Source organism: Podarcis filfolensis (genome assembly GCF_964270895.1).
Source record: "Podarcis filfolensis genome assembly, chromosome: 5".
NCBI lineage: Eukaryota > Metazoa > Chordata > Lepidosauria > Squamata > Lacertidae > Podarcis > Podarcis filfolensis.
In genome coordinates, this window is record NC_139608.1 from 24455751 (window position 1) to 24527258 (window position 71508).

At 42.8% G+C, this 71508-nt stretch overlaps 2 protein-coding genes across 13 annotated transcripts; both read right to left on the reverse strand.

Annotated features, from left to right (window-relative positions):
• Positions 1–407: 407 nt before the first annotated feature.
• Positions 408–32175, reverse strand: GYG1 (glycogenin 1). Of its 10 annotated transcripts, none has more exons than XM_083613495.1 (9): positions 32045–32175; positions 21999–22134; positions 18569–18743; positions 17440–17602; positions 16987–17040; positions 8853–8979; positions 3052–3271; positions 1472–1522; positions 408–1248 (listed from the first exon to the last, which is right to left on the reverse strand). In XM_083613495.1, exons 1-9 carry the CDS (start codon positions 32049–32051, stop codon positions 1063–1065), a joined length of 1119 nt encoding a protein of 372 aa, XP_083469621.1. In that variant the 5' UTR covers positions 32052–32175; the 3' UTR covers positions 408–1062. The 10 variants fall into 10 exon arrangements, with proteins under 10 accessions (XP_083469621.1, XP_083469626.1, XP_083469617.1 ...); XM_083613500.1 differs by lacking the exon at positions 32045–32175 and adding an exon at positions 26499–26638; XM_083613491.1 differs by lacking the exon at positions 32045–32175 and adding an exon at positions 26290–26439.
• A 20910-nt stretch (positions 32176–53085) lies between these two features.
• Positions 53086–71031, reverse strand: LOC310762400 (mast cell carboxypeptidase A-like). Of its 3 annotated transcripts, none has more exons than XM_083613464.1 (12): positions 70898–71031; positions 64470–64654; positions 64127–64202; positions 61219–61343; positions 60310–60406; positions 59571–59672; positions 58920–59021; positions 58015–58125; positions 56330–56420; positions 55769–55971; positions 54589–54673; positions 53086–53338 (listed from the first exon to the last, which is right to left on the reverse strand). In XM_083613464.1, exons 2-12 carry the CDS (start codon positions 64538–64540, stop codon positions 53151–53153), a joined length of 1251 nt encoding a protein of 416 aa, XP_083469590.1. In that variant the 5' UTR covers positions 64541–64654; positions 70898–71031; the 3' UTR covers positions 53086–53150. The 3 variants fall into 3 exon arrangements, with proteins under 3 accessions (XP_083469590.1, XP_083469588.1, XP_083469589.1); XM_083613462.1 differs by lacking the exon at positions 70898–71031 and adding an exon at positions 70124–70265; XM_083613463.1 differs by lacking the exon at positions 70898–71031 and adding an exon at positions 67404–67888.
• Between the last annotated feature and the right edge of the window lie 477 nt (positions 71032–71508).

A 71508-nucleotide genomic window follows, 5' to 3' on the forward strand; every position in this document is an offset into this window, starting at 1 on the left:
GGCTAGGTGTCCGACAGCATTTGTGTAAGCACTTTGACCACACCTTTATGGCAGCCATTATTTTCTTAAACCAGAAATTTAGTTCTGTTTTAGATGAACTACAGAAGAGAATCCAATGGAACTCAAAGACACACACACTTCCCATTCTCCTTCGTACCATGTGCCACACCTGTGATCTTACCATTACTATTTACCATACTAAAGAGGAACACAGAATCAGTTTTAGCCCAGCAAAAATGTAATGCTGGAACAGCCCCAACAGCAGATGCTTTTCAGTAATATATGAGCAAATCTCTTTCACAGGCTCTGCTCTGAAAGCTTATGCTGATGTCACAGCCTACAGATGTTGAGCAGTAGGCTTGAGGGGGCAGTTTTTACTGCCACTTGACAAAAGTTGAGCAGTGCTATAGGTTTTACCATGATTTCTTTTATTGTGCATGTTCAGTGCCATTTTACAGGTTAACAGTTCAAAGGTTTGCTAGTCCCAGAAGTACACAGAACTGAACAAAAGTATCTGCCATGCTATAGGTACTGTGCATAGAAGTCTGGTCAGAAGTCTTCCATAAGGCTGGAATCGACAGAAAAGCAATGGTTTTACACAGATTGCTGCTGCATGTTTTTTTGATGTCCTTACTGTAAGGCCCCTTCACTGTAGCTGCCTTAACCTCTAGTCTTTATTTTAACATAGCAAGCAAAACATGGTGGTTGGGGTTTTTTTGGGGGGGGGTGAAAGGAAGAGGTAAAGCACAACAGTCCTATAGGTGTAAGCCTGGAGTATCACGCCAGTCCAGTGTCCTGTTCCCAACAAGTTCTTTTACAGGTTTTGTGCAAGAGGAGAAGATCTGGCTACTGGACACATGATTGGCACAAGGATAAGGATTCATACTTAGAACAACAGCTTTTGCTCAGTTCTTACCTGCGGTACTGCCAACAGCCTTCAGCTGAGCAGTGGGCAAAGCTGCTAGCAAGTTTAATTTGACCCTATCTGACTTTCCTAGTTGCTATAGCTGTGAAACACGTCCTTGTATTGCTGTTGTCTGTAGAGCAGATACAAGTGCGTCTCTACTGGAGGTAGGTGTCAAGTTTTTTCTTGATGTTGTCAAAGCTGTCTGCTCCCATGTAGTCAGCCTGGCCCTGCTCCCACCTCTCTTTGCGCTCTTCTGAGGATATAGCTGGTGGTGACGGCGGCGAGTTTGGCACGGCTGCAGATGAAAGTGACAAGTGGGACACGGCCTCCGCTACCTCTTCCTGAAAAGAGAGAAGAATGAGTGGGAGAGGTACCACTGCATTGTTGTAAGAAGGGGTAAGGCGTAAAGCGACAGAGCGGCAGGTAGGAAAACCAACGAGAGATTCCCATGCAAAGCAGCAAGCACCATTTACACAATGAAGGAGCTGTAAAATAATGAAGGGCATATCCAAGTCAACGAGACAGCAGATGGGTAGTTTAGCAACAGGTGTAAGTTCTTCATACCTCTCTGCAGAAGCCACAAGAGAAAGCCAGTGTATAGACCAAGCCCGATAGCTGCAACAGTTCATTAGAAAGGTGAAATAGGGGAAACAGAAAGCATAGCTAAAGAACAGATCTTTCTGCAACCCAAAGGTACTGCACTTAACTACTGTTTTCTGTATACCAAGCTTAAGTGTTCAAAGCTGCACTGCATGCATGAGAAGCCAAGTAGTTTTGGCTAGCTAAGACAGGGAAAGCCTAGAGTCATGACAGTTCTAGCTTATCATTATTGAGAATCTGTAGGTACACCTTTCTAGTTTTATTACAATACAAAAATCCAAGATGGCAGGTACAACCCCACCATTAGAGATAAGCAGATCAACTGCCACTTCTGTTTGCATAAGGGAGCTGATAAAGAATTGCAAGCACATCCGCATGAAAATCACTTTTTGACAAGTTTGCATATGTGGTGCTGCCAAGCACTGCAAACAGAACATGAAGTGTCTGGAGGTTTCACGCACAAGTCCTAAGCCACCTAAATTTGAATCTTGCCGAATCTGGATGTTTAAATGGCCATCTGGATGTCAACTAATTTCACTTCCAGAGTACACAAATGAGTGTTAAGAGGCAGAAAACCTGCTAGATCTGAAGTTAAAGAGAAAAATCCATTGGCATACAGAATAAAATGATGACTACTGGAGATGCAGGGCTGTATCCACCGTTATTCACATCCAGGTATGCCTATTGAAATTAATGGCCATGACTTAACTTGGGTCCATTTGTTTCAAAGGGTCTACCATTGAGTACAACCTAATGGATACAACCCATGGTGCTCTGGACCACACCTAACTTGCTTACAGAATGTTAAGTAGCAGTTAGAAAGTGTTACCACCAAGCACTGTGCACATATGATTAACAGAGTTTTCAGTAAGCATTTTGTAATGATCCATGCCAAACAATTCAGTCTAGTGAGTTTCATATGGTTCAGGCCAGTCACCATATAAGACCTCTCCAAATTGCAATAATGCAGTGTCAAGACAGCGGTTGCAGCCATCCGATCTACACCAATTTGTCTACACAGTCCAAAAATAATACAGCTGAATCTTGAAGATTCAAGGCTTACTATATTAACATTCAATCCTACTTTATGTTCATGCTTCCTGACCCCCTTTAACAACCTTGTTAGCAAAAACTAGTATTAAACTGTAATATCTAGTAATACATTTTAGGGATGTGGGACAAACCTTTAAAGAATCTGGTTACTGATCACTTAATATAGGTAGGCCTGGCCCAGTTACTGTTTAGTTTGCCCGTTAGCACAGTCCAGAAGTGTTAAACATATTCTGGTACCCAACCACTAGTTAACAGTTCCACCTCCAAGTCAGTGTGCTGCATTAATTAAGGAAAAAGCTAACCCATTTTGGCTGAGGTCATTATCCCTAAGTAGCCTTGTGATTGCAGGACTGCAAGCTGTTTTTGTAGCAATCATGCTAGTTTCAGGCCAAGTAATGGCTTTCTCACAAGCGCAAAGAACATGATCCTCCTACCCCCCCCCCAACACAACTCTCCAGTTAAGGCAGGTTAAATACATTAAGGACACCTACCGCCTTTACACCAGTAGCTGTGTCTTTAACGACACCATGTTGATGTAGCAATGGCAAGATGTTTGTGACAAAGATGTCCCACCACATATTGAGAAACTCTGGATGAATCGCTGTGGGATCTTGAGCATCTTCTTTGACACTTTTTGCTTTGGAGTCATACGCGTAGTTCCACGGTTTCAGTCTTCCCAGGAAGTGAACCACTTTAGCATTTGTCCCAAACCTACAAAATCATAGAATTTTAAGAGTTGGAAGGCAGCTGTCAAGAGAAGCTCTGCTTGATGGGTGGCTGCAGAAGGGAGCACTTTGTCATGGCTCCTCCACACAGGAGTAAGCCTACCTAATCCATTCTACAAAAAAAGTAACTAACCTTTGTAAGCTGCTTTAAATTGATTTGATTTTTTTTTTTAAGTAAACCAAGACTAGAACTTCATTTTGTATGCATTGAATACAACAAACAATAGTAGCTGTTGTAACACCACCAGAAAGCCACCACTACCGGGATTTCATATAAGTATTAGGGCAATTGCTCAGCAGGAAACCCCATATGAAGAGGCTGCATCTCACCATTTGAAGCAGGTGAGATTTGGCACAATTCAGTGCCAATAGAAACACTGTTCTATGCCCTGTATTAAGTAGCACATAGTCTGCATAATTCATTCTGCTTCAATTTGTCATGTGAATAGCAAAGAGGTATGCAAGACATTAGGGCTCCTGACAACCAAGCCTTCAATTGGCCCCATTCTAGCATCTAAACATTTTGCTAGTGTTCACACCATATAGCATGGCAATACTGATTTGCAGCCTTAGGACTAGAACATTTTTTAAATAAAATGTCGTGGCACTCATCTCGCTATACTGGCCGAGGGAGCCGGTGTTTGTCCACAGACAGTATTTCCGGGTCATGTGGCCAGCATGACTAAGCCGCTTCCGGTGAAACCAGAGCAGTGCATGGAAACGCCGTTTACCTTCCCAACAGAGCAGTACCTATTTATCTACTTGCCCTGGTGTGCTTTCGAACTGCTAGGTTGGCAGGAGCTGGGACCCCTGTTGCAGGGATTCGAACCACCGACCTGATCGGCAAGCCCTAGGCTCAGTAGAGCCTTAAATCCCTAAAATGCTGGCTTTTATACCAAGTTTTGCACATTTCCTGTGCTTCCACAGCATTACACAACAGAACTCCATATTTATCATATATACAAATATATGAGTGATTAATAGTTTATCTATTCATAAGCAAAACTGAAACAACCTGAGATAACATGGGGTGGGTGTTGTTTTTTGCAAGTCTGTGGCTGCCTAGTTATGTAGAAGAAGTTCAAAGAGACTAAAGTGTAAGGGGACCAACAAGGATCTGTGAGCTTCCAGAACTTAACACAATTTTCATTCGGTTTAGTCTAGAGAAAATTCTAGTATGCCCCATTGTAAGGATGTGGAAAATATCTGGTCCCTATAGACTTCCCCCAAGTTGGAAGTGAGAGCTGCCCATCAAAAACAATGGAGGAATGTAGCATTTTAGCACAGCAATTACTGTGCTAAATGGACAGCAGCATGTCCATTGAGACAGTTCAAGCACTGCAACTGCATGCTAGCCAATATAGCACAAAGCTCATGCATGCAACCAAGTGCTGAATTTGGTCTGGTAGAGAATCTTGACAAGCGGATTTGGGGGCAAAACTCCAAACCAGGTTTAGCCACATCTCTAACCTCCAATATGAGGGTACGTTAGCCGGGCTCAGGGCGGCTAACACCAGTAAAATTACAGTAAAAACATAATAGGAAAAAAAACCCAATTTAAAATACAGGTTAAAATGCAATTTAAAATGCAGCCTCATCAAAACCATAAGGGGAGGGAAACATAAGGGTCAGACTAAGTCCAAACCAAAGGCCAGTTGGAACAGCTCTGTCTTGCAGGGCCTGCGGAAAGATGTCAAGTCCTGCAGGGCCCTGGTCTCTTGTGACAGAGTGTTCCACCAAGTCGGGGCCAGTACTGAAAAGGCCCTGGCCCTAGTTGAGACCAATCTAACCACCTTGCGACCTGGGACCTCCAAAATGTTACTGTTATTTTATTGCAGGCCAAAGAGACAACACCCATTACAGGCTGAAATTTTAGGTGTGTCTCATTGACACACGATCATCAACACATGGGTCCTTTTGGACCAGAGAACAGGGGCATAATAGACCCCCCCCCCAATGCAAAATGGTCACTGCTATTATTGCAATGATCTGACGGAGGTCCCCAACTTTTCCTTTCTACTAGCAAAGCTGGGAGGGTATATTGCCTGCTTGGAAGCAAAACAAGGCCACCCAGAAAAGAGGTGATGATTTCTACATAAAATCAGATGACTTCCTAGGTGTTCAAAAATACAGGTTTTATAGGGCTTGGTGAGTTTCCAAGATCTACAGAATATTGAGGATACGGAGGTAAGAAAAATACTATTTTTTTGTGAGCAAATGTATTTATCCATATAAATTTGTGTCTGAAGATCTTACGGCAGTTAGCAGCAGAAAAATACAAAAATACCTATCCCAATGCCTGCCCTTTGGGAAGGAAACAAGATGTTCAGTGGACCTGAAGTCAGGCAGAGCAAGTCTGGAGGTCAAGTCTAGGGTCAAGAGCTGTTAAGCCACTGAGTGTTGAAGCTTTCGGCTGAACGTAAAAAGAAAAAAAGAAAAAAGGGAGAGGGAATGGAAGGAATTTGCCTGCTTGAGCCCATGGCTGCTTATAGTATCACGGGAGGCAAGAATGGGAAGAAGAATGCATATTCCAAGGTTAACACTCTTTCCCCCAGCAATGTAGCAACAATACAAGCTGAGAGGCTTGTTCCTGAGTGCTTTTGTTCTAAAGCATAATGAGGAAAGGTTTAGGGCTAGATGGAAGGGAAAAGATGTCCTCTGCAAACCCCGTGCAGTAATATACAGGACACCTTTTCCAGGTTAAAGTACCGAAAAAGAAGAAAAGAAATGTTATTTAAAAAGGCTTTTCAATTTTGACTTCTCATCTCTAAGTTGCTTTGGTCGTTTCACATGACAGTTTGCATCTGGGTTATTTCTATAGTTTTCATAGTTCACTGGTCTAGGAGATACTTGAATAATAGTTGACCATAAACCTGGCGAGCTCTTGTATGGAAGCCTCATTTACTTCAATAATTTTACTATAGGGAGTTAGGCCTGCAGCTGCTTGTAGATTCTGGATGAAATTATTATATCCTCCCTTGTTGACTTCCAGCAGAGTTATAGAATGATTTGGACAATCTCTCTCTTTCTCTCCCTCTCTCTCTGTGTGTATACACTGACTAGCCAAAGTCAAGCTCAAAGCAATGGAGGGGCAGAGGCCGAACTAAAAAGGCAGCCTATTGGTGTATGTGGGAAGATTGAATGTGCTGTTAGGTATACATCAGGTCAACTTAGTAGGATTCTAAGGGGCAACTTATTTGCCGAGTAACATGCATTCTAGGCCTGCCATATAGTAATTTGATCCCATTTGTCCACTGCCAACTGCCTTTTCGTCTGAGCAAAATGCTAAGTTAGCTACCTGAACCTATTTGGAACCCTGACATCACTGCTTGAAGGATTTTATTTAAGAGGCTGAGGTTTGCACCTGTTTTTGATAAATCCCCTTTTCCATTCTAAAAAGCCAGCAGATTAGATGTGATCATAACAGGGTTTAAAATGTCATTCATTCCGTGAGCTGTAACTGCTTGGCACAGCTTGAATCTCCTGGGTGGGGACATCTTGTGTTCAGATTCATTCTCCCTGAAAGCCACAAGTTTCCCAGAGACTCAGGCTTTCAAGCTGTCACTTGAATGGGCAGAGGAACGGCCTTGGGTCCACCAAAAGCAGAGACAACAAACCTGACCTCAAAACAGAAAGGAGGTGAAACATAGGAACCAGGTATCACATGATTCAAGTAAGTCAACAGCTTAAAGACACAACACGACAATACCATACACTGAGCCAGATATTCTCTCCACCAACCACTCAGTACTATGTATTCATTCCAGTTTGCATGGACTTCCAAGAATAAGTCTTCTAATTTTAACTTGACAGTGCTTCATATGATGCTGCGATCACAAGACATTTTGAACCTGAGCCACCGAACACACTGCTTACGTTAGCTGCTCCACAGAACTCTAGTTACTTGATGTTGCCTGGAGACTTGCTCATACAAATCGCTCATTAACTTCTGGATATATGAGTGGCATGGGTTAAGATATTTACTTAAACCTTACAATTTCCAGGGAGAATTTAAATCTGGACTCTTTACAGCTGGCATCATAAAGGAATAATTTAGGCTGCATCAGGGTTGGGAAATAGATACACTATGCTGTATATGTTTTTGACTAAGACCGTATGGTCTGCGGCTCTCGTCAAAGGGACTTAAAGCTACGATCCTATACTCATTTACTTGGGAGTAAATCCAACTGAATTGACAGGGCTTACTTCTAAATAGACCCATAGAGGCTGGCACTGTAAGTTTTAAATGTAGGATGTGACTGTATTGTGCATCGTGTCTACTCAAAGGAAACACACACACACACACACACACACACACACACACACACACACTGTGCCTCAGTGTCCAACAGCTCACAATACAGTGGTACCTCTGGATACACACACCTCCGGTTGCATATCCTTCAGGATGTGAACACAGCAAACCCAGAAGTATTTTTCCAGGTTTCGGCCACATGAACATGCGCAGAAACGGTTCCTCCGGTTGTGGAAACCTCGGGATCCAACCGGAGCTCCAGAATGGATGCTGTCCACAACCAGAGGTACCACTGTATTTCCTGAAGTCCTAGACTGTCTTAATATTACCTTTTTAAGAAGGCATTCTCATTCCTTTTCCAAAGGATTTTATAGAGTACCTGTATTGCATTTCTGTAGGGACACTGCAATGCCCACTTGCCCGCACGATCAGAGGTGGCAACTGAACAGAGCCATTTGTTGTTCTAGCCTATTTCTCCCCCAGCAGTGGCTGGGGTGGAGGGGTTGAAAGCAGGCCTCTCCAACAGCCCTGTTGGCACTCAGTCTCAAGCAAACGTGGACTACATTTGTGGAGGTTTTAGACAATTGGGAAGTATTCAAAAGTGGCTTATATCTTGCATTACTGGTCCTTTCTGCGACGGTAGGAGAGCTCCTATACTAAAGGTGGGGTGACCATCCCTGGGCCACACGGGATGCAGTTTTAGGGTGGGTATTAGCAGCTTTGGAAGGAGCAGGGTCATGGGCACCTCCCACATGGACCCAGGGGTTTCAACATTCCATGTAATGGATGTAAAGTAGCCACACTGCAGGACCTCCATGATATGAAGCCACATCAGGACAAGTCCTCAGAACAAAGATCAGGAAGCTAGGTGAAGCCGTCTTACAACTCCCGTTCTTCCTGGCCACTGGGCTAGGCTGGCTGTGGCCAATGGTTCCCCAGTCCTGCCTTTGAAGTTAAGACATTATATTTGTTGTAAACACTGTTGGCCCAGATGGCTGTCACAAGATAAAGAAGTGGGAAAGACCTCATACAATCCACCCCCAGTTGTAATCAACATATCTTAGGTATTTAATTTAGAACAGATTGAGGTCTACTAGCAAAGTCAGACTTACAAATAACTTCCTGTCCTAGATGAGGTATGAACACTTTCATATCAACAGGTCAATCTCTCGTTTCGACTATATTTGCTCTTGCTTGATGGCACCTTGCAAGAACAAGCAGAGACCAGACTGGTCTCCACTTTGGAAACAGCCTTCACATAATATGAACAGAAGAAACCACATACATAATTTTATACATTTTGTCCACTTACGCTTTAAATGCTGGGAGATAGGAGTAGATCGAAATACTGCTTAAGTTATAAATAAATGGCAGGTGCTTGCTGATGTCTGTAGTTGCCCAACTGCTGAAGAAAGTGTTTAATAAACCCTGGTCCCCACCTGAAAGAGAGACATGATAAGAGTTTAACAGGGGCCATGACAATGCATAATTGAGCAACCCAATGACGACAACTCTAAGTGCTAGTTGTCCCCTTGTCTAATCAAGATGTGTGCAAGCACCAGTGACTCATGAGTTTGTATTCTTGCCTCCAAACTGCTGGCATTTTACCCAAGGCAATTGCTTCAGTGACCTGAGAAGGGGTTGTGTGTGTCATACAGTATGCCTTCAGATTATTTTGCAGTATGGAAAGCAATAGATGTCACAGGGCCTTGTGTGTTGTGCAACTCAGCCTAGCCAATTCTGGAGAGAAGCAAGGCAGCAACTATGATACGGTGGTACCTCTGGTTACGAACTTAATTCATTCCGGAGGTCCGTTCTTAACCTGAAACAGTTCTTAACCTGAGGTACCACTTTAGCTAATGGGGCCTCCCACTGCTGCCGGCGTATGATTTCTGTTCTCATCCTGGGGCAAAGTCTGAGGTACTATTTCCGGGTTAGCATAGTCTGTAACCCGAAGTGTTTGTAACCCGAGATACCACTGTATTGTCAAAGTGGTGTATTGCCTTTAAGTGAGGGGTTTTATTTATGTATTCATTCATTCATTCATTCAATTTATATGCCACCTTTTATAATATTGTACTGGGATCTTCTGATAAACACATTACAGAACATCAATGATAAAAACATAATAAAAAACATACTGACAGTCTAATAATAAAATAGTCATAACAACAGTCCTCCCCGCCCCCCACAGGCCATTGATTATTTAATAGGCTGGGTAAAGAGAATGTTTTTGCCTGGTGCATAAAGACATGTTGTAATGACACCAGGTGAGCCTCTCTGGGGAGAGCATTCCACAATCTGGGAGCCACCACAGAATAGGCCAGTTCCTTTGTTGCCACCCTCTGAACCTCTCTAGGATGGGGGACATAGAGATGGGCCTCAGATGACAAGTGCAGGGTCTGGGTCAGTTCATACAAGGCAAGGTGATCCTTAAGATATTGAGGTCCTGAGCTCTGTAGGCTTTATAGGCACTTTGAATTGAGTCCAGAAACTAATTGGCAGCCAGTGCAGTTGTGCCAGGATTGGTGCTATATGCTCAAACTGTCTTATTCTGGTGAGCAATCTGCCCATTGCATTTTGCACCAGCTCAAGTTTCCGAACCGTCTTCAGAGGCAGCCCCATGTATTGCTGTACAAGAGTTATGGACACCAACTTTTAATTAGTTAGAAAAATCTATAATTTTTTTAAAATTGAAACACTATCTTAAGAGGTGTATGTAAGAAAATCAATAAAGCAGATAAAAGTCAGAAACACACTTTTAAAAACAAACATACAAAACTAAATCAGAGATCTGGTGAAAGGGAAGAGTTTCCAGCAGGCATAAAAAACACCTGGAGACGTCTACATAACGTCACTAAGCAGAGAGTTCCAAAACATAGGTGTTACCATGCTGAAAGCTCAACTCTTTGCAAATGTAGAATGAGCATTATATGACATTTCTAAAAAGCACATGTTCCACAGATCAAAGCTGTCAGATAGGCACAAATGGGACCAAACAGTCCCTCAGGTAAACAGGTCCCAAATACTTAATGCAGTTGCTCCAGTGACCCAATTAATGACTGTGTTCAGAACTAGAGCCAAAGCCACAGCAAAACTTGGCAGACCCAAGCAGATTTTGTATGCCTGAGACAGAGTTCGGACAGAAATGTCTGGGTTTTAGGTGTAGCCTGGGAAAAATGAAGTTCATGGCTTTTCAGGCATCCATAATGGTTACAACAGTTGTTACTATTTGGATCAATAATATACTGGCAGACAGCTTCTATTATTATTATTATTATTATTATTATTATTATTATTATTATTATTAGTCAATGGTCAGGGATGGGTGAGAGTTGTAATCTAATGACTTCTGGAAGGCCACAGGTTCCCCGCTCCACATCAAACAACAACTGCTCAGATCCATTTCAGTTTAAGGCAGCAGGAATTCCAGATAAGCCAATACATTCTCAACATGCATTTAACAATAACTAAATGTAGGAACTATTACATAAGACTGATAGTAGCTTTTAACATTTCATTTACACAAGGAGGGACAAACTGTCCACACTACTTAGAAGCTCAGGACTGCAATACTTCAAGGAACGCCTCTCTCCATATGAACCAACCTGCACCTTGCGATCATCACCTGAGGCCCTTCTTCGTATGCCTCCTTCATGAGAGGTCTGGAGGGTGGCAACACAAGAACGGGCCTTTTCTGCAATGGCTCCCTGTTTGTGGAATGTTCTCCATAGGGAGGCTTGCTTGGCGCCTTCACTACATATCTTTAGGCACCAGGCAAAAACATTCCTCTTCTCCCAGGCCTTTGTCTAATCAGACAATCTATGAGCTTTTAAACCAGGGGCCAGCAACCTTTTTCAGCTGTGGGCCAGTCCACCATCCCTCAGACCATGTGGTGGGCCGGATGGTTTTGGTTTTTTTTTTGGGGGGGGGAATGAACGAATTCCTATGCCCCATAAATAAGCCAGAGGTGCATTTTAAATAAAAGCACACATTCTACTCATGTAAAAACACACTGATTCCTGGACCATCCGTGGGCTGGATTGAGAAGGCGATTGGGCTGCATCTGGCCCATGGGCCTTAGGTTGCCTCCCCGTTTTAAACACACTGTGTGTGTGTGTGTGTGTGTGTGTGTGTGTGTGTGTGTGTGTTGGGGGTATTTTTTGTTTGTTACTAAGTATTTTTGTGTTTTTATATTGTAAACCACCTTGTGATCCTTGGGTGAAGGACAGAATATAATTTTTAATAATAAGAAGAACCACCGCCACCTATAAGTTATTGGATATATTGGTTCTGGACACTTAACCCATAAATTCTGACTTTGTCAGCGGTATGCCTGCTGGAAATAATGTCTGTAGTAGCAAGCATATCCTACTGTTTGGTGTTTGAAGTTTTAAGCCCAATGCCCTTTTATGTACCTGAACTATTCCTCTAAAGAGGTGCATTGCATTGTTTTTTCTCATTAGCAGGAGAAAGATTTGTGAAACGGAATTCTTTCCATATGCTTCTTTTCAAAGAGGCAGATTGAAGTATACTAGGATTGCTTTCTACAGACTCAAGATTACTATACAAGATTATCAAATTCTTACTGAAGTTCTGGTTCAGTCCTCCTTTTGTAATCTAGATTCAGGGCTACTTGCTGGCAAGGATTTCACAAAGCTAGGAAAGAAAAGCCAGCGGACGCTGCACACATTTCTAAGGAAATAACAGCTTCATTTCTATTTCTAGTTCCCACAGCAGAAATATTTCACTCAACATTTGCTTTCAAATGTGCCATGGTTAGCATCAGAGTTTACCCATTTATAATGTTTCCACTTCGAATGAAATTCAACACACTTGCTTCTCTCTCTCTCTCTCCCTCCCCCGGATAAATTCAAAACTATCTTATTATGCCAAAGCCAAATGAGTGAAATACAGTCAGAAAGAACACAACACTTCTACTTGTGTTTTGTTCCAGACAAAACACCATGAAATCACTATTCTTCTTACTACAAGCCTTCTTGTATCCATGCCAGCTCTACTGATGCCAGTGCTTAAGTTACAGCACAGACAGTAAAGCGATTCAAAAGTATAGTCCCAAATAACTCTTGCTATTTGACATGGGTACTTTATTGTGCACTCCCTGTTATTTTGCATTCATTGGAACAAATGCATCTGGTGGAAAGCAACTGAAATCAGGACAAGAACTGCCTCTTAGGACTTTCTCTTAGCTTCCACTGACCAATGCAAGCAATTCCGAAAGTTAGAAAGTAACTTTAGTAGCAAGTTTAATCTATGAGAATGCAGCCCTAGAATGCTTTCCCCCCTGCTCCAGACTAGCTAGGATTGCATTCCCATGGTAATCCATTCATGGTGGTGTCAGTATCTAGTCTGCATGTATATTTTATAGCAAACTGAAGCCAATTCAACTGTGCAGCTATGAACAGAAGCAAAGCTTTTGCTTCTAAGTAGTGTAAATAGCCTTTCCTTAGGCAGAATTCCCATGTACTTGAACCATACAATATAATAGCAAAGAACAACCATCATCTTCACCATTACCTACACAGAGAATTTTGTTAAAGAGCAAAAGCATTCCATCACAAGCAGCAGAATTTAGCCTTGTTAACAATGAAAATGATGCTATACAAACAAGCAAGCAAGCTCAGGGGTGTCACCCAATGTGGAATGTCTAATTTATGTGACTTCTTGAGCCCTGGGGGCTCTTTCCTACTGCACTATCTTGCTTGCAATACATTATGGCCCTGTTGGGTGTGCCCATGCAAGTGGCCAGCCTAAGCAAGAAAAGGATGCATTTATTTATAAGCCTATCTCCTAGCAAAAGGGTTTCCCCTTCAAGGTTCAAGCAAGCCTAGTGCACCTTCACATTAAGCTAGCCTTCTGCTTCCCCAAGTTCAGGTTCTCTTTTTTCCAACAAATACTCAATATCCCATACTTTTTGAGCATACTCAGTCCACATTGGACTTTCGTTGGGGGGTCCCCCATTCTTTTTAACTTTTGCAAATGTCAGGGGTGCCCTTCTACAATAATTCTGTTCACTACAGCAATTGTGAAGCCACCATCGGGCAAGCATGATGAACAACAAACCTCTCCCCACCCAATCTTTACGATGTGGAAGTTAGCAAGGATGGTCCTAGCAATTGCTTGGTGATCCTGGTCACCTCCCCATGTCCAAAGCTGGGAGGAAGGTTGCAGAACCAAGGCACCTGGGGGCTAAAAACTGGCAGCTGATCTTCCCCAACAGCCTCTTTTGTTTGCTTGGTCACTGCTGCCTGAAGGTGCTCCAAACATCTTTGCTTGAGCTACTACTATGCTTCCTTCCCCATCAGCTCTTACAGTAGAAGCTGCCTAACGGCACTTGAGGCAACTTCAAGCTGGAACACAACCTGCCTGGAAAAGGCTGAAGTGTGCAAATGTTTGACTTGGAAACACAAATAGTAACTTTTCCCTCTTGTTTCCCATTAGCTCCAGTCTTATTTCTACCCAAGTTCACTCTTAGAAGCAGTAATTACCTTTTGGTCCATCCAATGCTATAATGGATGTTTGAACCCTTGTGTTAAGTAGCATGGCTGTAGATATTTGTTTTAGAGTGGTCTGAATGGGCAAATTTTCATTTCTACCACTCTTCTCTGCCAGGGATTGAATTGGTTCCAAAATAAATAAATAAATGACTGAAACCTTTAGAAGCATTTTGAAGACCTGGAATATTATTTTAACCTTCTTACTATGTACACTGAGAGTTAGTGGGATTTAGTAGTAGACCATGGTTCATATCTCCACTCACCCATGAAGCTGGTTGTGATTCCTTGAGCCCATCACCTTCCCACAGGCAAATCAACTTAACAGGCTTGTTGTAAAGATAAAAAAATAGGGGGTGGGGACAATGTTTGCTACCTTGAATCTCTTGGAGGAAAATGGGATATCATGCAATATAGATATGATGAGAAGGGAGATATAAACACATAACAGAAACTATTTTAACATTTTGTTTAAAAGCTTGGCTGACGTATTTATAATGGTGAAATATTATTCCCGCAACAGGATTCAACAAGTCAATCCCGGGTGATTTGTTAGATGTATTAGCCAGGGACGAGGGCAAGTATTCAAAAGGCAGGAGTGAACTTGAAACGCAACCTCTCCCTGCTCAAATAAGCTGTCTGAAGCTATATATAACATAGCTCTACCCCTCTGAGTTGTAGCTGCAGACGGCAGTGCTCAACTTCCATTGACAAGGCAGCTGCATCTTTCTCCTTATCTGCATCTTTGGAGATAAGGAAGGCATAAATCAGGCTTCCTCATCCTCGGTCCCCTAAATGTTTTGAGACTACAGTTCCCATCATGTGTGACCACTGGTCCTGCCAGCTAGGGATCATGGGAGTTGTAGGCCAAAAACATCTGGAGGACTGAGTTTAAGGAAGCCTGGCATAAATGCCTTCTAGCCTTAATCTGACAATTTACTGCAAAGAACTCCATGAGCAGGTACAGTGAGGGGAAAAACGTATTTGATCCCCTGCTAAGTTTCCCTGTTTGCCTTCTGATGAAGAAATGACCAGTCCATAATTTTAATGGTAGGTTTATTGTAGCTGTGAGAGACAGAATAACAACAGGAAAACCCCCAGAAACCCAGAAGACAAAAGTCAGAGATTGATGTGCATTATAATGAGTGAAATAAGTATTTGATCCCCCTTTGCAAAAGACAACTTACTACTTGGTGGCAAAACCACTGTTGGCAATTACAGAGGTCAGACGTTTCTTGTAGGTGGCCACCGGGTTTGCACACATCTCAGGAGGTATTTTGTCTCACTCCTCTTTGCAGATCCTCTCCAAGTCAGTAAGATTTTGAGGCTGATGTGTAGCTACTCGAACATTCATCTCCCTCCACAGATTTTTGATGGGATGAAGGTCTGGAGACTGGCTAGGTCACTCTAGGACCTTAATGTGCTTCTTCCTGAGGCACTCCTTTGTTGCCTTGGCCGTGTTTTGGGTCACTGTCATGCTGGAATACCTATCCTCGACCCATTTTCAATGCCCTGGCGGAGGAAAGGAGGTGCTCACCCAAGATTTGACGATACATGGTCCTGTCCATCGTCCCTTCAATGCGGTGAAGGTGTCCTGTCCCCTTAGCAGAAAAAAAACCCAAAGCATATGTCCCCCTCCATGTTTGACAGTGGAGATGGTGTTCTTGGGGTCATAGGCAGCACTCCTCCTCCTCCAAACACAGTGAGTTAAGTTGATGCCAAAGAGCTCGATTTTGGTCTCATCTGACCACAACACTTTCACCCAGTTCTCCTCTGGGTCATTCAGATGTGCATTGGCAAAATGCAGACGGGCCTGTACATGTGCTGTCTTGAGCAAGGGGACCTTGCGGGCTTTGCAAGATCTCAGTCCTTCACGGTGTAGTGTGTTACCAACTGTTTTCATGGTGACTATGATCCCAGCTGCCCTGAGATCACTGACAAGTTCCCCCTGTGTAGTTCTGGGCTGCTTCATCACCGTTCTCCTGATCATTGCAATTCCACGAGATGAGATCTTGCATGGAGCCCCAGACCGAGGGGGGTGGACAGTTATTTTGTGTTTCTTCCATTTGTGAATTATTGCACCAACTGTTGTCACCTTCTCACCAAGCTGCTTGGCAATAGTCTTGTAGCCCAGACCAGCCTTGTGCAGGTCTACAATCTTGTCCCTGACATCCTTGGACAGCTCTTTGGTCTTGGTCATGGTGGCTACTTTGGAATCTGCTGGGTTGATTGCTTCTGTCAACAAGTGTCTTTTGTACAGGTACTGTAACGAGCTGGGATTACAGGTAAGTCCTCTCCCTTACATCAGGTGCTTCTAATCTCAGCTCGTTACATACAGTGAAGATACCAAGTAGGCTGACATCTGGCTGGTTGATAGGGAATCAAATACTTATTTCACTCATGAACATCAATCTCTGACTTTTGGCTTCTGGGTTTCTGGGGTTTTTCCTGTTGTTATTCTGTCTCTCGCAGTTACAATAAACCTACCATTAAAATTATGGACTGGTCATTTCTTCCTCAGAGGGCAAACGGGCAAATTTAGCAGGGGATCAAATACTTTCCCCCCTGACTGTATTCTGGGTGACTATAGAGGGTTTGAAAATGTGGTACCCCACTTCCTGCTATGGGTGCATTATGCAAAAGGCATTACGGCACTCCTGGCTCTCTACATGCTAGTTTTGGAACTGGTTTTTCCACACTGTTCTGCGATGGTCAAAAGAGGTTTCCCTTGATTATACCATTCTCCCAGCAGATATATAATGGCACTTGCACAGCAAAAGAGCAACCAGTGAGATTTCCCTTCTACTTCTGTTCTCCAAAGCATCTGCAACACTTCCTATTTGACTATTGAGCGACTGACTTTTTATAAGTTCAAGCCATCCAAAAGCAGCCATGCTTTAAAATATCAATTTTCCTGTTTTAATTATTTACTTGTTGGCTCACGCCATGACTTGGGTTCCATGTCCGGTAAGGAAGCTGACAGAACTAGGAAATAAAGCAGCGTTGGTTTTACATGGAACAGAACCACAAGAACCACTATCAGATATATGAAAGCTCTTGGTAGTTAAAGGAAAAATCTGAAGCTTTAAAAGACTCTCTCCTTGTAGTTATTTCAATCAAATACAGACAGCCGATTTATCGACAGATTACCTACTTCCCTCTGACTGCACTTCAGTCAATTTAAGGAAATCTTATTAATGTTTCATATATCCATTGAACTAAAACCCCAATCTATAGAAAGCTTTCAAAAAGCACAGAGTCGTTCAAGCATTAAATATTTCCTACATAGTGGGTTTTTTTTGAGTCACAGTACAACATTCACAAAGTATTAAAAAAAAAAAAAAAGCTCTTCCCACAACTGCTCAGAACCAGTTAGGCACATACCATCAAAGCTGCCTTTCTCTGTTGCAAGTTGTAACAGTTGATTGAATGTTTCAATGGAAGGCCGATAGACAAAAACTCCTGAATTGAAACAGTCTGGCCAGCCTGGATCTGGTGCTGCAGAAAGCTCTTCTCTTTCAAAAAGTTCATCAATATTTGACAAAACCTAGTAGACAGGAAGAAAGTTTGGGGGTACAAATTTAGTATTCCAGCCGTGAATGCAATGATATACCGTATTTTTTGCTCTATAAGATGCACGTTTTCCCCTCCAAAAATTAAGGGGAAATGTGTGTGCGTCTTATGGAGTGAATGCAGGCTCCATGGCTTCAATGAAAGCAACGCGAAGCCCGGAGAGCAAGAGGGATCGGTGCGCACCAATCCCTCTTGCTCTCCTGACTTCGCTTCGCTGGAGAGGCGCTGCGCAGCTTTCCCTCTCTGCGCAGCACCCCTTCAGCGAAGCGGGAGGAGAAATGGAAGGGGTCCGCTTCTCCTGTCGCTTCGCTGAAGGGGGCGCTGCGCAGAGAGGCAGAGATTTTTTTTTCTTCTTCTCCCCCTCTAAAACTAGGTCATCTTATGGTCGGGTGTGTCCTATAGAGCAAAAAATATGGCAAGTCCCCTTTCTCAGAGTACTGCACAGTTTAAGACTTGCTACCTGGGCATAGTTTTTCCCTGGGGAAAAGTACATTTCATTCTATGCAGTCAAGCTCCAAGAACTTCTTCCTTGCACCTGCAGAAAAACCATGTTGCCCTTACTTGCCCAAGCTTTGCAGTGGTGAGAAGAAACTGCTTTCTAGACAATGCAGACACTTCTGGGATTCTGTGCAAGTTGCCCCACAACTTACATTAGGAACTTCTCATGCAACCTAGCTTCTGTTCTTAGGATGACATCACTGTCCATATACTGGCAGAGGAAGGAGATTGCTGCTGGCACAAAACAGCTGGGTGCATTCAATGCTGTGGGTTAAGTTTAGTTTCTCTTGCAGGATGCTGGCGAGCACACAGGTCTCAAGTCAAGCATGGCAAAACAATTTGTTTTAATAATACGCACATGACTCAAGTTGCTGCATAAATATCCACCTAAAACTTTAAGAGATCCAGCAAACAAATGTGTTCTTAAACAAGTAGTACATACCATCGTGTCTGCATCCATGAAAACACATTTTGAGTACTGTATTAGTTCCCAGCAATGGAGTTTTGTCAATGTAATACCAAGCTCGGGCCTTTTCAACAGTGCAAGATGGGCTGAGTCTCCGCTGTCCAAGACATCCACTGGCTTCACTTCATCAAAAACTTTTTCCAATACTTTCCTATTGAAATGAATGGTCATAATTTACATCAATGCTCAGTGCTTGCTCTCAACCATATTAACTCCCACCTCTCCACAGATCTTTTGAGAAAGGAGATTGCTTCATTCCATTTCTGCTCAAGAACACATCTTTAGGAATTTGCCTAGCCATGCGGCAACTTTCTAAAGAGCACAAGAGCACACCTTCAGGTAATGCTCTTGAAAGGCCGTGAATTAGTAGCATGGAAGGACTGTCAGCATATATAGGACCTGCATAAACCCACACAGACATATTGGTCTGAAAGATCTAGGAACACACTTGATAAGACAGTTGGCTATTTTAAGCTGCAAGAGCTGAGGAAGGAGCTTTTAGAGACTGTGCAAAGACTTCTGGGCAGCAGCTGAGATATTCATACAACATCCAATTTGGTTACAGAATACACTTTACGTCAGCACTGTCGGAACACCAATTAAATTTAAAAATGAAGCTCCTATGATATTTTGATTCTACGCTATTATGTTGTAGCAACAATTGTTTCATTTGGACACTGGACCTTGCTGCAGTGCACTTACAATTTGTGTAATTCCTTCAGTTCCCTCTAAATCCATATGACATTTTACAGAGGGACTTCTAAAGATTAGGTTTTATGGAAATGCTTATGTAACACTTTTTTATTATGAATGCATAGTAAACACACCATTTACATTGCATGCAAAAAGCAGCTACTAAAACATGACACAAATATATTTGAGTGATCAACTGCTACATGCACAAAAGGGTTAAAGCATTCTACAACTCTACATTTGAAGAGTATTGAGACAATATCTGAACATATGTATTTCTACTGTGCAGACTCAACTTTGGGTAAGACAGGGGACCTCTTCGCCAAAAACTGTAATTGAAGACCAATCAAGACAATGCCTGGTTTTGTAGTTCTTTGATATCAGATGCTTAAATTGCTTCTTCAAATTCAAAGCTTATAAAAAAACGTGATACTGCAAGCAGTAGCATATTGGGGGTGTTTCTCACGTTACCTTCTGTTGCTCTATTCCTCACTACAAAAGTAAAAAAAATCTTTCCAGTAACACCTTAGGGACGAACTAAGTTTGTTATTGGTATGAGCTTTTGTGTGCATGCACACTTCTTCAGATACCAACACAGCTACCTACCTGTAACTACAAAAGTAGTTTCAGAATCCTCAGACCACAGAGAAGATGATTATTGTAGCAATCCCTCCCCACGCTAGGATTACCCCAGCTTCTAGGAGGAATGGTACTGGTGTGTGGAGGAGCTGCAGTGTGGGATGTTATCACTTGAGTAGTGTACAGGTTGTAACTTGCACTGTGGGAGAGGAGGGAGACAAGCCAGGCAGCCAGCTAAACCAGCCCCCACTTGTTAACTTCATCACTGCCACCAAGTGGATATTATTTTTCTTTGTCTCTACTAAACAGCCCTTTAACCAGCCCAACCAACTCCCAATACCAGGTAGAGCGACATGGCACTTAAGGCATGGGTCAATTGCACAGATCAATTCCCACTCCCAACAAAACAGAATCATAGAATTATAGAGTTGGAAAGGACTGTGAGGATCCTGCAATGCAGGGATCTTTTGCCCAAATATGCTGTAAAGTTTTGTAAAGCAAAAGGTCTGAATGGTTTGAGGAAATTATTTTAGAAAAAAAAGTAATTTTACAGTCTGAATTAAAAATAGATTTTCTAGATCTTTTCCTTAACCAAGACAATACTTATCAAATTGCATCCCTAAGGTCAGCTGCTAACTCCTGTGATGGGCCTCATTTGGTTCCCTTTGCTGCAGTGTCCAACAACTTTCAATTGTTCCAATCTTTTTGCAGCTTTTCAGACTTCTGTCTCCACCACGCTTTTCCTCTGCAGCTTCTGCAGCAGTAACTAAGTCCTTCCCAAGTGAATGGTAGACCAAATTTCTAGAGTTTAAACCATTTTTAAACTCTAGAAAAAGAAATGCTCTTGTATGATGTTTCATGCACTTGACATCACATTTTAACCAAGGAACTACAGCTCCTATGACATGCAATTTTGGTGCACCAGTTCAGGCCACAGATAGTGGAAATAATTCACATGTAGGTAAAGCAACCCAGTTGTGACAATTGCTGTGCTGTCAAGTTTCTTTCATGTTTGGCATACCATTTAGAAGTTGGACTAGTTTTCACAGGAAAAGGATGTAGTTCAATTAATAAAATCATTCCTTTAAAGTAGATTTTCCATATACAATCCTGATCCCCCCACCAAGAGATCAAATAGTGTTTTATTAGTTATCTACTTTCTGTTCCAACCTGTACCTGGAGATCCAATAATTGCATAGGTCTTTGTATTACAGTATTTCCAACATCCATGGGCAGACTGACTAGATATTGTGAAGCAGACATCTGTACATGCATTATTTCTTTTGGACTATATGATCAGAAGCACACTGGTCCTCCAGATGTGAGGGGAAACTTGTGCCAACAACAGGCTACAAATCCGCTTGATTAGAATCAATTTCTAGGCAGTCCTCTCCCACTATGCAGCGGCTGCCTTATACCAGAATGAAGAAACAGGATGCACTGTTATTGGTGGTGGCAACAACTTTGGAAGGAAATGCCTAGGAGAAACAAGCCATGAAGACTGGCATTACTGTTTAACTGCTGGTGGAGGGGGGGGAGTAAACTATCTCAGCACAGCTTCAGTTTTTTGGCTTGAATGGGAATTTCTCTTCCAATTAGAACTAATAGGGATTTTATTGGGGAGGGAGAAATAAGTCACATCTGTTTTGTTTCCTTTCAGTAAAAAAACTGTAAAGGATATACTACTGTGTTAACAGATATTTCCATTTGTCTAGCTAAAATAAAATCAGCCCCAAAAAATGCTCCTAAAGAGAGTTCACCTAGTTCAGTTTCCCTCTACAGTAGAACCTCTACTTACATTCCGCTCTACTTAGACCAGTTCCAAGTTGCAACTGTGGCAAACCCAGAAGTAAACATTGGGTTTGCCGTGATTTGCGCACATGCAGAAGCAGCTGCCACTGCCTGCACATGTGCAGAAGTGGCCGTCGCTGCCTGCTCATGCGCAGAAGTGGGCCGCCACCGAATGCACCTGCGCACAACGGCACTTCTACCAGCAACCCGTTTCACCCTAAGGATGGGCCTCCGGAACAGATTGTGGTCATGAGTAGAGGTTCCACTGTACTAGGCAGAGACTGACCCAAACTTCTTATTTTAGTGGCTTGACTAGTCAAGTATCATATGTTATACACCTTACCTCATGGGATCCGAGACATGGGGAGTGATCAGTACCGTCAACTTCTTTGTTGTTCTGTGGTTTCGCAGTGAGGACCCCAGTACAAGTGCTCCTTTCACATATGAATCGTTTGTGGCGAGTGTTACAAAAGACTGGTCTTAAGAAGAAAAAAGACACATTAAGTCACATTAGTAGCAAGTACTGAAGGAGTTAGGGTTCTTCATATGTTCTTGAGTTCAGCACAAAGGATCTCATTCTCAGACTAACTGAAACCTCCAAATCTCAAGAGCAGCATGTATCTAAATAATGGTTTCTGGAAGACAACAGGGAGGGCTGGTGCCGTTATTCTCCTGCATGTAGGCTCCACAGAAGCATAGCTTGGCCAAGTGGGAACAGAATATGGGACAGACCCTTGCCTGCTCCAGCAAGGCTTTTAAGTTAACTTTATTTCACATGCATAATGCAAGATGCTTTCATTCCATTAATTTATATACTAATGTTCAGCTTGGACATTTAGGATATGGGAGTTCATGGGACGTATTCTATACAGTGAGTGGAAGTTAACCCCAGTTTGCCAAAAATATTCCTTTAGTGTGCTTTATTGTGCTTTATTTGAATTCCTTTGCAACAAATTTGAATTCCTTTGCAGTTTGCAGACTTGTAACTTAAGAGTTATAGTTGTTACAAGCCTTTGTTAAATGTATTTGATTTTTTCATTTACACCATTTGACCACAAATTAGAAAACACATATTAATCACTAGAGTCATGCAAGGTGGAATATATAGAATGATATTCCTACTTATTAAAGGATGAATTCTTATGCTTGAGCATAGCATGATCTTAGTAACTTTGTCCCAGTAATAAATCACTGTTCTCTAAAGTCTCAGTTGGGCAATAGCTGACATTCCATCTTTTTAGCAGCTTTAGCTATTCATCCTTACTCAGTATTTAATTGCTGTTACAATCTGCACAGTGTGGTGCCAAAGTTTTAAATATTTACATCTTACACAGAGTACGTTTAAGGTTCTGGCTGTGGAAGCTGGAACGCTTTGCCTATAAAGCGGGTCCAAATTTCAATTTTTAAACTACTACTGCTACTAGCCATACTGCTTAGAGTTCTCTGTATACCAGCTGAAAAACCTATCTTCACCACCTTTACTGTAACAATTTGGGCTGTTGGAAAGTTAAACTAATGGAATACGCAGAAATGGCAAAAATGACAATGAAATTAGGAAGAAGTGACGATAATGAATTTAAGGAAGAATGGGAAAAACTATTGCATATATACAGAAGCAATGTACACAGGTTAATACATTAGCAGGGTTTTAAGATTACCGTACTTGTAATTTTATTATGAATGGATAATCAGTGATTTAAATATGATACAAACTTAATTATGGACACGCAGTATCTTGATAAATAATAAAACCAAGGAAGGGTTTAGAAGGAAGTCAGTTTTAATTTTGTTTGTTTTTTGGAAAACCAATAAAATGTTATTTAAAAAAATAAAAATTTGGGCTGCTATAGGACCAGGCTATAAAATAGAGCCTTGAACTGAGGAACAAATCAGTTTGCATACCAGTATGTTAATAGATACACACCTACTCTTTAAGCTGCTGGGTTGTATCCTATGCTGTGCATGCACAAGTGGAATGGACAATAGCTCACCCTGCAGCTCTCAATGCACCCCCCAAATGTGTTTGAGGGCCCCCCAGCCTCAGCAACAGATTTTGGGGGCACATGGGGGCCTGCACAGGGGTGGAGAAGAAATACAAAGTCCCAATGAAGTCTGCTTGTGCAACACTGGGTTTCAATGCATAGCAATGTTTTGAATTGAAATCTTTGCAGTGTGTGGCAAAACAGCTTAATTCTGTCTGCAAAAGGGGAACCCTTAAGTCTGCATGATTACTAGGAAACCTGTGTAGCAATTCAGATTATGTAAGCCACACCAGAATAGCTAACGGAAGACAAACTCTGAGCTGTACTAATTTTCTTGAATGCATGGTACTTCCTGCTTAAGTAAGGGAGAGCAGTGCAACTCCCTTTATGTATAATAAAGGCATATATAATATTCCATTTAGCTGGATGCAGGCAGACTGATGCAGTCTGGAAGTATTTCAAAAGATCTATAGCTGTGACTTGAGTATTTAAAGCTTTAGAAGCTCTTGCCCATATCAAGTTCTCTGGTTTGCAAATGTGCCCAAGAGGTTGACAATCTAGACCCATTCCAGTCTGGGTTCAGGCCCAGATTTGAAACTGAATCAGACCTAATGGCTGTCTTTATTCTGAGAGGACGGGTTGGAGGCAAAGGGTTGCAATGGTTTTGTACCAAGCTGGGAGGTAAATTCCAGAGAATAGCATTGGGTGGCTGCTGCTCTGCCAAGTGCCAATCATGCTGTGGGGAGCCACATGACAACTATTTTGTACTCAATGCTTTTCAACACCTATTTGAAACCACCAAGAGGAGCCATTGGGCAATTTTGAACACTAGGTCATCAGTTCACCGATAACACCCAGCTCTACAAAATCTGAACCAGGTGCAGCCATGGACCATGGTATGGATGCTGCGAGGGACTGGATGAGGGCCAACAAACAGATGCTGAATCCTGGTAAAGCGAGTGGGCTCCATGGGAGAATGGCTTTGGGTCTGGGAACTGAGACGTATACTTGATCCAGACAGGGTTGTCCTCCCTCTGAAGCAAAATATGCAAATATGTTTTTGCTGCTAGAATTAAGCTAGTTTCCTTTCAGAAAAATGAAAAACAAAGAACCCTTAAGACTAGTCAGGCCCAAATTATAAAGGGCTACAATGTCCCAGCTAAAGGTAAGGTCTAATGGATAAGAAATCTGACATGTATGAATGTGTAATTTTGCTATTGAGCTAAGAGCATTAAGACACAATCTCTCACACTTCAAGTTGCATCAGCTTCAGCGAAGGCGGTTCATACTTTGGTTATCAGCCATAGGCATCATGAATTTCCCAGACCTAGGAATGCTACATGAAGTCAAATCCTTCAAGGAAACATAAGCTGAGAATTTTCAATCTAAGCCTAATAGGCTGTATAATGGAGGGCTAATTATGGTTATTAATTACAGAATCTTGAATTACAAGTTTTTATAATCAATGTTGTTGCCCCAAATATTTGGCTAGGCTAAAGTTAAATTGTTAATGCTATGGTGAAGAGAATTTACCAGTTATGTTTCATATGCATCTAAAAGAGCTATTTTGTGCAGTGCTATGCCTGGAGGCTCAATAATAGCACTGGAGTGATTTTTTTATTATTATTACAAACATGTTTTTAGTTTTATTTCAACAACTTATGTACCACCTATAAACCAAGGAATAGAGTGCTGCAGATGATACATGCAACTTTGGCAATGTTTTAAGTGCATGCAGTAGCATCTGGAGTGGAGATAGGATGCTTAAACAGAGAAATGATAGTCCTTCATAACTGGTACTGTTTCTCTTGGTGATGCAATTCTTGTCCTTTCAGCTTTAAGACCTAGCCAGAATTTTGTGGCATTACAGCAGGGATGGAGAGCCTGCGGTCCTCCAGATGTTATTAGACTCAAACTCCCATTCCCATCCCTGACCATTGGCCATGCTGGAAAAGGCTGGTGAGAGTTGGAGTCCAAGAACTTCTGAAGGACAACAGGTTCCCCAGGCACTCATGACTGGCCTACTGCCACTGCTAACAGTCCCACCTGTCCTTGAGTATGAGCTCAATCTGCAAGCTGCCCATATTTATCCTGGCTGCTAGAAAAATCAAGTAACGCTACATCCATGGTGGTTAAGTTCATGCAAGGCTCAGTGTCATCTGGCCTCAAAAACCCACATTAAGGAAGAAAACAGCTTTAACCCGTATGCCAGTTATCAACCAGCTACTGCCCTGACTTCAACTTTCTCAGTTGGAGAATAATTAAAGGCTGTGGCTACCAAGTATCTGTAAGCACACCTGGATAATGTTCTTGAGCTACTGCAAATCTGAGCTCAAGTTCAGCACATAGATCATTTGTGGTTTTGATTACAGTGAAACCTCTGGATGCGAACGGGATCCGTTCCAGAGCCCCGTTCACATCCAGAAGCGAACACAACCCGCGCCCACGCATCTGCGCGGGTCACGATTCGCCGCTTCTGCACATGCGTGTGACGTCATTTTGACTGTCTGCGCATGTGCGAGCAGCGAAACCCGGAAGTAACGTGCTCCGTTACTTCCAGGTCACCACAGAGCGCAACCCGAAAATACTTATCCCGAAGCTACTTCAACCAGAGGTATGACTGTACTGAATTCTTCCTAAGTGCAATTGTACCCTCATTCCTTCTGTGAAGAGTTTTCTGTAGCCTTTGATACTGTTGTTTGGAAGGTATTGACAATGTAACTACTTCGAGTAGCTCTGCCTGTTCCTGAGATGTCATGAGTAAGGTAGCTGCTCATCACAATCCCAGGACCTTCACACAAAGTTAATCAAGTCTTCTCTCTCCTTTGCTATTTGGGAGGGGGCTTCTAAGCAAAACATACACAAAGCTGATGGGCTGGATAATAAAGGTACAAGTCCAGAAATCTTGAGTCTTAGTAGCCAAGCCAAACCATGGCTTAGCTTCAGCTACTGAAGCAGAAATGCCAGGGGAGCAGTGAAGTGGATGTAATCTTCTTTCTGGGTACCAGCACACTGGCTCATTCATGGTAATTCATTGTTTAGCTTACCATGATGTGCAAAAACACACCAGGATCTTTGGTCACAATGGCAGACAGTTGAAGGCCAGCCAACCAAAGCTCATGCTGGCTCTATGACGAGAAAACACTGGGACATCATCAGTGATGCATTTCATGATCCCCTCATCACCAGGCTTGCAAGAGTGCTCCTGGATGTATTGCTGTGCCTGGAATTCTAAGCTGCATCAATAGGTAGGATCACCTGTCAGTAATTCTGGGCATGGCAAAGATGCACCTGAAGCAGGCAGGTTAGATGGGGCGGGGGAGGCAACAGCAGAACAGAAGCAGAGGCTGCTCTCCTGTTTTGTCCAAGTTGGAGAACTCATGTCTAATTAGGGTTTTAATGGGGTTTCACTATTCTACACCAGTATATTTAAGCCAGAACATTTATGTTAAAAAATGCTCACTTGCCTTGGGTTGCAAAATGGGCAAACCTACCATTTTCATCTTGCAGCTGCAGGCAACTACCTTCAGAAATGAACTATCAAATCAAGGACTATTGGGAAACATTGGTCCCAGAACAGACCTTATAGTGTGGCATTGCTTCGTAGATGTAGAATGCATGCATTTCTAAAGCCAAGCTGCTGTGGGAAAAGTAGACTAAAAGAATGTCCATGGTGTGACCACTCGACGTAACACGCTTGAACAGGCCACACAGGATGCTCAGCTTTTAATGCATCCTTCAAGTAACCACACCCTGCTTGCATACATATTAGCTGCTTTTCAGGCAATGATGCACCTTTAATCTAGAATGTGAATTGTCAAGTGCGTGTACATGTCTTTTGCCAGCAACACATGTAACTCAAACCTCAGGCTTCCTAAACTATGGGGTAATTTTGAAACTTGCTACACAACAGAAAAGAAGTTACAAACACCTGATGGGGGGCATATATAACACGGCCCTGTTTCGCTACATTGCATTCTGAACTACAGCCGTTATTTCCTCTAGAGAGCCTCTGACCAGGTATAGAACAAAGAGATTGCGAACCATGTTATTTGTTAGTGTTATTCCACATTCAACCATCTGTATTCTTTCGGGAAACTAAACTGAGGTTTTTCTGCTGGGGCTATGCTTCCCAGAAATGCATGTGAGTAACACGAAGAGACAAGATTCAGAGGTGTGTCTGTACCAGTCCAAGATGAATATGCTTAAGGGCAGGAAACAATACTGTCAAAAACATATCAAGCAGTGCTTATAATTCCTGACTCTTAACATGCCTAAAGCTTGAGTTTTGGAACTGAATAAATCTTGCTGTACATCTATAAGGTGGTTGCATGTGTCAATTAAAACTATACCTGTGTCATGGCAGGAATGCATTTTCCCATAAAATGCTATTAGAAAAATGCTTTTGTATAGGTATCTGGTAAGGTTTATGCTTCAGTAGGCTGTTGACCATTCATATTATTATACATGTATAAAAACAAACTCCCCATTGATTCCAAGGTCTTCAGGCAGGCTATATTATGAAGGGCTACATATAACTACCAGACTGTTATGGCAAGGAAAGCCTCACACCTCAGGTTCATATGATAAATTCAAATGGAGGGTTGCCTAGTAGTCGATCAAGACTACAGCTGCTGAATGAGAATAGCTGGGATCTGAATTGACAGTGACTAATCAGAAAATGTCTCGAAGTCACGGTGGGCAGCTCAATCAAAACAACTTTCTGTGCAGCAATGTGGAAAAAGAAATTCCATGCTAGAGATTATTTCCAGTCCCTATCCTAAAAGGAATTGCGACCGTTGTAATGCTTTGCATGTGCATCTGCGGCATAGTCACATTTGGATTATTCAGTGCATTTCAAATAGCTCCATCTCAGTTAATAAAAAAGGGGGGTAACCTTATAAGTGGAAGGTTTACAAAAAGCCATCTAGATGAACAGAGGGTCAGAAATAACTCCATGATGAAATGCAAAAGATTTAGGAATTCTTAGGGTGTTGTTGTTGTTTTAAAGTGACCAAGGAGAACTACTAGATACTTACATAATTGCATGGTATGGAAAAAGTAGCTGTCAAAAGTACTGGCACTCAAGGTCACTTAGACACAGACTGCAGTAGGTTTAATAGAGGCAAAAGGAAGTACTGATATAACTTAGGTATGAGGAACCTGTGGTCCTCCAGATGTTGTTGGGACTCCAAGCTAATCAGCCCTAGCCAGCATGGTTGAAGGAGATGTGGTCCAATAATACCTGGAGAGCAACAACTTCTCCATCTCTGATTTATGGATTTGCTACCATACATTATGGTAATGGTCAATAACTTAGATGGCTTTAACAAGGGGTGAGATATTCAGGAAAGGATGGCAGCTTAATGACTAAAAGGGGCATCCTTATTCAGCAGCTGTATACTACTGAATTCCAGCTGCTGGAAGACAGTGGTACAAAAATGCTGCTGTTTTCATGCCCTTCTCAGCTTCTAGAAGGCATCAAGCTCAGTATTATGGAAAGCAGGATGCTGTATCCTTGACAGAGTCTTGTATTTCTGAATTGGGCATCCCTACCAAACCGTGTCAGACTCCTTATAAATTACTTGAAGGAACCATTGTCCAACAGCTTCTTCAAATTACACAGATCTAAAGCAGCTTTGCTGCCAGTTCTGTCCTTTCCAACCCAGCAAGATTTTCTCTAAGAAGAAAACTTGCTAGAAGCACCATCTTCCTATCTGAAGAGATATGGTTTCAACTGACTGTTGAAAGGTAGCCCTGTATAGAGAAGCTTTTAAAGGTTTTTATATATGCTGGAAGCCACCCAGAGTGGCTGGGGCAACCCAGTCAGTTGGGTGGGATACAAATAATATATTTATTATTGTTATTATTATTATTATTATTAACAAGCTCATCAATATATACATATAAAAAAACATGGAATAGAATACTCCTCCATGAAATTTTAAAGGTTCATGCCATCATATATAAGCTACTTACAATTATAACTCTTATCAGGGTAGTGAGTTTAAAAAAAGAAAGCAATTTTCCATAAATGGCAACAAGTTTGAGGAAGATGGGTAGAAGCAGAAAGGCCATATTTAGGGTCATGTTTTGCTTATAAAAGGAAAGCTAGCTTTGTTTTGCACATAAGAACTGGGCAATACATTTATTAGGACCAACCAAAATGTCACCAGTGACAAAATTGCAGTGAGCTTTTGAGTTCACGTTCTCTTTACTAGGTTACACAAAGCAAGGCATTGGGAAGACAAGGAAAAACGAAAGTACAAAGAACCAAGCTAAAAGAATGCTGCAGTCTTGAGGTCTGTCTGCATATTCACTTTCAAGACACAGGCCATTGCAGACTGAGTAAGTCACTCCCAGGTGTTAGGATTTCAACCTAACCCATGGGCGGATTTACATTTGACAGGATGCGGTGGTCCCAAGAAACACAGAGGAAATGCACACACATTTCACTTTTCCAAGGGAATCTGGATTTAGTCAGATTTAGTAGACCCCATCCAAGCTCTGAAAAGCACAAAGAGCTGAAATAGGAAACCACATCAGTGATTCCTGTCTTAGCAAACACTTACCAATATCAGTTGCTTTCCCCATTTTAAGAACTGTCCCCTAAGTGGTGTGAACCTCTACAATCAGTACATTCAGATAAAACTGCATTATCTGCCCATCCATCACAACAATTTTTATGTGAAGTGACAGAAGTGATTCCTTTTCCCTCTCAATGTCATCTGGGCTGGAGCAGTGGCGGTGGCAGCAGAAATAGTTTTATAAGAACGATGGCTGCAAAGTCTCAAAACCAGGTGCCCATGGCAGAATGAACCTACATGTGACCCTTCAGCAGCTAAACTTTAGTGCATGCACACATATCTACACAAGAAGGTCTTCCATTGTGTTTCTCCTCTGAAGGAGGAAATAGCTCTGCCATCCCTGAGGCAACCACAGGAAGTGTAGAAGGGATGGTTTGCGGTTGAGCGCTAGCCAAGTCCAGGAAATAAAATAATCCCAAATCATGCTGGAATTGGATTAGCATCAGTGGTTGCCATAGACTAGGACGTGTGGAATTAGTATTCTGTATAAAATGGACCTATAATTTATATGCATTCTGAAAAGGTATATGCTACATTTTATATTTGGAGGGTGTGTATGTAATTGGATATTGGTATACAATCAAAGTAAATGGGGTAGGAAGAGGCAACTGCCTTTCCACAAGGGCCCATAATGGAAGTACCCTGGTTAGCATCCGCCTACAGTTGTCTGGAGGTGGTTATTGCATGTAGGAAGAGATCACATTGACCTAATATTTACCTGCAGCTGCAGGTTCCTACTCCACTCATGTTGGGCTCCACTGCCATGTGAAAGGGGCCAACTTTTCTAATATTCAGATAAATTAAGCTGCTCTGCGTGTTCCAAGTTATTATCAATTTGGGGGGGTCTTTAAAAAACCCCAAACAGGCCACAGATTGAAAGACACAGGAATAGTTGCAACACAGGTTTTAAGGACAGGAAGTTACGAGCCATTGATTGCATTCACAAGTATCCATTAGTAGATCCCTCTGTTTTAAAAGTGCAGCAAGCTTTCGAATTACACAGAAGCCTGGACAAGTGAAGAAGCTTTCAACTCGCTAGCACCTGATCCAGACAGACATCTGACCCGTTTGGGGATCATTCTGGCTAGTTAACAGCATCAGTTGCAACCCGAGACAGATACCAATAGGTTTCAACGGTAAGCAGGACAAGAGAAAGTAATGTTAGGCAGCAGGCCCGCTCTGTGGTAAAGGAAGTCTGTGCGTATGTTGTTGTTGGGGTGGGGGGATGCAAACAAACAAGGAGGTTCTCTCTCCCCCCCCCCCTCCTTGGAATGAGCAAGAAACGGACGAGGGAAGCCAGTATCACCTGCTAATTAGAGCGGGGGTGGGGGTGGAGATGATTAAGAGGAATCAATTTTCCACATGGTGACCTTTACCATTCAGAGCCCACCAGCCACTGCAGGGGGGAGGGCGTCCAGAACAAGGGAGGGCAAAGCGTCCGCAGGCATTCGAGCCCCCCTACCTCACGCGCCAGCCCCGTTCACGAGCCAGCCTAAAAATAGGAGCCGCCATGACCAAAAGGGAGCAGCTGGGGTCTCCCCGGACAGTGCGAGCGCGCGCGCTGACTGGGCCGCCAAGCGCCGCTTGCGCTTCCTAGTGAAGGAGCTCTCCCGGCGCGGGCAGCGCGCACAACGCGGAAGAGGCTGGCGCTGCTCGTCAGGTACCCTGGGGTGGAAGGGAACGCCTGGCCCGAGGCGACGGGGCGGGGAAAGCCCCCGGGCAGGAAGCCCGGGCAGCAGCGACAGCCTCCCCGCGGGGCTGACGGCGCGGAAGCAGGAGGAAGGAAGCGCCTCGAGCCCGTTCCAGGGGAAGCGCCTTACCTGCCATGGCGCTCCAGTCCAGGGACCCGCTTCGCAGATACGGCTGCTACCACTACTTTCGCTCTCTGTCGCCAGCCCCACGCCTTATATACGGGCAGGCGGGGCCCGGCAGAAGAGGCGGGGCTTCAAGGGATGACCAAAACGGGAACGGCCACGGAGGGGCGGGGGCAGGAGGAGGGAGCGTGCGTGCGTGACGTGGACGGAATGGTCCTCGGAAGCGCGCAACCTTCAAAATCTGACGGGTGCGCTCCTGTCTCTCGCGGAGGAAGCCGGGCAGATGTTCGTCAGGTGAAGCGTCTCCTCGCTCAGGCAGAACTGTAGCGCGAGAAGCTCTTCGCCTGACGCTTTTTAAAATTTTATTTCTTGGAGTACCCTCCTGAAGACAAACGCTTGAGGCAGAGCCGTAGCTACGGGGGTGGGGGCTAGCCAGATTTTTTTTGGCCCCGGGTGAAGCTTATACAAGCGTTTCATCTTCCTCTCTCACAATAGTAGAGGATTATTGGAGCAACGGCTTCGCATTCAGGACAATGGCTTCTGTTATTACATTGCTGATTAGATATGGGAAATCAGCCACATATTCAGGGATTTGGCCTCAATTCCCCCCCCCTCATTATTATGGGCTGGTAGCCCAGACTGGGCCTACTGGCTATTCTGGCCTATGCGAAGTGCACCAATTCTCCCAGCGTTGTGTGGACAAGAGCAAGGAAGTTTCAGATCTCTGCTCAACCATGAAGCTCACTGAGTAATCTGTATCATTCAGCCTACCCTACCACATAAGGTTGTTATAAAAGGGCAGAAAGAATAACGCATGCCACCTAGGCGGCTGCAGCCACTTTGGAACTCCCTCCCCAGAGAAGCTGGACTGGCAGCAGACACCTTCTGCCAGCGGGTGAAGACTGTTTTATTCCAACAGGCTTTTGGCAACTGTTTTCTCAAGAAAAAGGCTTTTAATCCTGCCATGGTGTTTTTAACACTCTGTACAGTATTCTAATAGATTTGTGGGTTTTTTGTTTTGTTTTAATTCTGTTGTCCTTTAATTGCTTTTTAATTATCTTTTGTATGCTGTTTGTATTTTATCCATGTTGTTTTAATTTGTGTAAAAGACACCTTGAGTCCTGGTCTGGGGGAAAAGTTGGGGCATAAATAAATATAATGACATTACTACTACTACTAAAATAATAAATCAATACCATTGTCACTTTTCAATGAAAACAGCCTCCTCTCAGTTTGTCATGGCCAGAGGTGGTGATGGGGAAGCAACTATGGGTGCATAGAATTAGTTGGGTGCATAGAATTAGTTGCATGGACCTTTGGATCATGGCCAGTGCTCATTGGCTCCAAGGATTCATCGTTCCAATGCATAGGCTAATGCATTGATCTCATCCGATGTAAAGAGCCTGGCAAGGACACGCCCAGAATTTGAGAATATCTATTTCCATTAAGATGAGCTTAATGGAATGTACGTTCTTCTTGCTGGTCTGCCGGAAGAGGCCAGGCAGTGTGTGGGAAACTACCCTGTTTTGTATGTGATATTAATGGAGTTTCCAGAGGATTAATCTGTGTTGTGGCATATACAACAAAAGGTCTTGTGGCACTTTAAACCCCAACACATTTGTATGGCATAAGCTTCTTTGGATAAAATTCGGATGCATAGAATTTTGTAGTCCAGGGGTAGAGCATCTGCTTTACATGCAGAGGGTCAATCCTAAATTCAATCCCTGGCATCTTCAGGTAGGGCTGAGAGAGACCCCTGTCTGAAATCCTGGAGAGCTGCTGTCACTCAGGGTAGGTAATACTAAGGCAGATGGACCAATAGTCTGAGTATAAGGCAGCTTCTGTGTAGGTGTATGCACCTGGAACTGTTAGCAATGAGGGCAGATGAAAAGGAAGTGGCAAAAGCACAGCCAGCAACAATTGAATTTGTTCTAGCTGTTTTTAATATCAAATTATAATTTCCTGCATTCCACCTTGGGCCTGATGGTGAAGGGTGGGACATTAAACTGAAGTAACAACAGCAGCAACCTGAATGTATGTAGAATCTGCATGGCGACCCTTCCCAAAAGCAGAGATTGCCGCCAACACGATCAGTTTAGGAATACTGAATTGATTTACATCTGTGGTGGTGGGGCAGGAAACTACTTTCTGTGTTCAGGCTCAAACGGATAGAATTGAACTTGTTGATTAGTCGTAACCCAGCAGTTTCAAATCGGAGTCTCCCTATGAAATTCCTTTGTTCCAGGTGGCTTTGTACCCGAGAGTCAGAAATGAAGCAACTGAGTAGATTGAAATGGGAGAAGGTTCTCAAAAGCAGAGGGAAAGCGACCCAATACTACAGCTTCTGTGGGTTCATCTAGTAGGCTGAGTCAAGCAATGAGAAGTATATATGAAGTGATCCTGGAGACAGCCTACAGCAGGGGTAGGCAACCTAAGGCCCGGGGGCCAGATGCAGCCCAACCGCCCTCTAAATCCGGCCTTTGGACAGTCCGGGAATCAGCGTGTTTTTACATGAGTAGAATGTGTCCTTTTATTTAAAATGCATCTCTGGGTAATATGTGGGGCATAGGAATTCATTCATCCCCCCGAAAAATATAGTCCGGCCCCCCACATGGTCTGAGGGACGGTGGACCGGCCCACAGCTGAAAAAGGTTGCTGACCCCTGGCCTACAGGAGTCAGTAGAGTCAGTAGAGCATGAGAGACTCTTAATCTCAGGGTTGCGGGTTCAAGCCCCACATTGGGCCAAAATATTCCTGCATTGCAGGGGGTTGGACTAGATGACTCTTGGGGATCCAGCCATGTGATTCCAGGATACAATGAACACATTTTTCTCTGGGTCACCCAGTAAAAGTAGCTCAGCTGGTTTCCCTTTTTGATTCCTTAAAAGATATGTGGGCTGATCCTTCACTCTGTCTACTGCTTCTGTTACTTATGAAAAGAGATCATTGAATACATGCTTAAGGTTGAGTTCTGCACAGAATAGGCTTGTGTGAGGGCAGCTGTTAATCATAGTCCATGACTGGGAAGCAGAGGAATCCTTGTTGTCACCACTGCCGCCCTGGCGTAGTAGCGTAAATGAGAGCCTGTTACACAACCTGCTTTTATATTCTGGCTGACATAAACCTTCCCAGTGTTCTGAGTTTATGATCTAAAAGTAAACAGAACACTGAAAAACATATGGGAGGTGGAGGTGGCCCCAGAGGGAAGATAGGGAAGCAAAGGTTTCTTTCCTAAATCAGATTGGTGACTTGAATGGGATTTTTACCATTTATGTATTGGAAGCAACTTCCTAGCATATTAACTTTTACAGCTTTCAGACAGCAATGCTAAATATTTTCAGTATTGTGTCTTCCTAACTGTAAATACCCTTTCCATTATTCTTCATATTTTTTTCTTTATTATTTTAAAAGACTTGAATTGCCACCTCACCTCAGTCTCGAACATTAGTTCTTTCAGCATACAGAAGCTCACGGTCCATACCTAGATCCCTTTGGGAATTATGCAAAGACTCAAAAAGTGTGAATTAAGTTAAGAAACCCACAGTTGTTTCTGAAACAACTGCCCCTTCCCTAAGAATCATCATCATGGACCAGACATAGTGCCAAGGATTTGCAAACAGCATCTTAGGGTGTTGTTGTTGTTTTTACTTTACGCAAAGAAATGAGAATTATTACAACTTTTCATAGTGAAGACTTTACAGTTGCTCATGTTTAAATTTGCAACATTTGAAGTCCCCAAATATAGGCTGACAACTCATGCGATGAAAAGCTTGTCAAAGCTAAGCAGGTTTGAGCCTGCTTTGAGTCTGGTGGGTAGCCATCTGGAAGTTACATGCCTGGGTTCCATGGTGGGAAAAAGGCAGGTAGTACTTAATGGAAGGAAGGAAAATAAATCAGCACTTCAGATTTTTCACCTCTTATTTCACAGCTAAGCTATAAAAAAATGCTGGACAGTATCTTCCCCTCCACCCTGCCCCAACACCATTTTGTCAATAAAAATTGTAGCCCTTGTTGCTGTTTGCCCCATTAAAGAAAACCTTATAGCTGGTGTGATGCCAGTTCTAAGATCTGCAGTGATGTACATATACAAGGTCTGAATGTGATTCTTTCCCTACATTAACCACTAGGTTCTTTCATGCTACAACAACATCTTTGAGGATACTTGAGGAGCCCTATCCAGGTACTGAGCAGATGCAAATCTGCTTAGTTTCATCAAGGCTGTTGCATCAAACACCTCCATAGCATGTTAGCTCACCTGCATGTAGCTGGGTTCTTTTCAGAAAAAGGTAGATCTTAACCAGGCCTGGTTTTGATGCATGAACGCTGTGCATATCAATCTCAGCAGAAAGTGCCTTTGTTTTAAATCTTCAGTTATGATTCCCCCCCCCCACAACACGAAAGCATCATTCAGAGGTCACTCCTCTGCTCACACAAATGCAACACAGAAAAGTGACAATTATAGTGGCAGATTCCTCCCTGCTGCAAGCTAACATCCTGAAAGATAGGAACCTCCACCTTAGTAGAAACAGATAATATTATTATCAAGGAGTCGGGGGGCCAGATGCAAGAGGCAACTGGGCTCCCACACCTTTTTAAAGCTCCTGCACCTTTAAAAATTGTGTAGAGGGGGGAATTTCAACAGCTGCAGATTGTATGACAAGCCACACCTGGTCAAATACACGCTACACAACTATTAAAGGTGCTGGACTTTTGCATTTGGCCACCCTAGTAGAGAACAGGAGGTGACATGATCGAGACATCATTTGCATGCTCAAATCCCATTACCTCCCTTCAGAGGCTTTTCAAGTTTTTATATTGTTTCAAAAGTCAGAGATGCCAAATTTGACAGTGGGCTACAGAAATGATACCTCTGTCACAATTCAGCTCTCTTAAACGTGATGGCCTGTCTCCAGGCTTAAGCACATACAATCTTCCTAAGTATTCCCCTGTATTGATGATGTTTGCAAAGGTTTCCATAGAACCTTGGACCAGCCTTGCTTGCAAGGTAGACAAACAAAGCCAACATGATAATATATCTTGAAGTCGTGGGCCTTCTTAGGAAATTCTGGACTTTAATGCTTTTGTTGTGCGGTGTGTGTGTGTAGTGTTTCTATACTGTCTAATGACTGGATAATGTCTATATCTCTAGTGTAGTTTGAAAAGCAAGATAGCAAACACTTAAAGATAATGTTAAAATTGCTTCATGAAATGTTAATGAATGTAATAGACCTGTTAAGAGAGCATAGATTCCAGCTTATATTGTATTAAGCACTTAATGCCGATATGGCTTATATTCAGGAAGGCTTTTTGGGTAGGTAGAACTACCCCCAGAGCATTGCTTACGGGACCATCGGGGGGGGGGGAGGGGAGCTTTTTGCTCTTTGAAGAGTAAACAGGGAGGAGAGACTCATTCACCAACGCAAATAACTGTTCTGAAGAAGAAGGTCTCTTTATTTTGGTGCAAGCAATTGCACAGCTTTGCTGAAATGTATTAATATTTATGCCTGTTGTCTTTGTCCATGGAGTTTTCTTGGCAGGGATACTGGAGTGGCTTGCCGGTTCCTCCTCCAGGTGGATCACATTTGGTCAAAACTCTCCACTATGACCTGTTCATCTTGGGTGCCCTGCTCGGCATAGTTTGTAGCTTCTCTGAGTTATTCAAGCCCCTTTGCCATGGCAAGGCAGTGATTCTTAAGGAAATCAGACCTTAGTGCTCACTGGAAGGAGAGATCCTGAAGCTGAGGCTCCAATACTTTGGCCACCTCATGAGAAGAGAAGACTCCCTGGAAAAGGGAAAGATGGAGGGCACAAGGAGAAGGGGACGACAGAGGACGAGATGGTTGGACAGTGTTGTCAAAGCTACCAGCATGAGTTTGACCAAACTGCGAGAGGCAGTGGAAGACAGGAGTGCCTGGCGTGCTCTGGTCCACGGGGTCACGAAGAGTTGGACATGACTAAACGACTAAACAACAACAACAGCATTAATATTTATCTCACTAGTGTTCTACCCTTTCTCCAAAATAACTGAGAATGGTACACACAAGATTATCCCAATTCTATCCTCACAACAAGCCTATGAAGTAGGTTAGCCTCAGGGGCTGCATCTAGCTCATGATGGCTAAGATACGATTTGAACCAAAGGCTTCCCAGTGCACCATGGGTAGGGAATCTTAGGTCCAAGAGCCAGATGTGCAGTGGCAGACTTTGGGTGGCTCCCGGAACAACACCACAACTCAGTGCCCCCCTCTCACCTTCCATTGTTCGTCACTGTTGTGGCACCCTCTTGGCTCAGCACCCAGTGCAGGCAAAGCAGTCTCACTCTCCAAATCTGCCTCTGAGATGTGGCCCTCCAATTTTCTCTGTCTGGCCCTCAGGACTGTCTGAAGGCCACAACCTTCTCTGGGTAGCCACACTTGTTACTGATCCTGATTCACACCCACCTTGAGTGTTTTGCCTGGATGGCATGTCTCCTGAAACTCTAATAATGCCTTTAGCTTGCCTGGATGGGGAATACAGCAGTGTGTGGAGAAAATATCCTATTGTACAAAGGTAAAATTTACATTTGTTGCTCAGCTCACTTTGGCCACTGGGCTCGACCAGTACTGGTATGTGGTCCCAGAAAATTGCCATGTGGGGCTTGGGGCACAAAATCCCACACACACCCTGAATCCTGCTCATATTCTCAGTAGTACAGTTGTACCTTGCATCTCAAATGCTTTCGCTCCCGAACAAATTGGCTCCTGAATGATTGAAATCCAGAATTGGGTGTTTCAGTTTTCAAACGATTTTCAGAAGCAAGAACGTCTGGCGTGGCTTCCGATTGTCTGCAGGAGCTTCCTGCAGCCAATCAGAAGCCGTGCTTTGGTTTCCAAACGTTTTGAAAGTTGAACGGACTTCCAGAACAGATTCTGTTTGACTTCCAAGGTACAACAGTATTCGGGACAAATGTAAACTGGTCTTATGTTGGAACTCAGGTGTGATGCCCCCGCCCCAGTCAAGTTTGTTTCAAGAGCTGTCTTGAACCACACTTGCTTCGGGAAGAGGCACTGCCTCTTCTTCCCTCTCTCCCAGCTGAATCCTGTCAGGCTGAGCCTAGAATTTGGAAAGTAGGGGGGGCCACTAGGTGGCGCATCGGAAGATGGCTGACAATAACATCTCTCCGACCCACACGAGGTGATTTGGAGGCTATGATGGGGGTAATTAGCCTCCTTAACCCCCCCAGGATTGTGGGGGGGACGGCCCTTGCCTGCTGTGCCCTATACCACCCCCGAATTTGTGGGGATGGGGGCACTAGGCACAAAGCCCTCCTGTGGGATTCCGGCACTCCTGGACGCCGTCCCTGATTCGCGCCGCTAGTTGCAAGCATCTTCAAAAGAAATAATTTGGACGAGATAAATTGCACATGCTTCAAGGAAAAAGGGGAGTAAAGACTGCTGACAGAAGAGATCTCTGATAACAAGACAAGAATAAAATATGAGAAGATACGTCAAGATACGGTACTACAAATGACTGAGGGGGGAGGGGAAAAAAAAACCTGCCTTCCTTTTTCTTATGTGATTTAACAAGAATCCCCTCCCCTAATGAGTCAGAAACTAAGGACTTAAGCTGTGGATTAAAGGCTGTGTGGAGATAAACTTTCGAACCAAAGCAATGTTTCAAGATGAAGCTGGAAAGCTAAGAGTTTTGGAATGACGCAGTTAAAAATGCCGTCGCCATTTTGGGAGGCATTGTTGGAGCTCTTGGGTCTGGGAGGAGAAAGAGAGAAATAGAGTTGTTTACATATCATGGCTCAACTTCTCGGTGGGACTTAAGAGCGACAAATGCCAAATTTATGATGGAAAGAGCGATGCTATCTACGAAGGAGATATATGGAAACCACCTGGACTTAGTGGAGGAACGGGAAATCCACACAGGATTATTATTTTGCTTATTGGCTTAAGGAGACTAACAGAAGAGATCGTAAAGGAAAAATAGAAATTATATGAACAAGATATGATGTGGAAACACCAAGATAAGACTGGATAGAATTATGAATTTTGTCTGGACTGATTGGGACTGATTTGGACATTAACGCAGTAATAAGAAGATGATCTGAATCCCCCTTTGGATCTTGAAGTATGGGTTCCCCCAACAAAATTTAAAAATTTGGCTTTGTAATTTGGAATTTATGTGATGTGATTTAATTTGATGTGATTGGCCAGTTAATAAAAATTATTTTTTTTTAAAAAAATAGAATTTGGAAAGTAGACTTCTTGGTATCACCCTTAATGTCAGAACACTCACATATGCCTGGTTCTTTCCCTAAATCAGCCAAGTGGTCTTGTTGCGCCACTGCAGCAATTGGTACACCTCATTCTGTTGAAGTGAACGAAGGGTAATGATTGTTGTTAAGAGTGCAAGAACCTAAATCAGGCATCCCCAAACTCGGCCCTCCAGATGTTTTGGGACTACAGTTCCCATCATCCCTGACCACTGGTCCTGTTAGCTAGGGATGATGGGAGTTGTAGTCCCAAAACATCTGGAGGGCCGAGTTTGGGGATGCCTGACCTAAATGGTAGCAGCACAAGGTCACTGACAATTTATTATGCTACATTGTAACTTGTTGGCAAATCCCTCCCCCCGCTAGGGATTGACTGGTATTGAGGTCAGGGACGGCTCACTCATGAGACAAAGCGAGGCGACTGCTTCAGGCAGCAAAATTCACGGGGGCAGCAGATCCTGATGTAGATCTTTACTCACCCTCTTCTCCCTGGTGGGGAGCAGGGTGCCATTTTGTGGTTCACCTCAGATCATAGCTATCAACTTTTCCCTTTTCTTGCGAGGAATAAGGGAATTTCCCTTTAAAAAAGGGAAACATTGACAGCTATGCCTCAGATACCACAGCCTGTTAGATGCCCTTAGTTCACACTGAAATCAATGGGATTTAAATTAAGATGTGACTAACTTGTCCCATTGATTTCAGTGGAAACTAAGTGCAACTAACTTAGTCTAAATCCAGCCCTGTATATTTTGTATTTATTTGCGCTGTCCAGGCATTTTCCTCTCCTCACCAGTAACACTGTGCAACACTCTTAGCCTCATTCTGCCTTTGAATCCCATGCCAGCTCTGCTCCCATGTTGTCTACATATTAGGGGAATGTCTGAACAGGGGAAGCCTAGTGAAGACACATGGGTTGTCCCCATGAGCTGTAAAGATGCATGATCAAAGTTGTGGCTCGTAGGGACATCCTACATGTGTTCAGCTGCCTTTCTCCCCTTCCAAACTTCCCCCAACACATGTGAGGACCATGCTCAAGTGAAGAGAGGCCACATGCCTGCAGTCTGATGCCCCAAAACTCTGCTCAGAAATTGTGGAGATCTGGGTATGACCATGAAGAATGACCCCATCCTCACCACGTGTGCCTAGGACTGTGTGAAAAACACTGTAACTGAAAGTAAAGACAATTCTCAATTTGCCTGACAGCAATTCCAGCCTTGCCTTGCCATCAAATCCTGAAACCAGATGGAAGTCGTTCTGTCACTTTCTATGTGTTACCAGAAGTATCGAGACTGGCTGATGTTCCAAATATACCCCACCTCCCATGCATAGAATTTCCATCAGCTGAAAAAAGCCAGCAGTCCTGACACACAAGGAGGATTCATGCGTAGAAAATGTCAAAACGATGCGTATAAATCATTCATGTGGGGCGCAAATTCTTCATGCAACATAAGGGAGAAGGCATCCGCTATTGGCTGAAGGGTGGAGCAATGAGGCATGTTCTTCCCAAGAGATTAACTCAGTGCCTCTCTGTCCTTTTAGAAAAACATATAAAAATAAGTAGATATTTTTTACTTGAATAATGTTTTTCTGGGAGGGATTAAAGATGTCATTGATGCAGCAGTTACAGTGTATATACTTGCAGAGTTTATAGAAAGTGATTCTTGGGTTGTGACAGTTTGCTGGTGCCAATTTTTTATTTTTATGAAGATATTTATATTTCCTTTGTGACTTGCTGTTTACAGCCGAACAGGGAATTATACGCAAGGCGAATTTGGGTTTTGTGGGTGAAAATGTATTCATGACCTCACTGATCTTCACAAATATGTCTTCTTACATAGATACGTCTTCTTATATGCTAGACAGAATGAATAGGGCTTGTGCTAGAATAACTGCCTACATTTGGGATTGGGGAGCGCGTGAATGTACAGTTTCAAAGTGGGTATCATGTTGTTTTCAGGCACAGTAAATGAATTGTGTACTTTCTCATTAAATATACCCCAACCTGGAGGCGTCTCCTGCTTTTCTACATTTGTCCAGGAGAAACCCTGCTGCAGTTCTGCATTAAAAACCCTGCCTGGTAGCCACATAGAACCCCTATTATAAATCTGAGATAATGACACACCTCTGTGGAGCCTGAATCACTACTTGAATCTTGCTGGATTTACACTGGTTGTGGGTATACCAGAGATGTTGAAAATAATTTTTAGTACTTTGGCTGCTCACACTGGGCTTTTGTGTGTGTGTGTGTGTGTGTGTGTGTGTGTGTGTGTGAATTGTATGAAAATGTTAACGTTTTATGTGATTTTTTTTTCTATTGTATAATGTATTTCTATTTATGTTTTTTAAATGTCAGTAACTTGGAGATCCATTCTTAAGGAAATCAACCCTGAGTGCTCACTGGAAGGACAGATTCTGAAGCTGAGGCTCCAATGCTTTGGCCACCTCATGAGAAGAGAAGACTCCCTGGAAAGACCCTGATGTTGGGAACGATGGAGGGCACAAGGAGAAGAGGACGGCAGAGGACGAGATGGTTGGATAGTGTTCTCAAAGCTACCAGTATGAGTTTGACCAAACTGCAGGAGGCAGTGGAAGACAGAAGTGCCTGGCGTGCTCTGGTCCATGGGGTCACGAAGAGTCGGACACGACTAAACAACAACAACAAACTTGGATATATTTATTCTTATTCTTATTCACTATTTATTAAATTTATATACCACCCTTCATCAAAAGATCTCAGGGCGGTTCACATTTGAGGTTCATAGCTGAGGTAACAACCAACTAATAATTCAAACAACAACAACATTGCTAGCTTTCCTTTTACCATCACTGTGGCATACAGAACACCAATTTGTGTCCAGTTCATTATCTTCTCCTCAGGTGTGATAGGTCAAAGTAGTTTGCAGTTCATGGAAGGATGGTTTGACAAAACGAACCCGCAAATGATGCATTAGATATTTATGGTTGTTTTGTTCACCAAAGTGAGCATGTTCACATTGGCTGGGATGAAGAGGTTACATGCAAACTTGTGCTGAGGGGCATTTATCCTCTTGACTGCTAGTACACATGCTGTACTATGTCTTGTGGGGTTAGCTTTGCTGCAGGAAAAAACAACTGGGCTACACAAAGCCTTTGCCTGCTTGCCACCTTAACACCCCCCCCCCAATACATAAGAATTCCAAGTGAAAGGAAGACTTTGAAGTGGCAGGAGGCATTGCAGCAAGGAGAAGAGATAGCCATGCTGGTATTTGAAAAAAATATTTACAGTTTGAACACTGTGAAATTGCAATTTTCCCACAACCCATAACATGGTCTCAGTCCTGCAATGACTATATAACAGGTGCACATTTATCTTCTCTAGACATAAATAACCCAGTTTCCAAGGTTCTGTCTAGCACCAAGAAGAAATGGAAAGTGGAATAAGGCTATGCAAACAGAAGAGGAAGAGTCTGCTGCTGAGAGGAGTAGATTTGGTTCACAGTGGCTCCCATTTAGTTCTTTGTGACAGTTATTGTGCTGCAACCACAGATATACGTAAATTATACGGGGCAAAAATCTATTTCTCATCTCAAATAATGATGGATGTTTTGCTGGGTGTGCAATGCAGGCATCATCTGGTGAGGTGCTCAGTTTAGTCTCTGTGGCAGAACTGGCACCAGCACCTGGTATCTTTGGGCAGCCGCCAGGGCCCACTGCTGAGGCCTGCCTTGCCCTCCCCCCCATTAAATATTCCCTCTGTCCCTGCATTCTGAGTTAGCCAGCAAGATCATACTTTCAATTTCTCAGAGACCCTTTCTACTGGTATGGGGAATTGTGAGGAATTAAAACGGTGGCAGCTGCAGCCACCTGGAGCCGCTCAGAATGCCGCTACTGCAACCAGATAAGCTTTCCAGGGCATGCAGAAAAGGGAGGGGGCCTGCCAGAGGATGCTTTGCCCAGGGCCTCTGCAAAAGAAAAGCCAGCCCTAATCTGTATAATGGGGACAAAAACATCCCACCTTATGGAGGCACTTTGAGCACAAACTCCATAAACACTGCAAAAGGACAGTTGTTGTTTTGAAAGTGCTATCCAAATGCTTTGGCTAAATTGACATACAAACTGTGGGACAAGGACAACTGTGACTTTAAGGAAGAATGGGAGCTTTTTACAAATTATCTAAAACGACAACAAAATGAACTGGACTCCTTGGCAGGTTTTGAATAAACATACACAAATTTATTGGTTGATAACATGATAGATAGACAAGGCAAGGATATGTATAATGTTATGCAGAGAATAATATGTGCAGAGAAATCTGGGAGAGGAGCTGAGGGAAGTCCCTGGTGGGGGGGAGAGAGAGATGGAAGTGGGGGTAGGAAAAAAGGGGAAAAATAATGTATGTGATTATATGGTTTGATAATTTGTTATGTTGAAATTGCTTAATAAAAATATTTTTTTTTTAAAAAAAGTGCTATCCAAATGCTAAGCAAGTTGTCCATTTACTCTGCAGGCAGCTTTCGAAACTGAAGAATCCAGATGGGTGTGAGACATTCCTGAAGCAATAGAATCCCGTTCCTATTTGTCCATCCAGATCTAACTAGCAGCACACAATTTGTTTCTGCAAACTACCTGACATGCTTGCAGGCCGTGCCAGGCCAGCAAGTATTCTAACTGGGCAGGAAAAACCAACAACAGCCACAGAGGTTTTCCAAGAACTTGTTTGCAGATCCTAAATCATGGTTCCAGCCCCTTCGACAATGTGCCTCTGTAGTTCTACGTGTGGTTTGGAGGAGCTGGCAATTGAGAGCTTGTTCCTTGGAAGGGTAGTAGGTTCTACAACAGCGCTTCAAACCTCAGCTCAGTCTTCCTCTCACCATTGGTTAATTACCTCCACCCACATCTTCCAGTCAGCTCTGCAACAGTGTGTTAGGCTTCTCTCTGAGAGGCCTCAGTCCTGGATGATGGCAGCCGCTGGACGGTCCTTGAATCCCCATGCCTTTCCCATTTCTAAATAAAACTATTTGTTTCTGCACACTGCTGCTCTTGCGGAATGGATTCAAGCACATATGGGTAAATTGGGCGTGCACAATTCAAGTGGATTAAATTGCCCTGTCACCCCAGGGCAACAATTACAAACTTTACAGGGCAACTTTACAAAACAACAATGGAAGTTTTGTGATTAGCAAAGCGACAGGGTAAGGTGTTGAAAAATATGGGATGGTCAAATGACAAATCGGAAGATGTATAAACAGCCAACAATCAAGTCAGAACAAATGTTCATTGTCTCATAACCACCTCTCAAACAAATCAGAATGGATGCTCAAAAATGACCTGGCATTGTCAAACCTTCATGTAAGCTTTGTGCAAGCAAATCAGGAAAGAGATTCAAATGACATGGGTTGTCTGAAGTAGCCCTGTCTGCATCATTTGACTAGGCACAGTTTAAGTGTTTTTATCCATACAGTTTGCTTTTCCACAAGCCTTCTTCCATGATTTCTGCATCATGAGCCTTCAGCACAATCATTCCTTTTGTCATCTTCTGTGGCCAAATTTATTTTGCGTAATCCGAGTCTTCAGTACAGAACAGGCCTTATAATGAAATAAATGAATACAGTGATGATATCTGGTTTTCAGCATTGTGATATATCACCAGCTAAACCTTGTGATATAATGATATATCACAATGTCTGAAATAAGGATGGAGGCATTGGCTGGCTTCACAGTTTTTACCACATTGTGATTTTTGCATAGCACAGACACACACACACACACACAATGGTTCACAATATATTGCCGGGTCAAAAATTATGAAACCAATATCATGATATGCACTTGAAACCGGTTTTGGACAATATATATTGATTGCCCAGTCCTAACATTCATCGTGATTCATGATATATCGCCAGGTCAAAAACTATGAAACCGATATCATGATATGCACTTCAGACTGGTTTTAGAAGATATATTGATATATCGTCCAGCCCTAGAATACATACTGTTACAGGTTTCCAATAAGATTTCTGTGAGAAGATCTATCAGTGTGGCAAAATACCGAGGCAATACTTGGACTTGGCAAAAGAGTGTTAATAGCCTGGAAATGTGTTTCCATAGGAACTTAGATCCAAAAAATGATAAAGGAGGTCCAGAGGAAATATATGGACTCAGGCCCAACCATGATGTCTACCTTATTCCTATATTACACATTTCTTGCTGAGCTTCACTACGGGTTGGTTCAGCTGATCTTTTTAATAACTCTCTCCTTCCCACCACTTCCTGACTACGAGCTCAGATTAGATTTCATCCACTTCACCCAGCAACTCATAGTGGATGAATAGAGGTCATTCTCAAAAGGAACTGAGGATTGCTTCAGGACTGTTTGGGACAAAAGTGCTCTTATTCCAGTTAAAGCTGCCCATGGGTGTTTGCGCTTTTTTGGAAAGTCATCCATGCAGAGCAGCCATGAGTGAGAGAAACAGCAAGGCTGGCAGCACACAAACCTTCATGTCTTAAGGCTCCAACCCTGAGTGTCTAGGTTTCGTCCATCTCATTCGTAGTAACATTATGAGGATCAATAAATCCTTTTGACAAATGGACTTTGGTCTTGGGTTTCTGGAAACTTATGATTAAAGGAGCAGGCTTCTTTTAAGATTTTCCACACTGTTATGAGGTTGAGTCCGTTTTATTTCCACAGAGAGAAATGAGATTTACAGTGGTACCTTGGGTTACATACGCTTCAGGTTACATACGCTTCAGGTTGCAGACTCCGCTAACCCAGAAATATTACCTTGGGTTAAGAACTTTGCTTCAGGATGAGAACAGAAATCATGCTCCGGCGGCGCGGCAGCAGCAGGAGGCCCCATTAGCTAAAGTGGTGCTTCAGGTTAAGAACAGTTTCAGGTTAAGAACAGACCTCCGGAACATATTAAGTACTTAACCCAAGGTACCACTGTATTCCCAAACAGAAGCTTTCAGCACTGAGGTGCCAAACAGTTTTGCCCGAAAGCTTTCATCCTTCTTCTGGAGACTCAGGACAGGTAACAGTTTATTAATCCACACCTTGAAAGAGTGAAAAAATAACAGATGTGCAGTGCTATTGTTTGCATGTTTACTTGGAAGTAAACCTCTTATGGCTTACACCCAGGTAAGTGGGATGGGGGGCAGTCTAAAATTTAACAAAGATTAAGCTGCTTTCTAATACCAGTTTAACCCTCGCCATGAGAAGCCACTGCTATTTTTCTAGAAAAAGAGGTGCCAAAATTCACCATGAATGCCTGCCTTGTTCACTTACAATGGCAACGGCGCCCACCTGAGAGGTGCTGGAACTGAGTTCTGGTGAGTTCCAGCTGAAAAAGGCCCTGTGAGAAGCCATATGTTTTTACCTGAAAAGTTACCAACTGAGCAGCAGCCACCAAGAATACCTTGGTAGGTGACTTTAGGTTTGTAATTAAATGCAGAGAAAGCAAAATGTAGGCTACTGTGGACTGCATGGCTGCATTGTAGGTCAAAATTTAGCAGATGGAAGTTTCGCAAATGTTTTATTTCTTATGGGAAAAGCCTCACCAGTTAAACTTCTGCATTAGTTCCAAGCACAGGGGTGTGTGTGGGGTGTGTGTGTGTGTGTGTGTGTGTGTGTGTGTAGCTTCAACTTCAAATGGCAATCTCGTCTAACACAAAGTGGGGGAAAAGATTACCACAGAAAAGGAGGACCCAGATTCCATGGCCCAGTTCCAGTCCCGGAAATTGATTCCGAGGCTTAAGCTCATACACATCTTAGATACTGAAACAATTTTTCCAGCTTTGTAAGTGATCTGCCTGAATAAAACAAAGAAAAAGGATACTCTGCATTCCCCTGACATTGGCAGAAGTTTCTGGGAAACAGCCATGGCTCAAAATTTAAATTCAGGCTGAGGGATCATGTGTGCCTGGAAGTTGCTGATCTATGAGAATGTGTGAATGCTCCTGTAGTTGTGGCCAACACCCCTTGAACAATATCACACATACTTTAGATAAACCCCAAATTAATATGGATCCATCATTATGGAAGACACTTCCATCGATCTCCACAAAGTTGCTGAAATTTATGGCAATGCTGTGCAAAGTTGTTTTGCTTTTAAGTATCTGCGAGCTTTCAGGAGTCTTGTCTCCTGGTAGCCACAATTCTGGAGTCATGCAATTGTTGGAGAAAGCTGTTCAGTCATTCTGGAGACAGACCATCAGGCTATATGCTAAGTGGCATCCATTCCTTGCATCTACTGATGGGAACTGGACTTAGTCCAGCAGTTTATACAATATAGTTTGGAACAGATAGTTTTGTCGGAAGTCTGAAGAGGAATTGCCATCCTTTAGAGCAGGAATGGACAACCTCTGTATTCTCAGAAGCCACTCAATCATTTCCTTAGAGAGTAGTTTGTGGAAGATGTGTTTTGCCACGTAAATTGATCCCTCACAAGTTGGTGTCACACAGCAGAAAGGGATTCAGAGACATGGTGTGCTTCAAGATGACTTGTTTATTGAGCATTCATCCTGATTTGTTTTTAGGGGAGGCTAGACTGCATTGTGTCCAAGCAAGTGTTATCCTAGACTAGTTTCCTGTGCATTTCACCATCAATTATTGCAAAAAGCCAGATCTTTTGGGTTGCTGTGCACAACCTCCCAACTCAGAATATTTGCACAGTGTCAATTTGCTGGGATGGGATTGCATCGCACCTGACAGTGTGGAAGTGCCCATACTCTCAGAGATAGTTAAAGCAAGAATGGGGAATCTGTAGGCCCTAGATGCTGTTGAACTTCCATCTACCCTAGCCAGTGGGGTTAAGGGTCTAGAATTATGGTAGCTGGAATCCAGCAACACATGGAGGTCCATAGATTCCTTGTGCTTGGGTAAGAGCTTTATAAAATATGGCAAAATAAAGATTTTCCAGGGGGTATTCATATTCGTTTGTTGCTGCAAAAATTAGAGATTTGTGGCACCTTAATTTTTTATTATGGTATGGCTTTTGTGGACTAGAGCTCATTTCATCATATGCATGGTTATCCAAAGTTGCAATATCACATGGTTGTATAGTAGTGGGAGCAAGATTAAAAGCAGTGAGGTTACAGGGGAATAAAATAGAGATAGATAGATAGATAATCCTGACTCTGATAATTATGTTAAAGGTTAAATACAGGCAAAAAAAAAAATTTTTTTTAGCGGCATTCACATTCCAAAAGTAGTACCACAAACACCCAGGCATTGGGAGTCTATATGCAGTGTGATAAAAGGATCTTAGCGTGATTGAGGTCTCAGATAATAGAACTGAACTTTATACCTTATTACTGAGCCATTTCAAGCTGGAGTCTCCCTTTGAAGTTCCCTTGTTCAAGAACAACCACCTTAAGATGGGCAGCAGAGTGTCTTCAGAGGCTGAAATGTTATCCCATTGATTTCTGAATATCTCCCTTTCTGAGGTCAGATGAGAAGAAGAAGAAGAAGAAGAAGAAGAAGAAGAAGAAGAAGAAGAAGAAGAGGAGGAGTTTGGATTTGATATCCCGCCTTTCACTCCCTTTAAGGAGTCTCAAAGCGGCTAACATTCTCCTTTCCCTTCCTCCCCCACAACAAACACTCTGTGATGTGAGTGGGGCTGAGAGACTTCAGAGAAGTGTGACTGGCCCAAGGCTAGCAGCTGCATGTGGAGGAGTGGGGACGTGAACCCATTTCACCAGATTACGAGTCTACCACTCTTAACCACTACACCACACTCGTGGTGTGTTTAATCTTTTGTATGGAGACTGACTTGTTTGTTCTATGTGTAATGTGAAAGAACATGGCTGGTGGATGATAATACATCTCACAGATAGTGGAAGATGAGCTGGTGAAGGAATCCTTGGTGTTGGGGCTGACATTACTAGTTCCTCTAATAGTGTTGGGGCTGACATTACTAGTTCCTCTAATAGTGTTGCCTAGTAGATATGGGGACAGAGTTGGCATCTGGGTTTGTTGCAGAAAGAGTCTGCCTTTGTGCCACTGTTAGGTGACCTGCTGTTGCTACCGAGTAGGTAGCAAAGAGAGGGCTACCACTCAAAGTCTATGAGAGGGAAGTAATATAACATTGTCCAGGATGGGCTGTAGATTATTGAGAATACAGTGGTACCTCGGGTTACTTATGCTTCAGGTTACAGACTCCGCTAACCCAGAAATATTACCTTGGGTAAATCACCCAGGAACAATTGCCGACGTTAGCAGAATGGAGAATGAAACTGATGGATTATGCAGAACTGGACAAACTAAGAGGGAAGATTAGATATCTACGAGACCACAAGTTCATCGAAGATTGGGGAAAATTTTCAGACTATTTGAAATGTATATGTGATGAGCAAATAACGCTAGTGGGATTTCAAGAAGCTCTGTGAATGTTTGAGGAATATTGTATTGAAGAAAAATAAGAGGGTGAAGGTATAAAAAATGCAATATAAAAATTAGGAAATGCGTAATTAAAAAACTGAATAATGGATGATTGTCAGAGAGGCTGAAGGAAGTCTAAAAGAGAAAATATGTGATAATTTTGATTGGATATTATAAATGTATGTTGGAAAATTAATAATTTTTTTTTTTTAAAAAAGAACTTTGCTTCAGGATGAGAACAGAAATCGTGTAGTGGCGGTGCACCAGCAGCAGGAGGCCCCATTAGCTAAAGTGGTGCTTCAGGTTAAGAACAGTTTCAGGTTAAGAACAGACCTCCGGAATGAATTAAGTTCTTAACCTAAGGTACCACTGTATAATGGAGTGCTTTTTCTCTTCTAAGTCTACTCTGTAGTCTTGTAAATAACTCCTGGGTACCAGTCTCACCTTGTTGATCTGCTTTATCACTTCATTGGATGGGAATGGTATTATAGTCTAAGAAATGCCTGGCGTAAATTCTTAAGTTGCAAGTATCTGTTGAACATATCAGAATAGACTCTGCACCCCACCCTGCCTGCCTCACTTCTAGTATCAGACCTGGACCCAGAGAAAACTTGTTTACAACAGTGGAGTGTTTCAAGGTTTGATTTGAAAGTCTTTCCCAGAAAAAGAAAGGATCTCTCTCTCTCTCTCTCTCTCTCTCTCTCTCTCTCTCTCTCTCTCTCTCTCTGAAACTGGGGATGAATTTGATGCAGCTCACATTTAAGGACAAACATACCAAATCCACACTTTCTGAAACAGCCATTCTGCATATCCTGATGCATAGCCATAGGCAGCTTGCCATGAAATTAATGCTCCCCCCCCCAAGATATTTTTTCCTAGTCAGAGCATCACTCTGATGTGTTAATGCCCTCTGCTGGTTTAATGTGAAATGCTAACATTCTGACTGAGTGCTTTGATAAATCAAGACTTGGTCTTCCATGGGATTGAGATACTTGGAGGGTGGAAGGATATCTAAGAGGCAGCTCTAGTTCTTTGAGGAAGGGTTAAATGGTTTGGAGAAGAGAAGAGTTAAATTACTGATGGACTGAATGTTTGGAAGTTCAAGTCCCCCCCCCCCAATTATACTATTCATTTTTTAAAAGTGGGAATAAAAAATAAAAATCATGATTTCAATAGACCTCTAATATAATTTCATGCAATGAAAATTGATAAATCCTAAACTCTTATTTATCTTTACAATTTTCTGTGATACAATAGTTTGGTGAGATTCCAATCTAAGGAATCTTAACTTGCAACACCTGCAAAGTTGTTGAGCTTTTTAACCCAAATGGTTAAAATAGTGATTTTAAGCTGCTGTTTCCGAAAAGCAGGATGTGTCAGGAATTTTCCTGATGTATGGCAAGTCTAACTCAATGGGTCTGAGATTACCTGCATGCCATTTGAGAAACTAAGGGAGCAAACCCATAGACAGGAAACATATATATCAGTGACCCCAGTTTTAATTTCATGCATGGATCCCAAAGTTAGGACTCCATGTTTATGATGGGGTTGCATATCTATCTATCTATCTATCTATCTATCTATCTATCTATCTATCTATCTATCTATCTATTATAGATTGCCATGGAATCCATTTTTGATGAAGAGTAATATATACATACTGTATTTTGATGAAAGCAAATAAGTAGGAACATTGGTTCAAGTAGCTCAGTATTGCTTTCACTGGCTGGCAGCAGCTGTCCAGGATTTCAGGCAGGGGGTCTTTCCTGCCTGGAGATACCAGGGAATGAACTGGGGACCTTCTGCATCCAAAACAATTGCTTTACCATCAAGTGATGGCTCTTCTGCAAGCAAACATTTGTATTTATAGAGGAATAATTGAATCTTTCTGTTATGTACTGAAGTTCTCACCCTGGGCCAGCAGGGGGATACTGTAGATAGTTTTCACTCAGGTCCACATATGCAAATAAGGGATTGAAAGTGACATTCAGTGATTGGATAGTTACAGAAAATGGTTACTGTTGCGTTCTAGTGGAGCTCTATATAAGCAGGCTGGCTGAACCCTTCAGTTCAGTTCTGTTCTGGTCTGTGAATAAACAAGAGCTGTTTGAAGAATCGCTGTGTCGTCTGATACGTTCACCCACAACTTAACACTTTCTGATGTGACTCTGAAGGTAGATGACACTACACATTTTCACGGTCTCAGAAACATGATACACATGAAGATATTTCCACTGCCTTCATTTACCAGCCCAATTGTTCCCTAAGTTTGTAAGAGAGGAAGGCTGATTGTGGGATCTACTAGTGGATTTCTAAGAAGCTGCTGCTATGTTTGAACCTGGAAGAGGCTTAGTTAGATATTTTGCTGTCCTCAGCCCAGGGATCCCTGGTCTCCTATCCAAGGCTAATAATGACACCCCAAATCCTTCGTCTGTAAACGTGCTGATTTATTACTTCCCAAAGCTCTGCAATACACCATAAAGCAGTAGTCCTCATTACATTGTCCGGCTGAGGATATGACTGGCCATCAACTTGACTGCCAGCATAATCTCTTGGCAAGTTGGCTTGATCTCAGATTCAGGAAGGAAGAACCCATATTTGCCCCTGTCACGAAGCTCAAAGGTGAAGGAATATTTGATACCCTGATTGTAAGCCCAATCATCGGAACAACCAGAGGAAGGATCTGCAAAACAGGACAACAAAGTTAATTGCCGCTAGCCTGCTACAGAGAACACAGCAAGAAAAAAATAGAGGAAAATGTTATTGTTGCTTGTTTATTATTTTATCTTGTTTCTTAGGACTTCTCAATGACATTCAAAATAGGTTTAGAGGATGACCTTTGACGAGCGCAGAATCAAATTAAGCCTTGATCAAAGGTCTATTTACACATGCATGCTCAACACTTGATGACTGTAACACATAAAGCCTTTATATTGCACATTTTTGTATGCTATTTTCACAAGTATTGCAATTTTATGCACACTTTGCCTTAATAGACACCTCTTTTTTGGGTAAACATTACTAGGCTGAAGAACTGTCTTGCAAAATCTGGAAAAGGGCAAATTGTGAAGGATAGTGAATTCGGTAGTTTCACATTAAAATGCAAATGGAATTGATTTTCTATTCCACCTCTCCTTCATAACATAACATGTCAGTCAGGGATAGAGCTTAGAATACTCCATTTATACGTATCCTTTCTCCACACGTCTAAAAGGGTCTCTAGGCCTCCCCCTCCTTGGCTGCCCGGGATCAGGGCAACTTACTTATTTGTGAGGGTGTTATGTACTGAGCTGAATCCTAGAACAATAGGATCCAGAATGCAGCTGTCTGATTGGTCTGCAGGAGCCACCCAATCCAGCTCCAGGTGGAAGTGAATCAGTGACCTGATTGGCCTGCAGGAGCAGCCAATCAGTCTTCTGGAGGAGGTGACTCCGCAGCCTAATTGGCCTACAGGAGCAGCCTGGAATTAACCAATCATGCGGGGCCCATTGTGTAAATAATGTATGTATAGCTAGATGTTTTGGGGAAAGCTTCATTCATTGCTACTATGAGCTGAATAAAGAGCATGAAATTCACACTCGACTCCGAGTACCGTATATTTCAGAGGAGCAAAATTTCAGTATAACAGAATCATCCCCCGGCTGGTTTAGCCAGGCTCTTATTAGGAACAGAGGAGTCCAGAACTGAACTGATAGGTGGAAGCCTTTTCTACACTGATGTTGTTAGGAGAACACAACCTTGTGTGGTGGTGGGGCTCCTATGGCACATGACAGGAAGAAATTCTGTAGGTGGCACTTTTTCCAACACTACATCTGCATGTCGCAGTTTCTATTTTTCTTTCACATGTGTAGTGAAGGAAGCCCTTGCAGTCCTAAACACAATGATTCCGAATGTGTTATGTTTACAGAGAGATGAAGTATTTCAAATACTTACAGATTGTCAGTGCTGATGTCCCATACTTGTATTTTTTACCATACAGGCTGGCTATAGCTTGGGAAGCTTTCTTTGCGAGTTCATTCTGGTTTAAAACAAAACAAAACAAAACAAAACAAAACAAAACAAAACAAAACAAAACAAGCCGTTTGTGGTGGTGGAATATCCTGACAAAAATGGAAATGGGGGCAGAAATTGCTGGTGTTTTCTTATTTGTCCCACATGAACCCATATAACTGTAAAGTGAATGTGGTTTATGTCTTCAAATCTGATGGAAGCCGGTTTGATGGAATGCACATCAAACAGCAGTATTTCTCAATAAACTACAGAATATATATGAATTGTGGGTCTAATGTCATGTGCACACAGCTTCAAACACCAGCTGTGGGAGCACACTAGACCCAGAGTTAATGGTAATCTTAACATTGCCATAGTCTCAAGATGGAACCTTGGAGAGTCAACCATTGTGTGTTCTCTCCCCCCAACAGCCTTGGGTTCAATCCAAAAGATGCAGAATACCCAACTGAACCATTTAATAATAATAATAATAATAATAATAATAATAATAATAATAATTAATACCCCACGCATCTGGCTGGGTTTCCCCAGCCACTCTGGGCAGCTTCCAACAAAACACTAAAATACAATAACCTATTAAACATTAAAAGCTTCCCTAAACAGGGCTGCCTTCAGATGTCTTCTGAATGTCAGGTAGTTGTTTATCTCTTTGACATCTGATGGGAGGGCGTTCCACAGGGCGGGCGCCACTACTGAGAAGGCCCTCTGTCTGGTTCCCTGTAATCTCACTTCTTGCAATGAGGGAACCGCCAGAAGGCCCTCGGTGCTGGACCTCAGTGTCTGGGCAGAACGATGGAGGTGGAGACGCTCCTTCAGGTATACTGGACTGAGGCTGTTTAGGGCTTTTCAAAAGTTTCCTCCTTCATCCCACCCCCAACTTACTTCAGTTACAATCTAAATAAATAGTTGCAGAGAACTCAGAAGCTTGAACATTATTTTGTGACATATTTGGTTGGCCTAATGCAGGCATTGCTCTAATAAGGATCCCCCCACCCCCCACCGTGGTGCCTTTTAGATATTTTTGAACTATAATTCCCATCAACTCAGTCATACTAAGGCTGTCCAAAACTTCTGGAGAGTGCCAGATTAGAGAAGATATTACCAGTTCGGCGTGGTTGGGTGCCTTGTTCAAAGTGTAGCCATAAGGGAACAATATCATCTGAGAGTAGGAATGAATTGACAGATAGGCTTTGATTGAAGAAAGATGGCTGCGGATGAAAGCGGCGACTGCTTTTGTTTCTGGTTCCGACTCTGCTGACGGTCCACAAAAATTTTCAGTACATGGATCTTTAGAAGCATCCACAGCTGTTGGTGAAGAGAACACTTAATTAGCTACAGAAGATCAATATAGGCTTTCCTGAAAATGTTAGAATTGAAAATTTTCCTCCAGTCCAAAATGGATGAAGAATTGATGTAGCATGTTTATTTGATTTAATGAAACTAATTTAACAAAGCTAAGAAGGATGTTATGTGAATTTATATTTGCTGTACAAAATACCCCCCTTTTTTGCCAATGCCAAGATGACTTGGAAACCAAAATATTAAAGTGAGAGGGGAGGAAGTAATGTCCACATAGTGTGGTGTGGCTTCAGAGTTATATTCAAAAAATTTCAAAGGTTTAGTTGCAAGTGTGTGTGTATTTTAAAAAAGAAAGAATACTTACTGCCCCATGCAGCATCAAAGTTTCTGTTGAGGTCAACACCAATACATTTATTGCTGGTTACATTAGAGCGATTCTTTCTCCAACAGCGATCCTAGTCGACAAAACAATTTAGGGACTTCAGACTGATATATGGATCCCTCCCAACCCCCTTAACTAAATGATTAACAGATTGAATTGATTTTGAGCACAAAGCCCCCATGGTTAAAATGAAGACTTTCATATTTAAAACTAGGAAGACAGTGCAATCAAAAATAACGCACTAAATGAATTTGTGTTTGACATTATGATCCTCTCACTGTAGATTCTGTCTCTCAGGCTCCTCATGTGAGCACGTGCTACTCCAATTGTTATGAATTTCCTACAAAGAAGGCATTTTAGTGTAGGTAAGCCACAGCATGAAGGCGAGGTGTGCATCATTTCATGCGACGATCGCACATGATCAAGCAAATGAGATGCATATGCTAGGAAGGAGCAACCTATCAGAGTCTGGTTGGTACATGGTAAATGGAGTCAACTGAGGTACAGGCAGAAAAACAGACCCAGGTTTGGCTGATCTCTGTATGGAATTCATAATATATGAAGCAGAGTGGAGGACGGAGGTAGGCCAGTTCCTTGTTTAACCCTTAGTACGTCTATGTTATGGTTGCTTCTTTATTAATGTCTGTCTGGCTTCCTGATTTGCTCAGAATCTGCTAACTGGTAGCGACCTGGAGCTCATGAGCAGTAAACTGACCTTGAAAAGAAGCTACAGATCTTTGTGCCCTTAGGTAAGGTTACCAGATTTGAAATATACTTGGAGTCGAGTGTGGATTTCATGCTCTTTATTCAGCTCATGGTAGTGAGGAGTGGAAGTTTCCCCAAAATGTCTGCTTTATATACATTATTTACACAATGGGCCCCACGTGATTGGCTAATTCTGGGATTCTCCTGTAGGCCAATCAGGTTGCAGATTCACTTCCACCTGGAGTTGGATTGGGTGGCTCCTGCAGACCAATCAGACTGCTGCATTCTGGATCCTATTGTTCTAGGACCAATCAGCCTGCTGCATTCTGAATCCTATTGTTCTAGGACCAATCAGACTGCTGCATTTTGGATCCTATTCAACTCAGTACTATTCAGCAAGATTTTTTCCCCAATGAATCCGGGGACACTTTTCAACTTCAATGGATTTTGTATGGGGACTGATTTGTAAATCTGGGGACTGGTAACCTTACCTTAGGGGGTCCATCTGCACTATACAGAATTACGAGAACTATAGTTTGGGTGCTGGGAGTTGTTAGGACACTCCCCAGGTGGTATAACAATCCTGTTTCTTACCAGAGCCCTATTGGAATTGCAACTCAGTGAGGGAAATCAGGGTCTCCTGACAACTCTCAACCCCCGTAACAAACTACAGTTCCCTTGATTCTCTGGGGGGAAATCATGACAGTTCAAGGTGGTACGATATTGCTTTGAATCTCTAGGGCACATGAGGCCAGAATTAGGACAGTTGCTCGTGAGCAGGTATGGACTTCATTATATCTTGTTTGCCCTCCTCAAACCATTTTCACTGTACCAACCCACAAGAGCACACAAATATCCCACTTTCATTATACATCAATCCAGAGTTTTTGCCCTTTAAAATCACAGATGAAGATTTAAGTTGCTAAAAGTAGCTTTTGCAAGCAGGAAGATGTGTACCATACCGAAGTCCAACTCCAGATATAGCCATCTATGTTGAGTACGGGAAGGATGTAGAACGTCATGTTGTCCAGCAGATTTGTCATAGCCTTGTCCTTTCCGTAAGTCCTGATGGCCTGGTGATACATTTGAGGGTTTAGAAGTCAGTTTTACTCAAGGATTAAAAGCAAATTACAATGCAATTCTATGTGTACTTACTCAGGAGTAAGTCTCACTCTCCACAGTGAGCCTAACTCCCAGATAAGTGCACATAGGATTGTCGCTGTAGCTCATCATACTGCATGACAACAGATTCTCTGCAGAAGCTAATCTTCATCCTAATCATCGCAGATCACTTTTCTAGAACAATCCCAAAGGCAAAGTGTCAACTTCGTATCTATGGTCGTTTCCAGATCACCTGTTTATTGAGCATTCATCCTGATTTGTTTGCACAAAGTTCTGGAAAGAATATGCAATATTTGCTATCTATTGGGTCTTCATTCCACTTGGTTTGCAAAGCAATAACTTTTAGCAATAGTTGTCCTGCACTTTGCAATGCAGTCTTCCCACCACTATGCTTACTATAAAAAGTCTGATTTTGCAGGGGTTGGGGGCTTGTTGCACAAGCATGCCAAGTCCACTTTAATGGCACAGCCTAAATTTGCTGATATGTGATTGAATCTCACGTGCAAAATAGTGACATTTTGGAAGTGGCCTACGCCATGTTTTGTTAAACCAGACTGGAGCACATTCACAATTTGTTTGCTGGCAGAAAGGAGCCTTTGATTTTTCCCCCTCTTGTGTCTCCTGCTGTGACATTGGTAAGGCTGGAATTGATTATCGCTGTTGGGAGGTGTTGCATAGTAAAGGAAACTTTCTGAGGTTCAGCCGCTAAGACATTGCAGGTAAATAGGACTGATGGTTAACTAACCTCTTTCACAAACCACTGGCAAAATGCAGGTGAAATCCACTCTCTTGCATGAATTCCACAGTCCATGAAGATGGCCTTTTTGCTGTCCTTTTGTTTCCCAACCTGCTTTTGAAACATTTTCCGTGGTTAGGAACAATTTGTAAGCTGCTGGTACATATATGTCTCTCTCTCTCTCTCTCTCTCTCTCTCTCTCTCTCTCTCTCTCTCTGTGTGTGTGTAAAACTACACAGATGTGTCAGTTCCTTTCTGAGAACCTTTCAGAAATGGATTTTCGCTTTTAAGCAATGCTGCAATTGTGTAGCAAACCTTTATAGCTTCCAGGGATACAATCTTACAAACACTTCCTCTTCCTCAAAAAATAAGCCCAGCTGAGCCCTGTAAAACCTGGGTCATAGCCTTGCATAGGATTTGGATACAAGTCTTTTTGTTTTTCTCATTAAAGTAATAGGATATGCTGGAGGAAGGTTGGGGAACCTTTGTCCCTCCAGATGTTGTTGGACTACAAGTCCCATCAGTCTTGACTATTCACCATGCTGGCTGGGGTGGATAGGAGATGTAGTCCAGAAACATTTGGAGGGCTGAAGATTCCCCACCCCTGCTCTTGAGTATCTTTCCCGTTCTTTGAATATTGCTCTGGAAAGAGCGTCATACCTGAAGGATGTACATGGGCCGATTTTCAAAAGTTTTTCCAATCTGAAGGCGGGAAATCAACTTCGGCTTCTTTTCTGCAATTCTGGCAGTCCAAGCAGAAATCTGAATAAAATAAAATATAAATTGTTTAGCTAGCAGCAGATTAAATGCTAGTGATGCACAGATGATTCCTTTTTAATTGGAACTGAAGTTTGTGACACCAGATGACTAAAATATGGAAGGACAGTAGCAGTGGTCTCATACTTTCCAGCACAGGGGTGTCTGAACCCCAGGTGCTTTATGAGTTACTTGTTCATCAACTGTTAATTTTTAGTTGTTGTTTTATATTTTGTATTTGATATACAGTTTGGTTTTTATTGCTGTTTTTATGTAACCTGCCTTGAGATTACTTGATGAATGGCAGGATATACATGGAATGATGATGATGATGATGATGCTAATATCCAAGTACAACACAAAATAAGATCAGGGGTGCAGCTACATACAGAACCCCCCCCCCCGCTATAAATCAGAAATTGAATCATTATAACAAAACAAAAAAAGCTATGTAAAATTGCAAAGAATTGTTTTTGCTCTTCAGCACCATCTGGTGTTGCATGCTTATAATGCAATCAAAGCGCTGGTTTTTTCTTTTTTCTTTACTAATGTATCTGTGTCTCCAGTCCTATCTGAGTGAAACCGGTGCTACTTCTGACTACTGAGAATAATTCCCTTTAAGGTCATCAAACGTATCCTGTACCTTGTGCCATTCATTATATTTCGTGTAACTGTAGCTGGCGGGAGAATTCCTTTCCAGTTGCTTGTCAATCTCTTCTTGCAGGTTTTGAAATAAAATCCTGCATGATACAAAACACCACAAGCAAAATCATGTACTGTCATGCACAGGATCAATACAATATGTAACTTTTATGCATTGTACGACTTGTACTCCTTTTAATATAAAAATGATGGGGCTCATTTTGGCTAAAAGTTGGTCGTGACTCCCATTCCATTGAGAATGATGTGTGACAAACTTTCTCCGTTGGTTTCAATGTCATTTTAGTCACAACTGACTTTAGCTGGACCAGGTCTGTTAAAGCACATGGTTCATCCAATATGATGATGGTATATCTCAGCTCCACAATTTTGATCTCAGTCTCTTTAAAGTTGGACATGCCTGGTTTACCTGATAACAAGCAGCAGTGAAGCTTTTCTAACAGCAGAACAAAACTAAGAACATCTGCTTTCTTGGGGCTATGATTCATTAAGTAATTGTGGAAGAAGAAAAATGTGTGGCATCACCTGTAGGTCAAACTCGACTCATAAATGAGAACTCAAAGGGCAATAATAGGACAACTGCATACTTATATAACTTAAATGTCACTTTAATTGACAAAAAAACCCTGGGAATTTTGACTTGGTGAAGATTCCTCAGTACCTGGAGTGTCAAGGATCCCCTGAGAATGAACATTAAACCAGTTTAAGTATGCAGTGTGGATATGTACACAGATAACCCCACCATTATCTATGAATGGATAAAACTACTATTGACTATTTGTGCCATAGATACTCCATTGGCTCTTAAGAACAGAAGAAGGGCCTGCTAGAATCTACACAGTTTTCCAAATGGCTAGCAGCCAGATGTGACAACTATTTAAGCATCACCCACTCATAATGTAGGCCGTTCTGCTCCAGGAGAGTCTTGGTAGTATTGGACTGTTCTGCACGGACAAGGAAATTCACTTCCATCTGGTTGACTATATGCGATGCCGAGTCTGGATACCAAAAGTCGATCTGCACAGGAAGAAATGTCAAGGAGTCAAGACGGAAGTCAACATGGATGTAGTTTTTTAAAAAATCTCTAGCTTTGCAAAGTAAAATGCCCCAGCATCTTAAAAACTGGCCATATTAAGCTTGTTTGATGGACCTGAAAGATCAGAAATCTTTTATTTGCAGCCAAATTCTAGAATAACTTTAAATTTTCTAATCTGGATTACTGTTACTGCTGCAGGAATACCTGCTCTTTCTGGGTCCATCCATTGCCACATTACCAAAGGGTTTGGACAGTGGTTCCATCTGAAGCTGGAGTTTAATGGTTTCTCCTATCTGCTGCAGAGGAGAAGTGCCATTATGTTCCCAAAGGAAAGTACTATCCTACACAATAGGACAATCTTCTCTCAGAGAATTAAAACCACAAAGGAACAGTGTCTGGAAAAAGCACAGTCTGCAGCTAAAAGATTCATTTTGCATTTACAAGGAAGACCCATCAAAACAAATTTATATGCCAGCCTGTGTTTTCTTGGATTGAAAAGCTAGTATTGAAAACCTGTGTGCTAGGGCTGAGCCTCAAAATAATCCCTTGGTAGGGAAGGGATGGAGGGAAATGTCATCTAGTGATGAGGTTAGACTAGGGTTGTTGTTGTTGTTTAGTCATTTAGTCGTGTCCGACTCTTCGTGACCCCATGGACCAATTCTTGAGAATAATCTTTTGGAGAATATTCTCGAGAATATTCTCGATTAATGAGGTGTGTACATTTAAAGCAGCTGTGTAGATGACATAGAATTTACATTTGTGGAGAATATTCTCCGGAGAATTTTCTAGCAGAGAATATTCTTTGGAGAATATTCTTACCTCACATCATTCGACAAGGGTGATTATATGTTTGGGGTGTTTTTTTGTTCTTATTTGGCTCACAACTGGCAAAGCATGTTTAAAGGCCTTGAGTTGCAAGGGAACAAAAACATTGAAATCATACAACATTTTTGAAGAAAGTCCTATTAAAATGTCAAGGCTTTTAAGACATGTTTACATTTGTCTAGCAAAGCATTTTGGACAGAGGAAAGACGAGTGCAGCAAATTGGCGTAAAGTCAACAAACAGCTATTTTACCACTATATGTGTTGAATGGCTTTGCAAGTGTGGGCCATTTCTCTCCTGCGGTCTCCTTGAAGATATGCTGAGCTCTGAGAAATTTTTGTATGAAAAGATGGGTGTTAAGGCCTTTGCAGTAAATTAATGCCTTTTTTGGAGACTGACAACATTACTCTTTACCCTTTCAAGAGGAATGTGAAGAGAAGAGAACCAGATCTCTAGTCACTTGTTTTCAGAGTCTGCACCAAATGTGCATGTGTGTATATTTGAGGAGGATCAGGTGTGAGGTTCCACTCCTCTACTGTTTTCCACATACTTGGCTGATGGTAGTTCCCTATGCTTGTAGAAGTGTAAGCTTTGTTCACATGTCTGAGGGCTGTAGCTTTTGCAGGATTCCTGAAAATTTGATCAGGATCCTAGGATCATGAGGGTGTACATGGAGAAAGCTCTATGTACAGTAGGGATGAATCTGTCAGTCTAGGGCTCTCTCGATTTCTAATTTTTCAATCTTAAATTCATTTTGCCACATTTTTGCATCACTTTGCATTTTTTTTTAAAAAAAAAATATCGTCACCATTTGGGCCTACATTTCTTCTAATATACAATTTTTTCTATACAATTCTTGCCTAATATAATCCATTTTTGCATGTTATTTTCACCAATAGATGCATATATATGCACATGTTCTTTAATACAGTGGTCCCTCGGGTTAGGAACTTAATTTGTTCTGGAGGTCCATTCTTAACCTGAAACTGTTCTTAACCTGAGGTACCACTTTAGCTAATGGGGTGTCCTGTTGCTGCCACACGATTTCTGTTCTCATCCTGAAGCAAAGTTCTTAACCTGAGGTATTATTTCTGGGTTAGCGGAGTCTGTAACCTGAAGCGTATGTAACCCGAGGTACCACTGTATATTTAGTACACAGTTTTTGTTGGTGAGCAGCATTGCAAAACTTGGAGACATGCAAATTTCAAAGAATACCCAGGTTTCGGATCTGCATATTGTTCTGTTCACGTTAAAATGCAGACTGAACTGAATTGCTCCCCCATCCCTAATGCATAGGCCTTTTGAGGAATTCATGCTATGTCTTGTGAGTGTTTGGTGGCCTCTCTTGTCTCGTTCACAGACACAGCCAGACAGATGTCTCTCTGGTGCAACCCCAGAGACTTTACCACACCACAACAAAATCTGGAAAAGTTGCAAAGAAGAGCAACCAAAACGATCAAGGGGGTTGGACATATTCTCCTATCAAGAAAGACTACAAGGTTTGGGGGTGCAAAAAGGTGAACAAGGAGGGGTGTGGTAAAATTAAGTGTATAGGGAGAATAACTTCTCCCTCTCTCATAATACTAGAATCTGGAGTCATCTAATGAAGATGGATGGAAGGAGCTTTACGACCAACAACAGAAAGTACCATACAGTGCATAGCTAAGCCACAGACTTTGCTTCTTCAGCAACTGGAATAGATTTGGGGAGCGCATGGGGCACATGCAGGAAGAGCAGAGGGGGAAGAAAATCCCATTGCACAAGTGGAAATTCTTGAACTGAAAGGATGCATTATTTGAATACCGCCCAAGGTTGATTTTCTTTTTCTTAACAACAACAACAGCCTTGCTGATTCTTACAGGATATCCAACAATCGAACACTAAACACAAAGGGTGGTGGATTGTGGGGGGAGGGAATCCAAGCTGTAAAAATATCTTACCGGTATTTTGCTTGCCAAGGATTTCAAGAAGCTGACTTGCTTTTCATTCTGCGGCTTCACACGGAACACCTTTGCACTGCAGGACATAAAAGTCAAGGAGTGAGTAGCATGTCAGGATTAATTGAAAGAACTTCTGCTTTCGTCCAGACATGTAGAACGTTGACATGTCTTTTAATCTGGTTTTAGATTCCGATTGATTTTATTTCTTAAAAGTTTCAAATAGTTGTTTTAAAGTTTTTTTAAATGATGTCATTATTTTATTTTACGTTTTTGTAAACGGTTTTTTTTTTTGCAATCAAGCCGTTTATAAATTGAACGATATAAATAAATAAATGATAAATACCTGTCAAAACGCCGAGGACAAGTGATAGCAAAAGCAGTGGCAATCAAGCCCAAAGCCAACAGGGACTTCATGTTTCCTTTCCTCTGCAGCAATCAATGCCTGTCATATTTATTCCTCTGCTTGGTGAGATCAGCTGACTTCCTCAGGGGCATTCATGGGATGATATGAGGTTTCTGTTGTTATGCCTATGTTTGTAGTTAATGCAAGTACAACTCCTGTTAGTGCCTTCAGATTAATTGGGGGAGTGACCCTCCTGGAAACTTTTGTGATCAACATGAGATGCTACATCCAACTGTAATGTTTCTGTACATAATTTGAATGGGGGGGGGAACCTATTGTGGAATCCAGGGGTATATTTTAATTCCATTGGCTTAGATATGGGTTTGTGATATTCAGGAGAAGCCCTACTGATTTTTGAGAGTCTTCTCAGTCTGTACACTAAGGAACGCCTACACTTACATCAACCTGGGCAGCCATTCAGGCTGATCTCCTGGATGGCAACCAGAAGGAGGGTTTTATTCAGTGTTAGCTGGTGTCCATTGAGACTGGAAGCAGGGAAGGCTGGGAGACCAACAATAGGTTGAGTCATAGCCAATGATAGGCAGAGTCAAATAATGCTGGGTTCGAAGGGAAAGACTGAGATGCAGACAGGGAGCACTAGCTAGCAGTGTGCACAGCCCTCTGATCTGCCCTTTGGCCCCAGTCTCAGGGCCACTTCTCAGACCAACCTTCCCTGGGTCAACCTAGGTTCCACCAACCCAGCCCTGGGTTATTTTGGGAGCAGGCCTAATGTTTAATTACAGGTTTTTTAAAATCAATGTTGCATCTCCTTCCTCTTCAACCAAGAGCAGGTGGGTGGTCAAATTCTGCATGGTCCTCATGAATCCCCAGGTTCCCATTTCATTGCATCTTTCCTGCTTCCCATGATAACCCCTGGGCCCCCATTCAATTTGGATTTTAATAGTACCTTCCTCAGGAATGTAATTTTTCAGGACAAAAGCTCTAAAGCAAGCAATTCTTCTTTGCTGTTTTGCCTTTTGTTCACTGGGGGGCAGCCTCCAGGCATGTCGAGGAGTTGGACCCTATGGTGATTTCATTTTAGGTACATTCAAGATTAGGTTTTATGTTTAGTTTAGTCTCATTTCCTCTTTTGTCCACAGAGTCAAATATCTCCCTATCTGTTCCTTTGGTTTTTTGCTGTTGTTATCAGCCACTTATCAATATACTGTACTTTCTAACTGACATTTTCTCCAAACGGTTTGTGGTTACTGCAGAAACTACTCTTCTTTCATCTACAGTGGTACCTCAGGTTACATACGCTTCAGGTTACATATGCTTCAGGTTACAGACTCCGCTAACTCAGAAATAGTACCTCAGGTTAAGAACTTTGCTTCAGGATGAGAACAGAAATTGTGCTCCAGCGGCGGAGCGACAGCGGGAGGCCCCATTAGCTAAAGTGGTGCTTCTGGTTAAGAACAGTTTCAGGTTAAGAACGGACCTCCGGGACGAATTAAGTACTTAACCTGAGGTACCACTGTATTACAACTTTCCCCTTCAAAGGGCTCCACCAAGTTCATGTGGCCACTTGTCCTACTTTAAAGAGGGGTGTCTTCTGTTTGAAAGGCTGTTTGGTCCAAGTCTGGTCAACACTTGGATAGCATGCTGAGCAGGCACACAGGGCACCTGCTTACAACCTTCCTCACTATTTCTATATAAATGATAGTATTTATTTCTAAATGTGTATCTATACATACACATTAGCAAATTTATGATTTTTAGGGCTGCCATACATCTGGGAATCACTCAGCAAAATGGGGTCTGGGTGGATTTTCACTGAATTGGCAAATGTCTAGGAGAACCCAGACATATGGCATGTAGGACGAATTCAGAAGAAATCAAAGGGAAGCCAGAAAGTAGCAACCCTAGATTGTTTTTAAAAAATGCTCTTTTGATTATGCATTTTCTAATTTTTTTGGGTGATGGTGCACCCACCTGTAGTTCCAATGCACTCTCTTTATGTGGTTTTTTAAAAGTAAGATCTGCCCCTAATTGGCCTGAATGCAGTCATGTGACAGCAGTGGGGCTGGTTTAGGATCTAATAGATCCCAGGCCAGCTCAGGGCTTTCCTTTGGGGGCACTTTCAGCAGGGGGAAAGGGAAGTTCTGCACTGGCAGAATGGCACAGGGGTGTGTGCGTGTATTTAAAAAAATGACATTGATTTAAAAAATAATACAAAACATTTTTAAGACCTTGCCTGGCTACTGGTGAGCTCTTTTAAAGATTCATTTATTTATTTCATTAGCCAACTCTATAGAGCACTCCATGACATAAAGCCATTGGAACTGGTGTTCACAGTAAAAACGGAACAAAATGCAGCAATGCAAGCTCCAAGAACAAAATAAAATAAAGAATACTCTAAAACAATAAAACTCTAAAAGCAGTAAAACCATTTCCTCAAATATAAATGGAAATTCCACAAATGTCTTGAATTACACCTCAGGGAAAGCCTTCCTAAACCAAAATGTTTTCAGTAGGTGCCTAAACATCATCAGGTGCCTAAACACCATCAAGCTAGGCAGGTGTCTGATTTCAGATAGTAACTGAGAGCTGAATCTGCAATTCTAAAAGTCTGGTTTCTAGGACAGGCTAAGTGAACCTCAGGATCAAAAGCTACTCTCAGTAGTGCCCCAACTGAAGAGCACAGCTGCTTGGCAGTGATATAGTGGGCAAGGCTATCCCTTAGATACCTTGGTCTCAAGTTGTTTAGGGCTTTAAGTAGTAAAAAGCAGGGCCTTGAACTGTGCCTGGTCGCCATATTGGATTAGTGGATCAAGAGGTTTTAACAATCACTTAATCTAATCACTCAAACAATTAAGGATTTGTAGCCATACTCTCGATATCCAATGTCCACCTAAAATAGGCATGATTACATACATTTACCACAGTTTTGCTATGATGATGTGATAAAGACGATGTCTGACTGCATCCTATGAGAATGAGGATGGTTCAAATCCCTTGTTTATATTTTCTGTCTTTCTCTTTTCTCTTCCTACTTCTGTTGCTTTCCTCCAGTCATTAGGCACAGGCTCAACCCGATCAGTTAAACATCCTGCAAAGAGGGATCTCTTTTTTGTGGATCTGAGCAGATGCCCTGTGGCTCTCTTATCTCACGTTTCTCCCCTTTAGGTATCTTCACAGAGAATGTAGTTGAAACCAATCTCCCAGGAAGACGAGATAAGAATGAGAGGAACTGCGCAGCCCAAGAACCCTCATGCTTTGTTCTGAGTTGTCTCCATCCCAGCCTGAGATATGTTAAATCCCACCAGGAAATTAATTCTCTTTGGATTTTTAATGTGAAAGTTTTTGGTCTGTGCAGGAAGAATGTGAAAAGGCAATTTCTCTTTAAATTGGTACACATATACCTGAGTGTCATAGCAACCGAGGAATGCCTAAGCAACATTCTAAGTGATCATCCATTGCTCATCCTCAAGAAGCTCCAACAGCTAGCTGAATATATAGATGGACAGTAATTTATCAAGTGAGCAAAACCATTTTGTAGGCTTGTGGTCTGTAGCACCCAGCCAAATGGTGAGGAAAACCCCACTACACTTCCACAGTAAATCAGAAACCTGGGGAAGTACTTGCCAGGAAGTTACAAAATGACCATCTTATTAAGTGGCTATGTAGTTGCCAATATCATTTGGCAAGTAGTCACTTGCATGCATTCAGCTCTCTCCCTGGCTGACACTGGATTCAGCTACATTAGTGCAGAAAAAGCACTTTACATGCGTTATAAACACTGATATATCTATATACCTGAAGGAGCATCTCCACCCCCATCATTCAATGACGTCCAGCTCTGAGGGCCTTCTGGTGGTTCCCTCACTGCGAGAAGTGAGGTTACAGGGAACCAGGCCGAGGGCCTTCGTGGTAGTGGTGCCTGCCCTGTGGAATGCCCTCCCAACGGAAGTCAAGGAAATCAACAACTATCTGACTTTCAGAAGACATCTGAAGGCAGCCCTTTTTAGGGAAGTTTTTAATGTTTGATGTTTTATTGTGTTTTTAATATTCTGTTGGGAGCTGCCCAGAGTGGCTGGGGAAACCCAGCCAGATGGACGGGGTATACCGTATTTTTCGCTCTATAGGACGCACTTTTTCCCCTCCAAAAATGAAGGGGAAATGTGTGTGCGTCCTATGGAGCGAATGCAGGCTCCCTGGCTTCAGCGATAGCAAGGCAAAGCCTCCGAAGCCTGCGCTCCGGAGGCTTTGCGTTGCTTCCGCTGAAGCCAGGAGAGTCTGCTCTTTGAGGCTGGCAGTGGGGAAAGCAGCGCTTCCCCCATCGCCAGCCCCAGAGATTGGGGGGCAGCCGGAAGGCGTGCGACGCCTTCCCGCTACTCTCCAACCCGGGTTTGAGGCTGGCGGTGGGGAAAGCAGCGCTTCCCCCATCGCCAGCCCCAGAGATTGGGGGGCAACGGGAAGGCAGCGATGCCTTCCCGCTACTCTCCAACCCGGGTTTGAGGCTGGCGGTGGGGAAAGCAGCGCTTCCCCCATCGCCAGCCCCAGAGATTGGGGGGCAGCGGGAAGGCGTGCGACGCCTTCCCGCTACTCTCCAACCCTCCTGTGGGCTTTTGGGGGAGATGGGGGAATTCCCCCACCTCCCGCAAAAGCAGGCAAAAGCCGCGCACTCTTTAAAGGGGCTCCGTGGCTTCTGCTGGCTTTTCTAGGAGGTGGGGGAATTCCCCCACCTCGCAGAAAAGCCTGCAAGAGCCGTGCAGCCTTTAAAGAGCGCACAGCTCTTGGGGGCTTTTCCCCAAGGAGGGAGAAGGGACTGACTGGCCGAGTCCATCCCTTCTCCCTCCTGTGGGCTTTTGCGGGAGATGGGGGAATTCCCCCACCTCCCGCAAAAGCAGGCAAAAGCCGTGCGCTCTTTAAAGGAGCTCCACGACTTTGCTGGCTTTTCTAGGAATTCCCCCACCTCCTAGAAAAGCCCGCAGGAGCCGCACAGCCTTTAAAGAGCGAGCGGTTCTTGGGGGCTTTTCCCCAAGGAGGGAGAAGGGACTGACGGGCCGTTTCAGTCCCTTCTCCCTCCTGGTCGAAAAGCCCGCAGGAGTCACGCGGGGCTCCTGTGGGCTTTTGCGGGAGGTGGGGGAATTCTGCCACCTCCCGCAAAAGCAGGGAGAAGGTCTTGGAGTAGTGCACAGGCTGCGTGCAGCCTGTCCACTGCTCCCAGAGCTGCGGGGGGGGGGGGAATTCATATTTTTTCCTTGATTTCCCCCCCTGAAAACTAGGTGCTTCCTATGGTCCGGTGCGTCCAATCGTGCGAAAAATACGGTAAATAAAAAAATATTATTGTTATTATTATTATTATTATTATGACACCAGATGGCACTGTGGAATCCCATCTTTCACCAATGTGATTTCCCATTATGAAGTTTACAACACGTTTTTTTCTGAAACGCTTTTTTGATGTGTCTAGATCCAGCCATTCTTTGTACAAATTGTACAGCGTCTGCAAGAGGTTACCAAAAACACAGACTTTTTGAGGACTTTCATTTTAAATTTCACGGAGAGCAAAAGCGGTCATAGTGGTGAAAATTAGATCCATATGCTTGAATTAACTGGGGACGCAATACAGATCTACACAGATATACAACCTGAGTATAGGGGCTCACAGCATTAACACCCCAACAGATCTTGTTTCCTCATTAGTGTTCCAGGGAAGTCCATAGCTCTTGGGAGCAGCACAAAGCCAAAACTCTCACACAAAGCCCCCCACACCACCATGGCCTATTGTTTTCCCAGGATGATGTCACATCCAGTCAGGTGAAGTGGGAAAAGGCCCACCCATTTGTCCCTATGACAATCTCTAAGCTCATGTAAATGGCAGTGTTTCACTGGCCAACCAATATCATTACCTTAACAAAGGAAGTGGTTGGGCAGGTTTCCTCTCATAGATTCTAAGTCAAGCACACAGGACCACAGGTTTGTGCAGACTGCTCTCCCTAAAATCATGGCTTGGGACACACCCATGCAACAGCTCCCTTCACTGCTGGTTCAGTATAAAAGCCATACATCACCAGAAGCTATAACATGCCAGGCTGTGTCTTGAACCTGCAGGTATCCAGCAGCAACTCTCGGGAGCCTTATGTTCCATGCCACCAGCACTCAGGTATACTTCTGAAGGCCAGATAGATGAGGTCTTAGAGATCAAGGCTGCACTTTTAGCCTTAAAGGACCTTCCTTTGTTTTCATACTGTTATTTGACTCTACAAGCCAATCAGCACACCCCAAGCCCTATAAAATCCTCAAGGACAAGCTAGTTTAATAGTCCAAGCAATTTTTGTGTGTGCTAAGAGTTACTTTGCTTCTGCTCCTGATTACTAGCCCAACGTTGACTATCTTTTTCTACCTTGCTCTTTCATTCCTACCTGCCCTTGACCATCTGCTTCTGGTCCTTTCACTATTGGTGCTTGTGACAGAAACAGACTTTACTCCAGCTGTGGCATGTCCCAGTGCAGAATCAGTCCTCAAAGAAATTGGCTAACCCTGGGTTAGACCATTGGTCAATTTAGGCCATTACACTGACCATGACTGGTAGTGACAGGGCCAGCCCACCCATGAGGCAAGATAAGGCAACTGCCTCAGCCAGCAGGATCCAGAGGGGCAGAGGATCTGGCCCCCAAGGATTGTACTGTCAGCTGCCGCCGCCATAGTGACAGTGATGGTTGTGGCACACTCCTTGAAGATGAGATCTGCCACCTCCTTGGCAGCCCTCTCCAATGCCACCTCTACAGTGGCCTCTCAGGGAAGAGGAGGTTGCTGCTGGTTTCCTCCCACCCCCAGGGAGGAGATGGCAGGGGCTGCCTTCTGGAGTCACCTGGGATCTGCCCACCATGGTGGCCTTTGATTCCCACTTCAGCTGTCTGGTAAGGTTGTTTTGATTCCCCCTCCCCTCAAAACATGAGATCTACTGCTGAGATACTGCCCTTCCCTGTGTAGTGTAACCAGATGTCCTGGAAAACATATAATGTGCTGAAGG

Excerpts from the sequence above, each read along its gene's own strand:
- GYG1 (XM_083613491.1), bottom strand. The coding sequence starts at position 26,395 with ATGACATCTCAGGAACAGGCAGAGCTACTCGAAGTAGTTACATTGTCA. Across the intron at positions 17,041-17,439 it reads AGAGAAAGGCAGCTTTGATG|TTCTGTCAGCTTCCTTACCG; the intron begins GTATGTGCCTAA and ends TTTATTTCCTAG. Across the intron at positions 8,980-16,986 it reads GTCATGGCGTGAGCCAACAA|GTGGGGACCAGGGTTTATTA; the intron begins GTAAATAATTAA and ends TCTCTCTTTCAG.
- LOC310762400 (XM_083613464.1), bottom strand. The coding sequence starts at position 64,540 with ATGAAGTCCCTGTTGGCTTTGGGCTTGATTGCCACTGCTTTTGCTATC. Across the intron at positions 61,344-64,126 it reads CCTTGGCAAGCAAAATACCG|ATCGACTTTTGGTATCCAGA; the intron begins GTAAGATATTTT and ends CTTCCTGTGCAG. Across the intron at positions 58,126-58,919 it reads GCCAGTGGTTTGTGAAAGAG|GCCATCAGGACTTACGGAAA; the intron begins GTTAGTTAACCA and ends ATGTATCACCAG.